Below are 72,089 nucleotides of genomic sequence, written 5' to 3'. Positions count from 1 at the left end.
AGTAACACACAGCGCAGGCCCTATTTAACAGTATTTATATCTCAATCTCAAAAAACGGGGTGACAGGTTCCCTTTAAGCTGCGAAAACAGAAAAAACCCATTCGAGAAATTGCTACAATATTAGGAGTGGCAAAATATACAATTTGGTACATCCTGAGAAAGAAAGAAAGCACCGGTGAACTCATCAATGCAGAAAGACCTGACCTGGGCGCCCACGGAAGACAACAGTGGTGGATGATCGCAGAATAATCTCCATGGTGAAGAGAAACCCCTTCACAACAGCCAACCAAGTGAACAACACTCTCCAGGAGGTAGGTGTATCAATATCCAAATCTACCATAAAGAGAAGACTGCATGAAAGTAAATACAGAGGGTTCACTGCACGGTGCCAGCAACTCATAGGCATCAAGAATAAAAGGGCTAGACTGGACTTTGCTAAAAAACATATAAAAAAGCCAGTACAGTTCTGGAAGAACATTCTTTGGACAGATAAAACCAAGATCAACCTCTACCAGAATGATGGAAAGAGAAAAGTATGGTGAAGGCGTGGTACAGCTCATGATCCAAAGCATACCACATCATCTGTAAAACACGGCGGAGGCAGTGTGATGGCTTGGGCATGCATGGCTGCCAGTGGCACTGGGTCACTAGTGTTTATTGATGATGTGACACAGGACAGGAGCAGCCGAATTAATTCTGAGGTCTTCAGAAACATACTGTGTGCTCAGATCCAGCCAAATGCAGCAAAACTGATTGGTCGTCGTTTCATACAACAGATGGACAATGACCCAAAACATAAAGCCAAAGCAACCCAGGAGTTTATTAAAGCAAAGAAGTGGAATATTCTTGAATGGCCAAGTCAGTCATCTAATCTCAACCCAATTGAGCATGCATTTCACTTGTTAAAGACTAAACTTCAGACAGAAAGTCCCAGAAACAAACAGCAACTGAAAACCACCGCAGTGAAGGCCTGGCAGAGCATCAAAAAGGAGGAAACACAGCGTCTGGTGATGTCCATGAGTTCAAGACTTCAGGCAGTCATTGCCAACAAAGGGTTTTCAACCAAGTACTAAAAATGAACATTTTATTTAAAATTATTGAATCTGTCCAATTACTTTTGGTTCCTTTGAAAACAGGGGTGGAACAAGTTAAGGAGCTGAAACTCCTAAACCCTTCATCCAATTTTAATGTGGATACCCTCAAATGAAAGCTGAAAGTCTGAACTTCAACTGCATCTGAATTTTTTTGTTTAAAATTCATTGTGGTAATGTCTATAACCAAAATTAGAAAAATGTTATCTCTGTCCAAATATATATGGACTTAACTGTACCAGTGGTGGTGAACCTATGGCACACGTGGTGGAGGGGTCACGCAGAGCCCTTCTGGTGGGCACACGCTCACCATCTCCTCAGGATTAGTGCTGCCACCACTCTTCTCAGCCCCCTCATCACTAGCACTGTGGCCACTCTCCTCTGCACGCGCCGTCCCATCAGATCACGCATCCTCCCATCAGTCTGCGTGCGGGCTGAGGTGAGAGGCGGCGCTAGTGCCCACAGGTAGGATTGTGATATATGTTACCATATATACTCATGTATACTCACATTTTTTTGTGCTGAAAACGCCCCCCTCGGCTGTCCCAGAAGCCGGTGGGGGAGCGGCGGGTCACAGAGACAGGAGCCGGCGGCTGCGGCTGTAACTGTGCCAGCTGCTAAAGAGAAATTAATTTTCATGGCACTCTATGGGTAGGTTTCATTCTTACACCGAGGAGGATTGTATGACTTATATTATGGCAATGGATGGCAAGCAAAGTGGTGGGACCTCAAGGGATCAGACGTACCCTTTGTATTGGTCATAAATGTCTAATACAAAACCCCTTTAAATGAAATAAATTGGGTGCACAACACAGCCTGCAGAATAGAGGGGGCTTGAAGACCACTTTTTAGAATCTGTAACGAGACAGTGACCTTCAACAAAAATTATATGCACTTTCCACCTTCCTTGAACTCACTTATAAATGTCAGAAGCAGAATATTGTGTGACCCCCGTCTTCGGTCCATTATCATTTGGCAGAATCCTGAGCATATTTTAGTGATCACATGCTGTAAATTTTCCTCACCCGAGACGCCCTGATATTTTTGGCACAGTCTCATCTCCTCACTTGCTATTTAAAGGTACCTGGTTTTTGCCTTAAGTGGAGATTAATATGCGTCTCCTATACCGCATGTCACCGAGATGATATTTCTTTCTCCCACACGGTATAAAAAATGCTCCATAATTACCCGGTTGGATACCGAGCCCCCCGCTATCTTTGATCTATAATGTAGAATATGTCAGCCAGACCAAAGTAGTTTTATATAGAGTAAAGAAGACAAGACAAGTAGTTTCATGGTTAATTGATTAAAAAGGTTCACAAAAAGGTGGAAGATCAAAGAGCAACATAACCGTATCACATTACTCCGGAGAGCCGTCACTACATTTATTTGACAAGTTGACCTTGAACGTTGATGCTCCGTTGTCAGTGGGAATGATATCCCTTCTAGAAAATTGGATTTGTCCTAAAATAAGAAGGAGGTGACCAGAACTGGAATGGATTGTTCACCCTGATAATACAGGCAGACGTTTCTTTTTACTATTCGAACACAAACATATAGTAAACTCAGTTGCTTAGAGGGCCTTCACCAAGATGAGACGTTCCACGAGATAAGAGAGAAGTTCTTCCTTATCGCTGGGGGTTCCACCACTGGGACCTCCACAGATCCTGAGAAAAGGGCTGTTAAGAACCAAGTGTGAATGGATCTAGAGCATGGGCACCTCAGCTCCATTCATCCTTAACGTGAAGGCTGAGTGTAGGACTCGGCCACCTTCAGCGCTCCCATTAATAATGCGCATGTTCGACCTCCGATCCATTCATCCTTAACGTGACAGCTGAGTGTAGGACTCGTCCACCTTCAGCGCTCCCATTAATAATGCGTATGTTCGACCTCCGATCCATTCATCCTTAACGTGAAGGCTGAGTGTAGGACTCGGCCACCTTCAGTGCTCCCATTAATAATGCGTATGTTCGACCTCCGATCCATTCATCCTTAACGTGACAGCTGAGTGTAGGACTCGGCCACCTTCAGCGCTCCCATTAATAATGCGCATGTTCGACCTCCGATCCATTCAGATGACGTCCTTCAGAGCCCCGTTCTCAGGATCAGTGTGGGTCCCATATCTATTCATCTTGGTACGGATCTTATAGGGATGTCCTCACTATGAACATTTGTGGCCTTTTGATTGTATAAGCCACGTCTTGTAAGCTGTCAGTGTGCCTGGGTGTGCTTACAGTTCTTCACGGTGTACTGAGGGGTGACTATGGCCAGCCCGGAAACGGCTCTATGACTGAAAGCTGGCAGCCCCCAGGAAGAATAAAGTCCATTCCCTCCCAGTAGCCCTTTTCCAGGAATTGTGTCCGGACAACAATGCTATTAATCGTCATATTAACCCTATATTGGCAGATTAATAGTGTATGGGGACATGACAAATTCCCATTAATGTCCCCTTTGTGCCCCCACACAATAATAATGTCCCCTTTGTCCTCCCCCATGTAATGCGGTAGTAATGTCAACCGCTCTGCCTCCATACAGTGGTGTCCACTTGTGCTTCCATCTAATAAAGGGAATCTGTCAGCAGATTTTGCTGTGTAATCTGAAGACAGCAGGAGATAGAGGCTGAGACACAGAATTCAGGGATGTGTCAAGTGTCAAAGTGCGAGCTGTTTACTAACTGAGAAGGATTTATCACTAAGAGCAAACCTATAACATAATGCACAACTCATAGAAATATAGTAAACATAACTTTATTAACATAACTTTATTAATCATACAAGTAATCACAAGACATAAGTAAAAGGGAAAAGCAAAAAAAAGTGGAAAGAAGTACGGGATAGCACAGGGACCACAATAACGTATATTATATAATCAAAATAAAAAGTAAAAATTATCTACATAGATACAAGAAATAATAATAACAACATTGGTATCCACGGAATGTAAAAGTGGGAATTATAGTCTGTAACGGGGGTATTACGGTAATTATCAAAAACCACATAGATAATGGTAATGCCACAGGGTATATTTTTCCAAAGATTTAGGTAATACCAGAGTATATGGACAGAAATATAAGTAAAAGACCATAGGTAAAAAACCATATATAAGTCATAAGCTATGTGCACACATTATTATAGCAGCAAAATGCAAATTATTTAACTAGCAGCATAGCATAGATATTGCACATTAAGTCCATCTGGCAGTGAATAGGAAGCCCCCTGCACAGCAATATAATCTAAATAGTGGTACAATGTAAACACTATTACAATAGCACAAGTGTGCTCTAAATAAGTCTAAAGCCCGTACATCAGACAAAGACCTAATTGTATAAGCAGTGGAATACTCAACTGTCTAAGTGGTCCTGTGGTGACCCGCACCCGCCCGACGCGCGTTTCGCCTGAGCTTTGACGAGGGATTTATCACTAAGAGGTTAACAGTGCTGCACCCTCCTGTGATAAACAGCTCACTGTCTATGGACTTTGTACATGGAGAGCTTGGGGTAGGCGGAGTTAGCTGTGGTGTGGGCGGGGTTAGCTTTCCCAGCTCTGCTTCCTTCTACATCTAAAAGCTCTGATTGTCTGAGAACGGCTGCACCCAGTAATGTAAGTGACACATCGTTGGATTCAGCTTCTCTTTACCTACATTACACTGCTCTCAGATGAGGTAGCAAAAACCTGCTGACAGATTCCCTTTAATAATGCCGACTTTGTGCCTCATTATAAAATACTAATATTTGCTTGATATATTTGTCCCAATTAAAAAATAAAATTGTAGTGATGTCTTCCTGCTGGCATCTGCCTGGTGCAGGTGGTGGAATGGCGTCATCACGCCGCCTGATGTCCTCTGTGCACGGCTAACTTCCGGCAGGTGACAGGCATAAAACACACTGCGGCTTACCAGAATAAGCAGGTAATCAGGGATCCACAGAGATCACTTGGTTTTATTGCAGACGCCGATGACTGCAGCACACAAACAGCACAAAAGAGCAACTAGCTATTCACGAGTAATTGCACCCTTCTTCTAAAAAAACCCCCTCACAGATTACAATTAGAACTGTACCATCGCTTCAGAACATCTGTTTTGTCTGACGAAGATCCATTTTCCTTTATGAATAATACACTTTAGTACATGTGAGAATTTATAGAGATGTTTAGTATTTCATGTAAGCAACAAATCACCAGAACAGCGGAGGGTCAAGTGCAAAGTCACCGCAACAACCACGGTCACACAGCGCCATCTGGTGGCAGACAACAAGACTGCAGCGCACTACACTGGAAAGTTTATTAGAGGGCGTCATTCAATACTGAGCCGAACAGGACAGATAGTAGTATGTGTTGTGCACAGTATTTATATAAAATTTGGACATTTTCCCCCTCTTTTAGGGCTCGCTCACACTAACATACAGCTTTTTTTTTTTTAAAGGGAAAGCAGTAAAGCATGGCTTAGCTGCTATGGAGGGGTGTGAGTTACATACATTGGGGAGAAATTAAGAGACTTTTTAAAGTCCCTTCTGCACTAAGGCTGTGTTCCCACACTGAGCTTTTGGTGCTTTTTTGATGCTGCATATTTTTCAAAAAACACAACACAGCAAAGTGGACGGGACTGATAGAAACCTCCTGCCCACTGAGCTTATTTTTCACTCATCAGAGCAAAATTATTGGGGTGCAGAATTCATATCTGCAACATGTAAATTCCTCTTGTGGGTACAAGGAATTTTATGAGGACATTTTCCCCATAGACTTGCATTAGATGCTAAAATGTCCACAGCAGGCGCTGTATGTGCGGTGTGATCTGTGTCAGGCGCTGTATGTGGGGTGTGATCTGTGTCAGGCGCTGTATGTGGGGTGTGATCTGTGTCAGGCGCTGTATGTGCGGTGTGATCTGTGTCAGGCGCTGTATGTGGGGTGTGATCTGTGTCAGGCGCTGTATGTGGGGTGTGATCTGTGCCAGGCGCTGTATGTGGGGTGTGATCTGTGTCAGGTGCTGTATGTGGGGTGTGATCTGTGTCAGGCGCTGTATGTGGGGTGTGATCTGTGTCAGGCTCTGTATGTGGGGTGTGATCTGTGTCAGGCACTGTATGTGGGGTGTGATCTGTGGCAGGCGCTGTATGTGGGGTGTGATCTGTGTCAGGCACTGTATGTGGGGTGTGATCTGTGTCAGGCGCTGTATGTGCGGTGTGATCTGTGTCAGGTGCTGTATGTGGGGTGTGATCTGTGTCAGGCGCTGTATGTGCGGTGTGATCTGTGTCAGGTGCTGTATGTGGGGTGTGATCTGTGTCAGGCGCTGTATGTGCGGTGTGATCTGTGTCAGGTGCTGTATGTGGGGTGTGATCTGTGTCAGGCTCTGTATGTGCGGTGTGATCTGTGTCAGGCGCTGTATGTGGGGTGTGATCTGTGTCAGGCACTGTATGTGGGGTGTGATCTGTGTCAGGCGCTGTATGTGCGGTGTGATCTGTGTCAGGCGCTGTATGTGGGGTGTGATCTGTGTCAGGTGCTGTATGTGGGGTGTGATCTGTGTCAGGCTCTGTATGTGGGGTGTGATCTGCGGCAGGCGCTGTATGTGGGGTGTGATCTGTATCAGGGGCTGTATGTGCGGTGTGATCTGTGTCAGGTGCTGTATGTGGGGTGTGATCTGTGTCAGGCGCTGTATGTGGGGTGTGATCTGTGTCAGGTGCTGTATGTGGGGTGTGATCTATGTCAGGCTCTGTATGTGGGGTGTGATCTGTGTCAGGCTCTGTATGTGGGGTGTGATCTGCGGCAGGCGCTGTATGTGGGGTGTGATCTGTATCAGGGGCTGTATGTGCGGTGTGATCTGTGTCAGGCGCTGTATGTGGGGTGTGATCTGTGTCAGGGGCTGTATGTGGGGTGTGATCTGTGTCAGGCGCTGTATGTGGGGTGTGATCTGTATCAGGGGCTGTATGTGGGGTGTGATCTGTGTCAGGCGCTGTATGTGGGGTGTGATCTGTATCAGGGGCTGTATGTGGGGTGTGATCTGTGTCAGGCGCTGTATGTGGGGTGTGATCTGTGTCAGGCGCTGTATGTGGGGTGTGATCTGTGTCAGGTGCTGTATGTGGGGTGTGATCTGTGTCAGGCGCTGTATGTGGGGTGTGATCTGTGTCAGGCTCTGTATGTGGGGTGTGATCTGTGTCAGGCACTGTATGTGGGGTGTGATCTGTGGCAGGCGCTGTATGTGGGGTGTGATCTGTGTCAGGCACTGTATGTGGGGTGTGATCTGTGTCAGGCGCTGTATGTGCGGTGTGATCTGTGTCAGGTGCTGTATGTGGGGTGTGATCTGTGTCAGGCGCTGTATGTGCGGTGTGATCTGTGTCAGGTGCTGTATGTGGGGTGTGATCTGTGTCAGGCGCTGTATGTGCGGTGTGATCTGTGTCAGGTGCTGTATGTGGGGTGTGATCTGTGTCAGGCTCTGTATGTGCGGTGTGATCTGTGTCAGGCGCTGTATGTGGGGTGTGATCTGTGTCAGGCACTGTATGTGGGGTGTGATCTGTGTCAGGCGCTGTATGTGCGGTGTGATCTGTGTCAGGCGCTGTATGTGGGGTGTGATCTGTGTCAGGTGCTGTATGTGGGGTGTGATCTGTGTCAGGCTCTGTATGTGGGGTGTGATCTGCGGCAGGCGCTGTATGTGGGGTGTGATCTGTATCAGGGGCTGTATGTGCGGTGTGATCTGTGTCAGGTGCTGTATGTGGGGTGTGATCTGTGTCAGGCGCTGTATGTGGGGTGTGATCTGTGTCAGGTGCTGTATGTGGGGTGTGATCTATGTCAGGCTCTGTATGTGGGGTGTGATCTGTGTCAGGCTCTGTATGTGGGGTGTGATCTGCGGCAGGCGCTGTATGTGGGGTGTGATCTGTATCAGGGGCTGTATGTGCGGTGTGATCTGTGTCAGGCGCTGTATGTGGGGTGTGATCTGTGTCAGGGGCTGTATGTGGGGTGTGATCTGTGTCAGGCGCTGTATGTGGGGTGTGATCTGTATCAGGGGCTGTATGTGGGGTGTGATCTGTGTCAGGCGCTGTATGTGGGGTGTGATCTGTATCAGGGGCTGTATGTGGGGTGTGATCTGTGTCAGGCGCTGTATGTGGGGTGTGATCTGTGTCAGGCGCTGTATGTGGGGTGTGATCTGTGTCAGGCGCTGTATGTGGGGTGTGATCTGTGTCAGGCGCTGTATGTGGGGTGTGATCTGTGTCAGGCGCTGTATGTGGGGTGTGATCTGTGTCAGGGGCTGTATGTGGGGTGTGATCTGTGTCAGGCGCTGTATGTGGGGTGTGATCTGTGTTAGGCGCTGTATGTGGGATGTGATCTGTGTCAGGCAATGTATGTGGGGTGTGATCTGTGTCAGGCGCTGTATGTGGGGTGTGATCTGCGGCAGGCGCTGTATGTGGGTGTGATCTGCGGCAGGTGCTGTATGTGGGTGTGATCTGCGGCAGGTGCTGTATGTGGGGTGTGATCTGTATCAGGCACTGTATGTGGGGTGTGATCTGCGGCAGGCGCTGTATGTGGGGTGTGATCTGTGGCAGGCGCTGTATGTGGGGTGTGATCTGCGGCAGGCAATGTATGTGGGGTGTGATCTGTTGTGAATTCCGCTCTTGGGCTCCCTCCGGTGGTTGTAAGTGGCACTTTTGTGAGTTCTGCTCTTGGGCTCCCTCTTGTGGTTTCAAGTTGTATGGCTGCTCCTTGGATTTAGCTGTCAGCAGCTGCTTCTACTGATTGTCTTTTCTGCTCGGCTATTTGTGCCTGGCTCTTTCCTTCAGCCAGTGCCACTTGTAAATGGTTCCTGGTTGGATTCACATCTCTTTGGATTTCCCTGTTATCCTGACCAGTTCAGCAAAGCTAAGTTCTTGCTTGCTCTTTTCTGTCCACAGATCTGTAGTGCGCGGTGGTGTCATCCCGCCAGCAGCCCTGACATGCAGGCTGCAGGGGTATGCGATGAGCAAGCTCCTATGCGCCACTGCCACTCTGAGACTGAGGGAGAGAGCCAGCAGCCAAGATGAAAGGTCAGCATACCGGCCTGTGTGTGCACGGAGCTCCGGCTTCTCCTGCTCTTATCTGCTATCCCGGCAGAGAAGGAGAGACGGGGGAGGCATGGGCGGACACACCGCATGTTCAGCCTGTGCAGCTGCACAGGGGCCCAGGAGGACAGGGGGCCCGATCAGCTGCTCAAATATCTTACTCTCTCATAGATCCAGTGGCTGCATCTACACTAAGAGGAGAGGAAGGGGCCGTACCTGAGCCTTTGGCTTCCTCACCTCTGAGTTGATGCAGCCGCTGGCTCTTTGATATGATGAAGGAGCCCGGGATCACTGGACACGCCCCCTGGAATCCTTGGACACGCCCCCAGCTTCTCTCCCTAGTGCAGGCAGGAACAGGCCTGGTAAGTATGGCTGATCTCAGCCAGTCCTGTCTCCTGCCTCCTCCTCCCTGCCTCTGACTGCTGATGGGACCAGCCTCTGAGCAGTCAGTACATCTCTCACCTCTGCTGCCTCATGAGAGTTCTGACACCTGAACTGCCTGATCAATGTTCACATGAGAGATCACATCAATCCCTGCTGCCCCCTGTAGCTAGCTCCACCACCTGTACTGAGGGGGCTTTACTGAAAAACTACTGCACTGGCCCTTTCAGATGCAGGAGCTGCAGTGTGAATGCTGCCTGAGTGGCCAGTGCAGCCATTCTTCAGTAAAGACCCCTCAGTACAGGGGTGGTAAGTGGCTGCGGGGGGGAGGGGAGGTTGATGTGATGGCCGATGTTCACATGGGTCAGACACATGACAGAACTTCTCAGGAGGAAGAAGTCTCAGATCCACTGACTGCGGGGAGAACACTCTGCAGCTATCAGAGGTAGTGAAGAGGCAGGAGGACTGGCGAGAGCTGGAGATCTGGCCAGTAAGTGCTGATGGAGGACTGAAGACCCCCAGGATGGAGCTGCTGGAGATGGAAGAATGCACCTGACAGAGGGACAGCACGTGTAAGTAACAAAATGTGTACAGACTTACTATCACCTATGTGTATTACCATACTTCTGTGCACCTGTTTGTAAAAGTCTATATATAAGTATCTATATCTACTATATAAATGTTTAAGGGTCACTTCTGTCTGTCCTTCTGTCTGTCACAGTTATTCATTCGCTGATTGATCTCACCAGCTGCCTGTCATGGCTGCCACAGTCCAGAAGAAAATGGCCGCTTCTTACTGCCCGCAGTCAGTGCCTGTCGCCCGCATACTCCCCTCCGGTCACCGCTAACACAGGGTTAATACCGGCGGTAACGGACCGCGTTATGCCTCGGGTAACGTACTCCGTTACCGCCGCTATTAACCCTGTGTGTCCTCAACTTTTTACTATTGACGCTGCCTGTGTGGCATCAATAGTAAAAAAATGTAATGTTAAAAATAATTAAAAAAAATTAAAAACCTGCTATACTCACCCTCCGTAGTCCGCTGAGCCGCTCGCGCCGGCCGCCATCTTCCGTTCCAGGTTCCAGTGGCAAAGATGCTATGAGAGAAGGACCTGCCATGACGTCATGTGACCGCGACGTCATCACAGGCCCTGCGCTTATACCAACCCTGGGACCGGAAGCTGCCGTGGACTACAAGGGGCCTTCGGAAAGGTGAGTATATGTTGATTTTTTATTTTTTAACCTGTGACAAACCTGGCTGGTCAATATACTACGTAGCTGGGCAATATACTATATGGCTCTGTGCTGTATACTACATCACTGGGCAATATACTACGTTACTGTGCAATATACTACGTGGCTCTGTGCTGTATACTACGTCACTGGGCAATATACTACATAACTGGGCAATATACTACATAACTGGGCAATATACTACGCGGCTCTGTGCTGTATACTACATCACTGGGCAATATACTACGTCACTGGGCAATATACTACATGGCTGGGGAATATACTACATCACTGGGCAATATACTACGTCACTGGGCAATATACTACGTGGCTGTGCAATATACTACGTCACTAGGCAATATACTACGTAACTGGGCAATATACTACGTGGCTGGGCAATATACTACGTGGCTCTGTGCTGTATGCTACGTCACTGGCCAATATACTACGTCACTGGGCAATATACTACATGGCTGGGGAATATACTACATCACTGGGCAATATACTACGTCACTGGGCAATATACTACGTGGCTGTGCAATATACTACGTCACTAGGCAATATACTACGTAACTGGGCAATATACTACGTGGCTGTGCAATATACTACGTGGCTCTGTGCTGTATGCTACGTCACTGGCCAATATACTACGTCACTGGGCAATATACTACGTGGCTGTGCAATATACTACATAACTGGGCAATATACTACGTCGCTGGGCAATATACTACGCGGCTCTGTGCTGTATACTACATCACTGGGCAATATACTACGTCACTGGGCAATATACTACGTGGCTGTGCAATATACTACGTCACTAGGCAATATACTACGTAACTGGGCAATAAACTACGTGGCTGTGCAATATACTAGGTCACTAGGCAATATACTACGTAACTTGGCAATATACTACGTGGCTGGGCAATATACTACGTGGCTGGGCAATATACTACGTGACTGGGCAATATACTACGTGGCTGGGCAATATACTACGTCACTAGGCAATATACTACGTGGCTGAGCAATATACTACGTGGCTGGGCAATATACTACGTGACTGGGCAATATACTACGTCACTAGGCAATATACTACGTAACTGGGCAATATACTACGTGGCTGGGCAATATACTACGTGACTGGGCAATATACTACGTGGCTGCGCAATATACTACGTCACTAGGCAATATACTACGTGGCTGAGCAATATACTACGTGGCTGCGCAATATACTATGTAACTGGGCAATATACTACGTGGCTGGGCAATATACTACATGGACATGCATATTCTAGAATACCCGACGCATTAGAATCGGGCCACCATCTAGTGTGTATGTATGTATATATATATATATTTTAGTACCTGAGACACAGTAGGTAGTAAGTGTAAAGGTAAATACCACTTAAAGGGAACATGTCAGCAGTTTTGGCCGCTATAAGATACGGCCACCACCTTTCAGGGCTTATCTACAGAATTCTGTAATGCTGTAGATAAGCCCCCGATCCGACCTGAAAGATAAGAAAAATAAGTTTTATTATACTCACCTGGGGGGGGGGGGCGGTCCGGTCCGATGGGTGTCACAGGTCAGGGTCCAGGGCCTCCCATCTTCTTGCGATACCATCCCCCTGTTGCTTCATGGCTCCCCGACATCGCGCTCCTGCACAGGCGTACTTATCTGTCCTGTTGAGGGCAGAGCAAAGTCCTGCAGTGCACAGGTGCCGGGCCTCTCTGACCTTTCCTGGCATCTGCACACTGCAGTACCGTGCGCAGATAAGTACGACTGCGCAGGAGCGCAATGCCGGGGGGGGGGGGGGGGAGGGGGGGGAGAGGGGCATGATGCAAGCAGGACGGCGGCGATCATAAAAAGATGGGAGGTGCCGGACCCGGAGCTGTGACACTCATCAACTCATCAGACCGGACCGCCCCCGGGTGAGTATAATAAAACTTATTTTTCTTTTGCAGGTTGGATCGGAGGCTTATATACAGCATTATAGAATGCTGTAGATGAGCCCTGAAAGGTGGTGGCTGTATCTTATATCTGCCAAACCTGGTGACAGGTTCCCTTTAACGGGGCATTCCTGGGGCCAGAGAAATCGCCAATGCAGCTGCATCGGGCCCAGAAGTGGAGTGCGGCCACTGACACCAGCGGATATTTCAGCTCGATCTTCATCCTTGGACGCACATTCAGCTGACATATACTGCAGCGCCGGTGATCCAGTTCCACTGCAGTACGCGCCGCTGACCAATTTGCATCCAGCATCTGAACTCGGTGTGTCCATGACTGGGGGGCATATGGCAGTGGTGACAAGTCAGCTGGCGGCTCTTGCGCTGGTTGCAGAAGAGGACGCTGCGTGGCGTGGGAGCGGAGAAAGGTGAGTAGAATCGGGTTTTTTCCATGTGTTGCAGAAGATCAAGACAAATTCAGAAAGGGGCATGTAGCGCTATGCCTGACATGGTGTCCCCTCCTCCCTCCATGCAGGGACACCAGCTTACTCCCCAGACCATGGCACTGTCTCCAGCATGCTCCTGCCTTCTACCTCCACTATGCACGCTGCTTTGTGTGTGTCCTGATGGCGTGCCTAGGGTGCATGTGTGCGCACTCCCCTGTTCTAAAAGGGGCAGCACGTAGAGATGGTAAATGCTCAGCTGGGAGGCATTTAGTTAAATGTGTGTTCACTTGCAACGTGTCTCCCAGCCAAAAGCGTGGAGACATCTTGTATAAAAAGCACCCTCCTCAGTAGGGAGGTGCCTGAGCAATCCCTATAGCTACATTATGTTAGGTGGTTGGTGTGTATGCAACTGTATGTTGCCAGGTCCCCTATCCCTAGTCTCATATAGTATCCCATACCCTACCCTGTGTACTGTTATTAGTGCTCGCTTCCTGTGACTGCTTTGGCGGTGTCCGTATTCTGAAATCGCATCTGCGGTACCGGTACCCTCCCGTCCCTTATTACGTAACATCCTCTCTATTTATGTATGGTGCCGTCCTTTATTATATAGCGTCTAGTGATGAGTGAATATACTCGTTACTCAAGATTTCTTGAGCATGCTCGGGGGTCCTCCGAGTATTTTTTAGTGATCGGAGATTTAGTTTTCTTGCCGCAGCTGAATGTTTTACATCTGTTAGCCAGGGTAAGTACATGTGGGGGTTGCTAGGGAATCCACACATGTACTTATGCTGGCTAACAGATGTAAATCATTCAGCTGCGGCAAGAAAAAGTAAATCTCTGAGCACTAAAAAATACTCAGAGGACACCTGAGCATGCTCAAGAAATCTCGAGTAACGAGTATATTCGCTCATCACTAATAGCGTCCTGTTATGTGGAGCGCCGTCCATTATTACACAGTATCATCTCTTGTCTGGGCAGCACGGTGGCGCAGTGGTTAGCACTACAGCCTTGCAGCGCTGGGGTCCTGGGTTCTAATCCCACCCAGGACAATATCTGCAAAGAGTTTGTATGTTCTCTCCGTGTTTGCGTGGGTTTCCTCCGGGCACTCCGGTTTCCTCCCACATTCCAAAGACATACTGATAGCAATTCTAGATTGTGAGCCCAATCGGGGACAGTGATGATAATGTGTGCAAACTGTAAAGCGCTGCGGAATATGTTAGCGCTATATAAAAATAAAGATTATTATTATTATTGTCATCACCGTCCCTTATATTGAGTATTCTCATTATTTTTGTTATTCACAGCGTCTTCTCTTTATTGCATGGTGTCCTCTCCTGTAAAATGTAAAATGACTGCTGAGGGAGCAACATCTGACCAGAAGACCAGTCCATCAGCCGCATCATCACAAAAGAAGCTTTCCCATGCTCCATCAGCCATCATTTCAGTTTATGTCTAACAGGAGTGGATGATATGTAATAAAGAACATGGAAGTATAAATAACAAAAATATTGAGAATCTGATATGTAAGGGACGGTGCTGTACATAAGAGGGAACTATATGATACGGGACGGTGCTATACATAAAGAGAGCACTGTGTAATAAGGGCGGCAATATATATGAGAGAAGACTGTAAAAAAAATATGTATATCTGTAGCTTGGTCGCGATGAAAGGAGGGGGGCCCAGATACATTTCTTGCACAGGGGCCCTAAGCTGTCTGTGTCCGCCCCTGGGGGGAGGTGCCAGGACAGTGCAGAGCTGTGAGCAGGAGAAACTGAAGAGCTGCATATAGACATCAGCCGCCCCTGCACCACAGAGGAGAGTTTGTGATGTGTGTATGAGGAGAGAGAGTGTGTGCGTGTGTGTATGAGGAGAGTGTGCGTATGAGGAGAGTGTGTGTGTGTGTATGAGGAGAGTGTGTGTGTGTATGAGGAGAGTGTGTGTGTATGAGGAGAGTTTGTGATGTGTGTATGAGGAGAGAGAGTGTGCGTGTGTGTATGAGGAGAGTGTGTGTATGAGGAGAGTGTGTGTGTGTGTATGAGGAGAGTGTGTGTGTGTGTATGAGGAGAGTGTGTGTGTGTGTATGAGGAGAGTGTGTGTGTGTGTATGAGGAGAGTGTGTGTGTATGAGGAGAGTGTGTGTGTGTGTATGAGGAGAGTGTGTGTGTATGTATGAGGAGAGTGTGTGTATGAGGAAAGTGTGTGTGTGTGTGAGGAGAGTGTGTGTGTGTGAGCTGCGTGCGTGTGTGTGAGCTGCGTGCGTGTGTGAGCTGCGTGCGTGTGTGTGTGAGCTGCGTGCGTGTGTGTGGTGTGAGCTGCGTGCGTCTGTGTGTGTGAGCTGCGTGCGTGTGTGTGTGCGTGTGAGCTGCATGCGTGTGTGCGTGCGAGCTGCGTGTGTGCGAGCTGTGTGCGTGTGAGCTGCAAGTGCCTGTCATTATACAGTGGGGCCGTGCGTGTCATTATACAGTGGGGCTGTGCGTGTGTGCGTGTCATTATACAGTGGGGCTGTGTGTGTGTGCGTGTCATTATACAGTGGGGCTGTGCGTGTGTGCGTGTCATTATACAGTGGGGCTGTGCGAGTCATTATACACTGGGTGTTGTGAATTCTGTGGCAGAGCTCCCTCCTGTGGTCACAAGTGGTACTTCGGCTGGTTCTCTCTGTGAGCTTCCGTTGGTGGAGGAAAGTGGTACTGCAGCTTCTGAGTTTCCTTCCTCAGGTGAGGTGGTGAAGTCGTTAGGTGCTGCTCTATTTAACTCCACCTAGTGCTTTTATCCTGGCCTCCAGTCAATGTTCTAGTTTTGGACCTGTTTCCTCCTGGATCGTTCCTGTGGCCTGCTGCTCTGCATAGCTAAGTTCCTCTTTGCTATTTGTTTGCTGTTTTTTTCTGTCCAGCTTGTCTATTTGTTTTTTACTGCTTGCTGGAAGCTCTGGGACGCAGAGGGTGTACCTCCGTGCCGTTAGTTCGGTACGGAGGGTCTTTTTGCCCCCTTTGCGTGGTTTTTGTAGGGTTTTGTGTTGACCGCAAAGTTATCTTTCCTATCCTCGCTCTGTTCAGAAAGTTGGGCCTCACTTTGCTAAATCTATTTCATCTCTACGTTTGTCTTTTCATCTTAACTCACAGTCATTATATGTGGGGGCTGCCTTTTCCTTTGCGGTATTTCTCTGAGGCAAGGTAGGCTTATTTTCTATCTTCAGGCTAGCTAGTTTCTCAGGCCGGGCCGAGTTGCATAGGGAGCGTTAGGCGTAATCCCCGGCTGCCTTTAGTGTGGTTGGAGAGGATTAGGGATTGCGGTCAACAGAGTTCCCACGTCTCAGAGCTCGTTCTTGTTTTTTGGGTTATTGCCAGGTCACTGTATGTGCGCTGACCTCTATGTCCATTGTGGTACTGAATTACCTTTCACAACAGTACTGGAGGCCAAAAGTACTAATGATTCCCAATAGAGGGAAAAAAGAAGTTCTGAGACCATTTTTTTTTCTTTGCACTGTGTTTTGCCTTTTTTTCCCCTAGACATTTGGGTGGTTCAGGACACAGGTGTAGCAATGGACATTAAAGGTCTGTCTTCATGTGTGGATCAGCTCACGGCAAGAGTACAAAATATTCAAGACTTTGTGGTTCAGAATTCTATGTTAGAACCGAGAATTCCTATTCCTGATTTGTTTTTTGGAGATAGAACTAAATTTCTGAGTTTCAAAAATAATTGTAAACTATTTCTGGCTTTGAAACCTCACTCCTCTGGTGACCCAGTTCAACAAGTTAGGATCGTTATTTCTTTTTTGCGTGGCGACCCTCAGGACTGGGCATTTTCTCTTGCGTCAGGAGATCCTGCATTAAGTAATATCGATGCATTTTTCCTGGCGCTCGGATTGCTGTACGATGAGCCTATTTCTGTGGATCAGGCAGAGAAGAATTTGCTGGCTCTGTGTCAGGGTCAGGATGAAATAGAGGTATATTGTCAGAAATTTAGAAAGTGGTCCGTACTCACTCAGTGGAATGAAGGTGCGCTCACAGCTATTTTCAGAAAAGGTCTCTCTGAAGCCCTTAAGGATGTCATGGTGGGATTTCCTATGCCTGCTGGTTTGAATGAGTCTATGTCTTTGGCCATTCAGATCGGTCGCCGCTTGCGCGAGCGTAAATCTGTGCACCATTTGGCGGTATTACCTGAGCTTAAACCTGAGCCTATGCAGTGCGATAGGACTTTGACCAGAGTTGAACGGCAAGAACATAGACGTCTGAATGGGCTGTGTTTCTACTGTGGTGATTCCACTCATGCTATCTCTGATTGTCCTAAGCGCACTAAGCGGTTCGCTAGGTCTGCCACCATTGGTACGGTACAGTCAAAATTTCTTCTCTCTGTTACCTTGATCTGCTCTTTGTCATCGTATTCTGTCATGGCATTTGTGGACTCAGGCGCTGCTCTGAATTTGATGGACTTGGAGTATGCTAGGCGTTGTGGGTTTTTCTTGGAGCCCTTGCAGTGTCCTATTCCATTGAGAGGAATTGATGCTACGCCTTTGGCCAAGAATAAGCCTCAGTACTGGACCCAGCTGACCATGTGCATGGCTCCTGCACATCAGGAGGTTATTCGCTTTCTGGTGTTGCATAATCTGCATGATGTGGTCGTGTTGGGGTTGCCATGGCTACAAGTCCATAATCCAGTATTAGATTGGAAATCCATGTCTGTGTCCAGCTGGGGTTGTCAGGGGGTACATGGTGATGTCCCATTTCTGACTATTTCGTCATCCACCCCTTCTGAGGTTCCTGAGTTCTTGTCTGATTACCGGGATTTATTTGATGAGCCCAAATCCGATACCCTACCTCCGCATAGGGATTGTGATTGTGCTATCGATTTGATTCCTGGTAGTAAATTCCCAAAAGGTCGACTGTTTAATTTATCTGTGCCTGAGCACGCCGCTATGCGGAGTTATGTGAAGGAGTCTTTGGAGAAGGGGCATATTCGCCCGTCATCGTCGCCATTAGGAGCAGGGTTCTTTTTTGTAGCCAAGAAGGATGGTTCACTGAGACCTTGTATAGATTACCGCCTTCTAAATAAGATCACGGTTAAATTTCAGTACCCCTTGCCATTGTTATCTGATTTGTTTGCTCGGATTAAGGGGGCTAGTTGGTTCACCAAGATAGATCTTCGTGGTGCGTATAATCTTGTGCGTATTAAGCGAGGCGATGAGTGGAAAACTGCATTTAATACGCCCGAGGGCCATTTTGAGTATCTAGTAATGCCATTCGGACTTGCCAATGCTCCATCAGTGTTTCAGTCCTTTATGCATGACATCTTCCGAGAGTACCTGGATAAATTCCTGATTGTGTACTTAGATGACATTTTGATCTTCTCGGATGATTGGGAGTCTCATGTGAAGCAGGTCAGAACGGTGTTTCAGGTCCTGCGTGCTAATTCTTTGTTTGTGAAGGGATCAAAGTGTCTCTTTGGTGTTCAGAAGGTTTCATTTTTGGGGTTCATCTTTTCCCCTTCTACTATCGAGATGGACCCTGTTAAGGTCCAAGCCATCCATAATTGGACTCAGCCGACATCTCTGAAAAGTCTGCAAAAGTTTCTGGGCTTTGCTAATTTTTATCGTCGCTTCATCTGCAATTTTTCTAGTATTGCTAAACCATTGACCGATTTGACCAAGAAAGGTGCTGATTTGGTCAATTGGTCTTCTGCTGCGGTGGAAGCTTTTCAAGAGTTGAAGCGTCGTTTTTCTTCTGCCCGTGTTGTGTCAACCAGATGTTTCGCTTCCGTTCCAGGTCGAGGTTGATGCTTCTGAGATTGGAGCAGGGGCTGTTTTGTCGCAGAGAAGTTCTGATTGCTCGGTGATGAAGCCATGCGCCTTCTTTTCCAGGAAGTTTTCGCCTGCTGAGCGAAATTATGATGTGGGCAATCGAGAGTTGCTGGCCATGAAGTGGGCATTCGAGGAGTGGCGTCATTGGCTTGAAGGAGCTAAGCATCGCGTAGTGGTCTTGACTGATCATAAGAACTTGACTTATCTCGAGTCCGCCAAGCGGTTGAATCCTAGACAAGCTCGTTGGTAGTTGTTTTTTGCCTGTTTTGACTTTGTGATTTCATACCTTCCGGGCTCTAAAAATGTGAAGGCGGATGCTCTGTCTAGGAGTTTTGTGCCCGACTCTCCGGGTGTATCTGAGCCGGCGAGTATCCTCAAAGAGGGAGTAATTGTGTCTGCCATCTCCCCTGATTTGCGGCGGGTGCTGCAAAAATTTCAGGCTAATAAACCTGATCGTTGCCCAGCGGAGAAACTGTTTGTCCCTGATAGGTGGACAAATAAAGTTGTCTCTGAGGTTCATTGTTCGGTGTTGGCTGGTCATCCTGGAATCTTTGGTACCAGAGAGTTAGTGGCTAGATCCTTTTGGCCATCTCTGTCGCGGGATGTGCGTACTTTTGTGCAGTCCTGTGGGATTTGTGCTCGGGCTAAGCCCTGCTGTTCTCGTGCCAGTGGGTTGCTTTTGCCCTTGCCGGTCCCGAAGAGGCCTTGGACACATATCTCTATGGATTTTATTTCAGATCTTCCCGTCTCTCAAAAGATGTCAGTCATTTGGGTGGTCTGTGATCGCTTCTCTAAGATGGTCCATTTGGTACCCTTGTCTAAATTGCCTTCCTCCTCTGATTTGGTGCCATTGTTTTTCCAGCATGTGGTTCGTTTACATGGCATTCCAGAGAATAGTTTGTTTCGAGGTTTTGGTGAGCCTTTTGTGGTAGGATGGGCATTGACTTGTCTTTTTCCTCGGCTTTCCATCCTCAGACTAATGGCCAGACCGAACGAACCAATCAGACCTTGGAAACATATCTGAGATGCTTTGTTTCTGCTGATCAGGATGACTGGGTGTCCTTTTTGCCTTTGGCTGAGTTCGCCCTTAATAATCGGGCCAGCTCGGCTACCTTGGTTTCACCGTTTTTCTGCAACTCTGGGTTCCATCCTCGTTTCTCTTCAGGGCAGGTTGAGTCTTCGGACTGTCCTGGTGTGGATACTGTGGTGGACAGGTTGCAGCAGATTTGGACTCATGTAGTGGACAATTTGACTTTGTCCCAGGAGAAGGCTCAACGTTTCGCTAATCGCAGACGCTGTGTGGGTCCCCGACTTCGGGTTGGGGACTTGGTTTGGTTATCTTCTCGTCATATTCCTATGAAGGTTTCCTCTCCTAAGTTTAAACCTCGTTTTATTGGTCCGTATAGGATTTCTGAGGTTCTTAATCCTGTGTCTTTTCGTCTGACCCTTCCAGATTCTTTTTCCATACATAACGCATTCCATAGGTCATTGTTGCGGAGATACGTGGCACCTATGGTTCCATCTGTTGATCCTCCTGCCCCGGTTTTGGTGGAGGGGGAGTTGGAGTATATTGTGGAGAAGATTTTGGATTCTCGTGTTTCAAGGCGGAAACTCCAGTATCTGGTTAAGTGGAAGGGTTATGCTCAGGAAGATAATTCCTGGGTCTTTGCCTCTGATGTCCATGCTCCCGATCTTGTTCGTGCCTTTCATATGGCTCATCCTGGTCGTCCTGGGAGCTCTGGTGAGGGTTCGGTGACCCCTCCTCAAGGGGGGGGGGTACTGTTGTGAATTCTGTGGCAGAGCTCCCTCCTGTGGTCACAAGTGGTACTTCGGCTGGTTCTCTCTGTGAGCTTCCGTTGGTGGAGGAAAGTGGTACTGCGGCTTCTGAGTTTCCTTCCTCAGGTGAGGTGGTGAAGTCGTTAGGTGCTGCTCTATTTAACTCCACCTAGTGCTTTTATCCTGGCCTCCAGTCAATGTTCTAGTTTTGGACCTGTTTCCTCCTGGATCGTTCCTGTGGCCTGCTGCTCTGCATAGCTAAGTTCCTCTTTGCTATTTGTTTGCTGTTTTTTTCTGTCCAGCTTGTCTATTTGTTTTTTACTGCTTGCTGGAAGCTCTGGGACGCAGAGGGTGTACCTCCGTGCCGTTAGTTCGGTACAGAGGGTCTTTTTGCCCCCTTTGCGTGGTTTTTGTAGGGTTTTGTGTTGACCGCAAAGTTACCTTTCCTATCCTCGCTCTGTTCAGAAAGTTGGGCCTCACTTTGCTAAATCTATTTCATCTCTACGTTTGTCTTTTCATCTTAACTCACAGTCATTATATGTGGGGGCTGCCTTTTCCTTTGGGGTATTTCTCTGAGGCAAGGTAGGCTTATTTTCTATCTTCAGGCTAGCTAGTTTCTCAGGCCGTGCCGAGTTGCATAGGGAGCGTTAGGCGCAATCCACGGCTGCCTTTAGTGTGGTTGGAGAGGATTAGGGATTGCGGTCAACAGAGTTCCCACGTCTCAGAGCTCGTTCTTGTTTTTTGGGTTATTGCCAGGTCACTGTATGTGCGCTGACCTCTATGTCCATTGTGGTACTGAATTACCTTTCACAACAACTGGGGCTGTGTGTGTCATTATACAGTGGGGCTGTACATGTGTGTCATACAGTGGGGCTGTGTGGGTATGTCATTATACAGTGGGGCTGTGCGTGTGTGTGTGAGCTGCGTGTGTGTGTGAGCTGCGTGTGTGTGTGAGCTGCGTGTGTGTGTGAGCTGCGTGTGTGTGTGAGCTGCATCTGTGTGTGAGCTGTGTGTGTGTGTGTGTGAGCTGCGTGTGCGTGAGCTGCGTGTGCATTTGAGCTGCATGTGCATGTGAGCTGAGTGTGCGTGTGAGCTGAGTGTGCGTGTGAGCTGTGTGTGCGTGTGAGCTGCGTGTGCTTGTGAGCGGCATGTGCCCGTCATTATACAGTGGGGCCGTGCGTGTGCGTGTCATTATACAGTAGGGTTGTGCATGTGCGTGTCATTATACAGTGGGGTTGTGCGTGTGCCTGTCATTATACAGTGGGGCTCTGCGTGTGCCTGTCATTATACGGTGGGGCTGTGCGTGTGTGTGTCATTATACAGTGGGGCTGTGCGTGTGTGTGTGTCATTATACAGTGGGGCTGTGCGTGTGTGTCATTATACAGTGGGGCTGTGCATGTGTTTGTCATACAGTGGGGCTGTACATGTGCGTCATACAGTGGGGCTTTATAGGTATGTCATTATACAGTGGGGCTGTGCGTGTGTGTGAGCTGCGTGTGTGTGTGAGCTGCGTGTGTGTGTGAGCTGCGTGCGTGTGTGAGCTGCGTGCGTGTGTGTCATTATACAGTGGGGCCGTGCGTGTGCCTGTCATTATCCAGTGGGGCCATGCGTGTGTGTGTCATTATACAGTGGGGCCGTGCGTGTGCCTGTCATTATACAGTGGGGCTGTGAGTGTGTGTGTCATTATACAGTGGGGCTGTGTGTGTGTGTCATTATACAGTGGGGCTGTGTGTGTGTCATACAGTGGGGCTGTGTGGGTGTCATTATACAGTGGGGCTGTGTGTGTCATTATACAGTGGGGCTGTGTGTGTGTGTCATTATACAGTGGGGCTGTGCGTGTGTGTGTCATTATACAGTGGGGCTGTGTGTGTCATTATACAGTGGGGCTGTACGTTTGTGTCATTATACAGTGGGGCTGTACGTGTGTGTCATTATACAGTGGGGCTGTGCGTGTGTGTCATTATACAGTGGGGTTGTGCGTGTGTGTCATTATACAGTGGGGCTGTGCGTGTGTGTCATTATACAGTGGGGCTGTGCGTGTGTGTCATTATACAGTGGGGCTGTGCGTGTGTGTCATTATACAGTGGGGCTGTTCGTGTGTGTCATTATACAGTGGGGCTGTGCGTGTGTGTGTCATTATACAGTGGGGCTGTGCGTGTGTGTGAGCTGCGTGCGTGTGTGAGCTGCGTGCGTGAGTCATTATACAGTGGGGCCGTGCGTGTGCCTGTCATTATACAGTGGGGCCGTGCGTGTGCCTGTCATTATACAGTGGGGCTGTGCGTGTGCGTGTCATTATACAGTGGGGCTGTGTGTGTGTCATACAGTGGGGCTGTGTGGGTGTCATTATACAGTGGGGCTGTGTGTCATTATACAGTGGGGCTGTGTGTGTGTGTCATTATACAGTGGGGCTGTGCGTGTGTGTGTCATTATACAGTGGGGCTGTGTATGTGTGTCATTATACAGTGGGGCTGTGCGTGTGTGTGTCATTATACAGTGGGGCTGTGCGTGTGTGTGTCATTATACAGTGGGGCTGTACATGTGTGTCATACAGTGGGGCTGTGTGGGTATGTCATTATACAGTGGGGCTGTGCGTGTGTGTGTGAGCTGCATGTGTGTGTGAGCTGCGTGTGTGTGTGTGAGCTGCGTGTGTGTGTTAGCTGCGTGCATGTGAGCTGCGTGCGTGTGTGAGCTGCGTGCGTGTGTGAGCTGCATGTGTGTGTGAGCTACGTGCGTGTGTGAGCTGCGTGCGTGTGTGAGCTGCGTGCGTGTGTCATTATACAGTGGGGCCGTGTGTGTGTGTGTCATTATACAGTGGGGCCATGCGTGTGCCTGTCATTATACAATGGGGCTGTGCGTGAGCCTGTCATTATACAGTGGGGCTGTGCGTGTGTGTCATTATACAGTGGGGCTGTGCATGTGTGTGTCATTATACAGTGGGGTTGTGCGTGTGTGTCATTATACAGTGGGGTTGTGCGTGTGTGTCATTATACAGTGGGGCTGTGCGTGTGTGTCATTATACAGTGGGGTTGTGCGTGTGTGTCATTATACAGTGGGGCTGTACGTGTGTGTCATTATACAGTGGGGCTGTACGTGTGTGTCATTATACAGTGGGGCTGTGCGTGTGTGTCATTATACAGTGGGGTTGTGCGTGTGTGTCATTATACAGTGGGGCTGTGCGTGTGTGTCATTATACAGTGGGGTTGTGCGTGTGTGTCATTATACAGTGGGGCTGTACGTGTGTGTCATTATACAGTGGGGCTGTACGTGTGTGTCATTATACAGTGGGGCTGTGCGTGTGTGTCATTATACAGTGGGGTTGTGCGTGTGTGTCATTATACAGTGGGGCTGTGCGTGTGTGTCATTATACAGTGGGGCTGTGCGTGTGTGTCATTATACAGTGGGGCTGTGCGTGTGTGTCATTATACAGTGGGGCTGTTCGTGTGTGTCATTATACAGTGGGGCTGTGCGTGTGTGTGTCATTATACAGTGGGGCTATGTGTGTGTGTCATTATACAGTGGGGCTGTGTGTGTGGGTCATTATACAGTGGGGCTGTGCGTGTGTGTGTGTCATTATACAGTGGGGCTGTGCGTGTGCCTGTTATTATACAGTGGGGCTGTGCATGTGCCTGTCATTATACAGTGGGGCTGTGCGTGTGTGTCATTATACAGTGGGGCTGTTCGTGTGTGTCATTATACAGTGGGGCTGTGCGTGTGTGTGTCATTATACAGTGGGGCTATGTGTGTGTGTCATTATACAGTGGGGCTGTGTGTGTGGGTCATTATACAGTGGGGCTGTGCGTGTGTGTGTGTCATTATACAGTGGGGCTGTGCGTGTGCCTGTTATTATACAGTGGGGCTGTGCATGTGCCTGTCATTATACAGTGGGGCTATGTGTGTGTGTCATTATACAGTGGGGCTGTGTGTGTGGGTCATTATACAGTGGGGCTGTGCGTGTGTGTGTGTCATTATACAGTGGGGCTGTGTGTGTGTGTCATTATACAGTGGGGCTGTGTGTGTGGGTCATTATACAGTGGGGCTGTGCGTGTGTGTGTGTCATTATACAGTGGGGCTATGTGTGTGTGTCATTATACAGTGGGGCTGTGTGTGTGGGTCATTATACAGTGGGGCTGTGCGTGTGCCTGTTATTATACAGTGGGGCTGTGCATGTGCCTGTCATTATACAGTGGGGCTGTGTGTGTGTCATTATACAGTGGGGCTGTGCGTGTGTGTCATTATACAGTGGGGCTGTGTGTGTGTCATACAGTGGGGCTGTGTGGGTGTCATTATACAGTGGGGCTGTGTGTGTCATTATACAGTGGAGCTGTGTGTGTCATTATACAGTGGAGCTGTGTGTGTCATTATACAGTGGGGCTGTGCGTGTGTGTGTCATACAGTGTGGCTGTGTGTGTGTGTCATTATACAGTGGGGCTGTGCGTGTGTCTGTCATTATAGAGTGGGGCTGTGCGTGTGTGTGTGTCATTGGTGCATTCACTCTGTCATTCTTTGGACTGCAGACTTGTGCTTCTCACATTGCTGGCAGTGCTGTGGTAATTTGGCGGGTGTGTGGCTGCAAGTTTGTGATTTGCATACATGTGGTCACATGCCGACTAGACTTGCATGGCCTAATGCAACTGTATTGAACAAGGCCCAAAACAGTCTAGTCGAAATGTGGCTGGGAATACATATGTCGCATGCTTGCAGTCACAAGACCACCTGTTGCCGGCACCAGAGAATCTTCATAGCGCATGATATGAGGATTCACACATAGTGTCTGTAGACATGTAGCATAAGATCCGACAACCCCTTTAAGGATGAGCCGCTACTCATGGGCCACTGCTGTGTGCTTGCCCCCCAGGCCAAAATTTGCCAGTCAGCCCCTGTCCACACCTTTAGTCAGGTGTGGAGATTTTTGTAATCTCTGCGTGGATTTTTGTAGTGTTTTATACTGACCGCACAGTATTCCATCCTGTCCTATCTGTCTAGCTAGACTGGCCTCTTGTCATGTTCCTATGAAGGTTTTTTCCCCTAAGTTTAAGCCTCGGTTTATTGGTCCTTATAAAATTTCTGAAATTATTAATCCGGTGTCTTTTCGTTTGGCTTTTCCAGCCTCTTTTGCCATTCATAATGTTTTTCATAGATCTTTGTTGCGGAGATATGTGGTGCCCGTTGTTCCCTCGGTTGACCCTCCTGCCCCGGTGTTGGTTGAGGGAGAGTTGGAATATGAGGTTGAGAAGATTTTGGATTCTCGTTTTTCGAGGCGGAGGCTTCAGTATCTTGTCAAGTGGAAGGGTTATGGCCAGGAGGATAATTCTTGGGTTGTTGCCTCCGATGTCCATGCCACCAATTTGGTTCGTGCTTTTCACTTGGCTCGTCCTAATTGGCCTGGGGGCTCTGGTGAGGGTTCGGTGACCCCTCCTCAAGGGTAGGGGTACTGTTGTGAATTCCGCTCTTGGGCTCCCTCCGGTGGTTGTAAGTGGCACTTTTGTGAGTTCTGCTCTTGGGCTCCCTCTTGTGGTTTCAAGTGGTATGGCTGCTCCATTGATTTAGCTGTCAGCAGCTGCTTCTACTGATTGTCTTTTCTGCTCGGCTATTTATGCCTGGCTCTTTCCTTCAGCCAGTGCCACTTGTAAATGGTTCCTGGTTGGATTCACATCTCTTTGGATTTCCCTGTTATCCTGACCAGTTCAGCAAAGCTAAGTTCTTGCTTGCTTTTTTCTGTCCACAGATTGTGGACTTATCCGTTCTGTGCTTTCTATGTTTGTCCAGCTTATCAGTATGAATTATCTCTGTGTTGCTGGAAGCTCTGGGAAGCAGATTTACCCTCCACACCTTTAGTCAGGTGTGGAGATTTTTGTAATCTATGCGTGGATTTTTGTAATGTTTTATACTGACCGCACAGTATTCCATCCTGTCCTATCTGTCTAGCTAGACTGGCCTCCTGTGCTCATCCTGGTTTCATTCTGTGTATGTCTTTTCCCTCTCCACTCACAGTCATTATTTGTGGGGGGCTAATCTATCCTTTGGGGATTTTCTCTGAGGCAAGATAGAAGCAGGAAAACTATCTTTAGGGGTAGCTAGCTCTTAGGCTGTGACGAGATGCCTAGGGAGAGTTAGGAGCATCCCACGGCTACTTCTAGTGTTGAGCTTAGGGACTGCGGTCTGTACAGATACCACTTCCTTCAGAGCTTGTTCCATGTTGCTCCTAAACCACAAGATCATAACAGTGATCTGTGTCAGGCAATGTAAGTGGGGTGTGATCTGCGGCAGGTGCTGTATGTGGGGTGTGATCTGCGGCAGGGGCTGTATGTGGGGTGTGATCTGCGGCAGGGGCTGTATGTGGGGTGTGATCTGCGGCAGGCGCTGTATGTGGGGTGTGATCTGTGTCAGGCGCTGTATGTGGGGTGTGATCTGTGTCAGGCGCTGTATGTGGGGTGTGATCTTTTCAGGTGCTGTATGTGGGGTGTGATCTGCGGCAGGTGCTGTATGTGGGGTGTGATCTGTGTCAGGCGCTGTATGTGGGGTGTGATCTGTGTCAGGCGCTGTATGTGGGGTGTGATCTTTTCAGGTGCTGTATGTGGGGTGTGATCTGTGTCAGGCGCTGTATGTGGGGTGTGATCTGCGGCAGGTGCTGTATGTGGGGTGTATTCTGTGTCAGGCGCTGTATGTGGGGTGTGATCTGTGTCAGGCGCTGTATGTGGGGTGTGATCTGTGTCAGGCGCTGTATGTGGGGTGTGATCTGTGTCAGGCGCTGTATGTGGGGTGTGATCTGTGTCAGGCGCTATTTTTGGACCCTTATGTTCGCTGCCACCATCTTTTTAACGCAAGGTGAGAACAGGGCTATATAAACATCAGGTCGCTGCTAGACATGAGCTGCACCAGCAGAGTATTTCCTGCAGAGCTCAGGTCTCCCGTCACCTGCGGCCGGTAACAGGGAAGTGCAGGGAGCAGCGCCATCTGGAGTGTTCTGTCCTTCTCCGGCTGCCGTAGCGCGCCGGTGGTTTCTATGGTAACTGAGGAGGTTTGCGCTGTAGCTTCCCGGCTGCACATCCTGACACAGGCCCGGTAAGTAGCGGACATAACGGCGGATCGGTGCAGGGAGGCTGGAGCTGCCCCAGCGCTGCATGAATGTGATCTGTGCCATATGTCTCCTGGTCGGCGGGGGGATGACCACTATGGATGCCGTTACCTTATGGTGGTCGGTCGCAGCTTTCCCAGACCCCGGAATGTGAGCTGTGGCTGAGTATTGGAGAGGCCGTCTGAGTACTATACAGCGGGGGCCACGTATCCGCCCGTTATCTGCCATCTGCAGCTCCGTCCGGCGCCTCTTGCAGCAGTTGCCACTTTCTGGCCGCTCGGATTGCGCCTCTCCCGCCCTGTAGACGGCTGGAACCTTTGTGTCACTTGTTGATGCGTCTGATCCTTAATACGACATTAATTATATCTAATATGGTCGTCCCTGGCTCCGCTGTGATCTAGGTGCCGGTGGAGGCTCCGCTGTGATCTAGGTGCCGGTGGAGGCTCCGCTGTGATCTAGGTGCCGGTGGAGGCTCCGCTGTGATCTGGTGCCGGTGGAGGCTCCGCTGTGATCTAGGTGCCGGTGGAGGCTCCGCTGTGATCTAGGTGCCGGTGGAGGCTCCGCTGTGATCTAGGTGCCGGTGGAGGCTCCGCTGTGATCTAGGTGCCGGTGGAGGCTCCGCTGTGATCTAGGTGCCGGTGGAGGCTCCGCTGTGATCTAGGTGCCGGTGGAGGCTCCGCCGTGATCTAGGTGCCGGTGGAGGCTCCGCCGTGATCTAGGTGCCGGTGGAGGCTCCGCTGTGATCTAGGTGCCGGTGGAGGCTCCGCTGTGATCTGGTGCCGGTGGAGGCTCCGCTGTGATCTAGGTGCCGGTGGAGGCTCCGCTGTGATCTAGGTGCCGGTGGAGGCTCCGCTGTGATCTAGGTGCCGGTGGAGGCTCCGCCGTGATCTAGGTGCCGGTGGAGGCTCCGCCGTGATCTAGGTGCCGGTGGAGGCTCCGCCGTGATCTAGGTGCCGGTGGAGGCTCCGCTGTGATCTGGTGCCGGTGGAGCCTCCGCTGTGATCTGGTGCCGGTGGAGCCTCCGCTGTGATCTAGGTGCCGGTGGAGGCTCCGCTGTGATCTAGGTGCCGGTGGAGGCTCCGCTGTGATCTGGTGTCGGTGGAGGCTCCGCTGTGATCTAGGTGCCGGTGGAGGCTCCGCTGTGATCTAGGTGCCGGTGGAGCCTCCGCTGTGATCTAGGTGCCGGTGGAGGCTCCGCTGTGATCTGGTGCCGGTGGAGGCTCCGCTGTGATCTGGTGCCGGTGGAGGCTCCGCTGTGATCTAGGTGCCGGTGGAGGCTCCGCCGTGATCTAGGTGCCGGTGGAGGCTCCGCCGTGATCTAGGTGCCGGTGGAGGCTCCGCTGTGATCTAGGTGCCGTTGGAGGCTCCGCTGTGATCTAGGTGCCGGTGGAGGCTCCGCTGTGCCCAGAGGCAGTGGGATGTAGTGATACGTCCTCTACGGGTGTCTTCTTTGTGTGAACGTCTTCCCTTTTCTTCTTCATAGAACATTATGGTGAAATAATGTCGACGTCCTCCAGAGCCCAATCCAGTAGTGCAGCCACGAGAAGTAAGACGACCCCGGTGCCCTCCGCATCCGCAGCCCCGGCTGGAGCAAGTCGTGCGAAACCAAGCGACAAGCTGAACCCCAAGACGATAGACCCGGTGAGCGGCTGTGTGATCGCCACAGCATTACTGACGTAGGGTGATGGTATACACATATGCACATGGAGTGTGATGTACCTGTATGTGACGTGTCGGGTGGGGGTGTGCGGCGTGGGCTCAGGAGCTGACCCTCTCCACACGATGGGTGCCGGCTCTGTTATTCGGCCGTCACCTCTAATATCCACAGAGCCGGCTCCGATCACTGCTGTGTAATCTGGGGAACACAAGCCATCACCTACATATAGGATCAGTGATGACGTGTTGATGGGTGGGGGGTCCGACCGCTTGTCTCCGCACAGATCGGTGGGATGGGAACTCGGTGGTGCAGATGTCCAACCACCACTCTATTTTACTTTCCCTATGAAGCTGCCAAGAATAAATGGAGCCGCGATCCGGCATCCGACCCGGGGATAAAAGTGCCCCCATAGGGTTAAAAATGGCCCTTTCTGAACTCATTGCAGGTCCCAGCAGTCAGACCCCCACTATCAAAAATGGAGGGAATTCCTTTTTTTTCACTTGGAATTGTTCTCTTATTTTTCAGTACGGGGGTCTGCCGCCATCACTGGAGCCGGTTGTATGGAGCGGTGGTCGGGCACTCAGAACCTATGGGGCCGAGGCCTGTAACCCGCTCTCTGCTGGCTCAGCCCTGTAGACACTGAATTAACAGCGGGGCGCTCGCTGGACCACCGCTCCATTCTGATCATGCACTGAGGAGGTCCGGGGGGCTTGGGACCTGCACTATCAATGTGGCCCCCATAATCGGGTGCTTATCATCTACTGTACACTGTGGTTAGGTGATAAAAGTCACATTACTCCATTCTACACTGAATCAAGCCCGATTATCTCCTGTCCACAGAATGGATGGTGAATGTGTGGTCGCTGCGGCCCCTCCTGTCGGACCCCTCAATCACTAGATCACAAGTCTCACATCCTCATTGCTCTTCACCTGCACAGCCTCAGTGAGGAGGCATAATGTGTGCGAGGAGGAGCAGAGAGCCAGCAGAGATGTTCACATAGGGGGAGAATTTTATCCTTATTTTATCCTTTTACCCTCACTGTTGGGGTACACTCACACCAGCATATAACACGATGTGGCATGAGAATACAATCGCAGTATGCTGTAAGTGGTCCGATCAGATCCTGCCCATGTATAATAGTCTATGGGTGCGTGTGAAACATTGGACTGCACTCAGATGTCATCTGAGTGCAGTCCAACATCAGCGGACTCAGACAATGGAGAAGATGGAGAAATTAAGTTCTCCGTCTTCCCCACACCTGTGCTGTGAGAGGATCGGATGACACTAATGTGACCCTGACAGAGTTTGATCCGAGTGTCATCAGCATAATCGGCCCCATACGCCAGTGTGAGCGACCCCTTAAACTGAGACAGTGTGTTGCGGGAGCTGAGGTGGGCCGAGCATTTAGTTGAGATGCCTGACATCAGAGTAACAATAAATCGTCGTCTGTTTCCCACAGCAGCCGGCAGGATTTGGAAACCGACTTATCGTATGAATTTCCTGAGATTATGAATAAAAGCAGTAAAGTTACTGTATGCTGCGCTCTATGTAGTTAGAAATGGGAAGTGAAACATTAAAGGGAATCTGTCCAAGGGTGTTTGCTATTTAATCTGAGAACAGAGTAATGTAGGGACAGAGAGCCTTATTCCAGGGATGTTTCACTTATTCGGCTGTGTGCTGTAGTTTCAATACAATCGGTGTTTTATCAGCAGGAGATTATCAGTAGAGGACTAGGTGTCATGTGCACAGCAGTCCGGCTAATCTGTGTAACCCCACCATCACCATTGGTTGGCAACTTGCTGACAATGCACTGTGCACACAGAAAGCTGCCAATCAGGAGAGTGGGCGGGGTTATACACGGCTCAGCATTCATAGCACTGCTACATCTACACCAGAAAAACAGGGATTTTGCCAAAGTTGCACCAAGCAGCCCAGTAAGTGACACATAGCTGGAATCAGGGTCTCTGCCCCTACATCATGCTGCTCTCAGATGGTGCAGCAAACACCGCAGACAGCCTTTAGGGGTACATACCACGTGGGTCAGAGCTGGTTCTGATTCCCCTCATGGATATTTATTGCAAAGGATAAAATCTGAGATGGGAAATTGATGTTAGCGATTGTCTCGGCAGCACGTGGATGACATTTTCCCAGATCAGATGGATGATGTTGCGATTATGATACACAGCGGATTCTCAGCATGTATCTCACGGCTGTATTCCACCCCCGGCTCTGTCGGTCAGTATTAATCGGTGCTTTTTTGCTTGCAGTTTGCTGACACGCGGCGCTCGTCCTCCCCATTTGCAGCGATATATTCTAAAGGCGGCATTCCCTGCAGGTAACGTCACCATCTTCAGCTTTTACACAGGCAGAGCTCTCCATCGCAATATCTTGGAGGCTCCTGGATGAATGAATTTCTTCTCTCAGTAAATAACTGCATTGTCTTTGCTCCTGTTCACTCTATGGTCAGGATCTGTTTCATGCTGGGTTCACGGAGCAAATTAAGGATCGGCCAAGTTACCTGTTTTATCATTGTGAAATATGCAACTTGTTTCCCGTACATTCATTAATATTTCCAAGGGTTCTGGTATTTCATGTCATTTTCTGACGTGTTGTTGGAATATGTCAGTAATAGTGATGAGCAAACTTGCATTGGATAAAGTGTTATATGAGCATGCTCGGGTGCAAACCGAGTGACTTCGGCGTGCTCGAAAAATATGTATGAGTCCCCACACCTGCATGTCTCGCTGCTGTTCTATGGCCTCAATACATGCAGGGTAATGTAACTAATAGTATATACCCTGCTCAGAAAATAAAGGGAACACTAAAATCCCACATCCCAGATATGAATGAATGAATGAAATATTCCAGTTGAAAATCTTTATTCATTACATAGTGGAATGCATGGAGAGCAATAAAACATACAAATGATCAATGTAAATAAAAATTAATATTCCATGGAGGTCTGCAGTGGGAACGATACTCAAAATCAAAGTGGAAAATCAAATTACAGGCTGATCCAACATCAGTGGAAAGGCTTCAAGACAAGGAAACGATGCTCAGTAGTGTGTGTGGCCTCCACGTGCCTGTATGATCTCCCTTCAATGCCTGGGCATGCTCCTGACGAGGAGGTGGATGGTCTCCTGAGGGATCTCCTCCCAGACCTGGACTAAAGCATCCGCCAACTCCTGGACAGTCTGTGGTGCAGTGTGACGTTGGTGGATGGTGCGAGACATGATGTCCCAGATGTGTTCAATCGGATTCAGGTCTGGGGAATGGGTGGGCCAGTCCATAGCTTCAAGGCCTTCATCTTGCAGGAACTGCTGACACACTCCAGCCACATGAGGTCTGGCATTGTCCTGCATTAGGAGGAACCCAGGGCCAATCGCACCAGCACATGATCTCACAAGGGGTCTGAGGATCTCATCTCGGTACCTAATGGCAATCGGGCTACCTCTGGCGAGCATATGGAGGTCTGTGCAGCCCTCCAAGGAAATTCCACCCCACACCACTACTGACCCACTGCCAAACCGGTCATGCTGAAGGATGTTGCAGGCAGCAGATCGCTCTCCACGGTGTCTCTGTCACATGTGCTCAGTGTGAACCTGCTCTCATCCATGAAGAGCACAGGGCTCCATTGTTGAATCTGCCAGTCTTGATTTTCTCTGCCCTGCACTGAGTCGGGCTGTAAGCTCAACACCCACTTGTGGACGTCGGGCCCTCATACCACCATCATGGAGTCTGTTTCTGACAGTTTGAGCAGACACATGGATGTTAGTGGCCTGCTGGAGGTCGTATTGCAGGACTCTGACCCTGTTCCTCATTGCACAAATGAGAAGGTAGCGGTCCTGCTGCTGTGGTGTTGCCCTTCTACGGCCCATTCCATGTCTCCTTGTGCACTGGCCTGTTACCAGGTATCTGCTCCAGTCTCTGGACACTACACTGACAGACACAGCCGCCCTTCTTGCTACAGCTCGCATTGATGTGCCATCCTGCATGAGCTGCGCAACCAAAGCAACTTCTGTGAGTTGTAGACACCACTTCATGCTACTGTACATTGCCTCTAGGGGTGAGAGGTGTGACAAAATGCAAAAGTGATCAAAACAGCCAAAAAGGATGAGAACAGAGAAATGGTCTGTGGTCTCCCCCCTCAGAACCACTCCTTTATAGGGTTGTCTTGCTAATTGCCGATCATTTCTACCTGTTGTCTGTCCCATTTGCCCAACAGCAGGAGAAATTTATTCACAATCCGTATTGCTTCATAACTGGACTGGTTAGACTTTGAGTTACATTGTTTTAAGTGTTCCCTTTATTTTTTGAGCAGTGTATTTTATAAGGAGAGCTGGGGAGGCAGCACTGTCTGTGAATACACAGTTGTGTGAAAAAGTCTTTGCCCCCTTCCTGATTTCCTATTATTTTGCAAGTATGTCACACTTAAATGTTTCAGATCACCAAACAAATTTAAATATTAGACAAAGATAACACAAAATGCAGTTTATAAATGAAGGTCTTTATTATTAAGGGGGAAAAGAAATCCAAACCTACAGGGTCCTGTATAATTTACAGTAAGAGATGGGGAGGCAGCACTGTCTGTGAATATATAATTTACAGTAGATAACAGTGGACCATACTCACAATCAATCATGAATGAAGTGCAATAATTGATTCATGTAGCAGGCACGAACAACGTGTCAAAAGGCATAGAGACTTATGTGACACAGTATCTTTTTACAGATAACACCAAGCTATGCAACATAGGGCAGACTATGAAAGATGTTCATAGGTTCCTGGCTGACTTAGCAGTGTTTAGGCATTCACTTGGCTGTGGAGGTTCACTGTGGAGAAATGTAAAGTTATGCCCCTGGGCACTAGTAATATGTGGGCATCGACTGTTTTAGGGGGAGTAGAACTAGGAGAGTCACTAGTAGAGAAGGATCCTTGTATACTTGTAGAACACAGATAACACCGTGCAATGTCAATCAGCAGCTTCTGAAGCCACCAGGCTATAACACATGGACCTACAGGACGGGGATGTAATGCTACCACTTTACAACTTGTTAGTGCCACCTCATCTGGAATATGGCGTTAAGTTCTGGCCACCAATATATAAAAATGATGTCCTGAAGATAGAAAAGGTACAAAATTAATAAGAGAATCTTAGATATGAGGAAAGATTAAATTAATTACATTTATGCAATCTTGCTAAGGGGGAGGGGAGGCACGTGATTAACTCGTACAAGTACATAAATGACCTACACTAAAAGTATGGTCATGCACTGTCTCATGTAAAACTGCCTCACAAGACAAGATGGAGCTAGCTGCCCAAGGAGAGAAAGATCCAGTCTCCAGAGTGTGCACATCTCCTTCACTGCACATCTCCTTCACTGCACATCTCCTTCACTGCACATCTCCTTCACTGCACATCTCCTTCACTGCACATCTCCTTCACTGCACATCTCCTTCACTGCACATCTCCTTCACTGCACATCTCCTTCACTGCACATCTCCTTCACTGCACATCTCCTTCACTGCACATCTCCTTCACCGCACATCTCCTTCACCATAAGAACTATTGATCTGTGGAATGCTCTACTCAGGACATGGTCACAGTGGGAATCGTCAATGGTTTAAAAAAAAGGCTTCGATGCTTTTTAGAATAAAATAGCATAAATACGTATGTAATTGTATAACGTTCATGTTCTGATTGATGATCCAGTGGACACTTGGGGTCAGGAGGACCAATCTTGCTTTTTAGGGCCGGCTGGGTCATTCATTATGGAGGTACCTATACCCCATTCCTTTATCCGTTCCCATCCATCTGGAGAACTTGATGGACCGTTGTCTTTTTTCCAACCTTGATAATTATGTAATTACTATGGATGAGGGATAACTTTCTACTTTTGGAAATAAGCCCTTAATAGATTCTTTCACAGCTTATTTTACATTTTATCGTGAGTTTTTCCAATCAGTTACAGTCAAAACAGTTGTAGGCTAAGTGTCACTTCTCCTCTCACTCCTGCGCGGTTTCTTCCTCACAGGTTGGTCCATGGTTCTGTGAAGCATCGGTTACAATGGGAGCGTCCTCCAGAATCCGTTCCATTCGACCCTCTCCTCATCACTCTAGCTGAGGTAGACTTCACTTCCACTGTTCTGATTCTGTATTTCTCCATAGGCCAGCCGTGGTGGCAACTTTCTTGGTCTCCAGCAGCGTGTAGGTCTTTCTCTCTTTCAGTCGCCCATAAAGGGGATTTCCACCACTGGGGACATTTTGTTTCTTACTTAAATGCATGTGTTTGAGGCAAAAATCATTTTCAAAGTTGTGTTTTATTAAAAACTTTGCACTGGTTGTTTTTTACAGGTTCTTTGTTTTTTCGGCACCTTCAACTTTGGTGTGGTCTGTGATCATAAATCAGATGAGAGGAGCTCCGAAAGAGGCAGATAACAATTACAAACTCCCCCTCAGATATCATAGTGAGCTCACTGACAGTCTCAGTTAAAGGGGTATTCTCCTGTTATTAAATTGCTTTATTTAGTTAGACAGCATAGAAATAAGCAAGTTTGCAATTGACTTGCTTTTTCTATCTGTTTTTATCTTACATAGTGTACAACTCATTACCAATGAGCTCAGCCAAAATTGCCCAAATCCTGGCCAAGCGTGTGCTCCATTACATTCCAGGACAGGAGTTATCTCCTAAGATTCTGTCAGCTCCATTGATTTCTAAACAGCAGTTATCTGCTCACCTCCCTAGTCTCTTAAGGTACCGTCACACTAAGCGACGCTGCAGCGATACCGACAACGATCCGGATCGCTGCAGCATCGCTGTTTGGTCGCTGGAGAGCTGTCACACAGACAGCTCTCCAGCGACCAACGATCCCGAGGTCCCCGGTAACCAGGGTAAACATCGGGTTACTAAGCGCAGGGCCGCGCTTATTAACCCGATGTTTACCCTGGTTACCAGCGTAAAAGTAAAAAAAAAAAACACTACATACTTACCTTCCGCTGTCTGTCCCTCGGCGCTCTGCTTCTCTGCCCTGTGTAAGCACAGCGGCCGGAAAGCACAGCGGTGACGTCACACACGCCGATTCAGCGATGTCAGCGGGAGATCCAGCGACGAAATAGTTTCAAACGATCTGCTACGACGTACGATTCTCAGCGGGGTCCCTGATCGCAGTAGCGTGTCAGACACAGCGAGATCGTAACGATATCGCTGGAACGTCACGGATCGTGCCGTCCTAGCGATCAAAGTGCCACTGTGTGACGGTACCCTATGCTTTTTCAAATGCCCTGTTATCTCTATATGTAAATAAAGTGATATATACACTTAAAGGGGTTGTCCAGGTTTGTGATTAAAGTCTGCAGTTACCCTATATGATCGTAGACCTCTGAAATCTGTTATCACTGTCAGCATTTTCCAGTGTCGGCGTCAAGAGTGGGCGGTCATATAACTGCAACTATACGATCACTTGTTTTGAGCGCGGCTGCACACGTCTAGTTGAAATGTGGCCAGAAGTATGCAGATCACATACGTGCAGTCACGTGACCGCCCACTCTCTTCGCTGGCACTGGAGAACCCTAACCATGCACAGTGTGAGATTTCAAAGGACTGCAGACTTTCATCACAAACCTGGACAACCCCTTTTATTTGTTGCAGCAGGTTCAAGCTTCTGACCAGAACTGTCACTCTAAAAGTAGTTATGGCCCATTAGGCAACCAGGAAGTAAGGAGACTGCAGAGTTGTGCGCTGCTCAAGAGACCGCCTGAGAATATCTATTTAATTAATTTTGCAGCCAGTTTTAGACAGTGCAACACAATTGCTATATAAAGCAGTGGTGCAGACATTTTCAATTAAATCCAGCTGCAAAAATGATTTTTATCCTCATTTTCATGCATTTACTTAAAAAAATATGTCCCCAAAGGTGGGCAACCTTAAGAGAATTCCACAAATCACACATCATTCACTCCTATTCTACTGATTGACTGTTGCAGTCATCTGCCTTTGTGCAAACGTTGATATACTGCACAAGCATATTTATGGGTCATCAATATTAGTTCTGTGGGGGTCTGACACTCGGCACCCCCCACTGATCAGCTGTGTGCAGCTCCTGCTGGATGGACACAGTTTGCAGAGCTGGAGCAGCACGGCTCTGTATACTGATGGCCATTCTCAGGCGCTGCGGCTCAGCAATTAATGAAACATGAGCTGAGCTGCAGTACCTGAGAATGACCACTACACGGTGTACAGAGCTGTCAGGCCCCTAGGGATAAGTCATCAGTGTCTAAGTCCAGCACAGTCCCTTTAAGCAGTGCCGTTACCTTCCTATATGACACGACTCAGCCATGATCTAGTAGTAATGTATTTATAGCTCGGTGCATTATCATTTTTCGCAGCAGTTTTGAGCAGTCTGGAAAGCAGAGACATCACATTCGTCTCCTATCTAAAGTGCACAAGTGATTGATGGCCATTTACCATGAGCAGTGCGTCCCGCCATCTGTCAGCGCAGTAATTATTGTGAGGTGTCAGCCATTGCCGGATTGATCCTGTCCCATCACCAGCACTCTCTGTATCTGTCAGGCTCTGTGGTGTCTGGCTGAGTGCTGCTCCCTGTGTTATCTCCCCGGAGAATCGCATTACTGCTTCTCTTTTCTCAATGAGAGAATGTAAATGGCGTCATGTAAGTGCTGTGTATCCCCGTGCACGTGATCTGGGCTGTGTCTCCTACAGCGGCTGTCAGGTAACCGTCACCTTCTTTATAACGTCTTCCTTTTCCAGAGCTTGTTTTGGTTTATTATGTAATGTCTCTTCATTGTCGTGTCACTGAGTAAAAGAAGGAGCAGCGTGATTAATGGCCTATGGAGGAACTGGGGCGAAGCGTTATTTGTGTCTTCACCATGTAAACACACAGCACTATCTGTGCCGACATCATTTACAGGGAGGCAGTACTATACATGTATCTACATAATTTGCATCAAACCAGTACTATCTGTGCATATTTAATTTACAGGGATACAGTACTATATATGTATCTACATAATTTACAGCAAGAGATAGGGAGCAAGCACTATCTGTGCCTACATATTTTACACTGAGACAGCACTATATTTGTCTATATCATTTACAGGCAGGCAGCACTATCTATGGCTACATAATTAGCAGGAAGGCAGTACTATTTGTGTGTCTACATAAATTGCAGGGAAGAAAGGAGGCAGCACAATCTGTAAATATATAATACAGGGAGGCAGCAATTTATGTATCTATATTGATTACTTTGAGTGACAGGCAGCAGTGGTATAAGTAGCTACATTATTTAGAGGAACAGATAGGAGGGCAGCACTATCTGTGCTTACAAAATACAGGGAGGCAGCAGTTTATGTATCTGCACCATTAACAGAGAGGCAGCACTAACTGTGCCGATATTATTTACAGGGAGGCAGTACTATATATGTATCTACATCATTTACAGTAAGAGATGGAGAGCAAGCACTATCTGTGCCTTCAAATTTTATAGGGAGGCAGTACTATATATTTTCTTCATTATTTACAAAGATAGGAACTATTTAATGTATGTATCTACATAATGTACATAGAGAGACAGGGAGGAGGCACTATCTGTGCATTCATAATTTACATGTACTCAGTACTATACATGTATCTACATTATTTACAGAGAGAGTCAGGGAGGCAGCACTACCTGTACGTATACAATTTACAAGGAGGCAGAACTATTGTATGTATCTACATAATGTACGTGGAGAGTCAGGCAGTACTATACTTGTATCTACATTATTTACAGAGAGAGAGTCAGGGAGGCAGCACTATCTGTGCCAAATAATTTGCACTGCAGTATCTGATTACACTTTACAGTAACTGTGTCTACATCATTGAGAGGGAGAGGAAGGACGACAGTCCTGTGTTTTCTCACCTTTTCTACGTGGCGACTACAGGGTGTATTAGCTGAATCTGCTCCTCGCCCAGCACATTGAGGGACCCGGGCCTTAAAGGAGACCTGATCATTATCAATCCTTAAAATTTACAGGTGTTCTCCTTTATTTCTCCTGCTCAGGGTCTCAAGGAAACCAAACACCCATACACGTTTGTATCCCAGGAAGGCTTCAGGGAATTACTGATGGTTCCCGCTGCTGCTGAAAAGGCTCTGCCCATCTTACCCAAAGTTGCCGCTGCTTTGAAAGGTGCCCTCGTATGTATTCCCATACCTGGCCTTCATTAGAAGTGCCGGCGCATGCATAAATAATGTATTATTCTGCCAGATGACAAATCCAGCTCTGCTTCATCTGTTACTTGTATCGGAAACACCTGATTAAAATACTTCCATCTGGATTGATGGTTTTCTCCCGATGAGATAAACCACAGTGAGCGCATTTACCTATTTTTAGGGTATGTGCACACGTTCAGGTTTTTTCGCGATAAAAGCGCGATAAAACCGCATTAGAAACCGCAGACATATGCATCCTATCATTTAGAATGCATTCTGCAATTTTTGTGCACATGATGCTTTTTTTTCCGCGAAAAAAACGCATCGCGGTAAAAAAAGCAGCATGTTCATTAATTTTGCGGGTTTATTTGCGTTTTCCCCGCTATTCTATGCATTTGGAAAAAAAGCAAAAAAACGCATAAAAAACTCGAAAAAAACGCATGTGGATTTCTGGCAGAAATGTCCGGTTTTTGGCAGGAAAATTTCTGCCAGAAATCCTGACGTGTGCACATACCCATAGGGCTTTTCTGTAATAGACGTTTGAGGTCCAAACAATTTCCCGCTGATATGTGAAGCTTAACTTTATAGGACTTCACTTTACTATACAGAGGACCCCTGAAAATAAAGCATATCACAATCAGTGGCCGAAATACAGTCAGGACGGAAAGTGTTGAAAATGAAGTATCGTATTTCTCCCAGAAAATTGTTGCAATTACACGTTTTGTTATACTCATGTTTATATCCTTTGTTCGTATTGGAACAATACAAAAAAACTGAGGGAAAAAAAGGCAAATTGGATATAATTTCACACAAAACCCCCAAAATGGGCCTGTCAAAATTGTTGGCTTCTTTCCAAAAATGTGGGTAAACAACTTTGTTTCAAGCATGTAATGCTCGTTCAGATTCACCTGTGGCAAGTAACAGGTGTAGGCAATATGAAAATCGCACCTGAAACCACATAAAAAGGGGAGAAGTTGACTTAATCTTTGCATTGTGTGTCTGTGTGTGCCACATTAAGCAGAGAACAGAAAGAGTAGGAGAGAACTGTCTAAGATCTTGAGAACCAAAATTGTTGAACAATATCAACAATCTCAAGGTTGCAAGTCCATCTACAGAGATCTTGATGTTTCTTTGTCCACGGTGCGCAACATAATTAAGAAGTTTGCAACCCATGGCACTGTAACTAATCTCCCTTGACGTGGATGGCAGAGAAAAAATGATGAAAGGTTGTAACGCAGGATAGTACGGATGGTGCATTAGCAGCCACAATCAAGTCCCAAAGAAATTCAAGCTGTCCTGCAGGCTCAGGGCGTATCAGTGTCACTGCGAAGTATCCGTCAACATTTGAATGAAATTAAACGCTATAGTAGGAGACTGAGAAGGACCCCACAGCTGACATAGATACATAAAAAAGCTAGACTGCAGTTTGTCAAAATGTATGTGAGTAAGCTAATCCTTCTGGGAAAGTGTCTCGGGGACAGATGAGACCAAAATAGAGCTTTTTGGTAAAGCACATAATTGTACTGTTTACCGAAAACGGAATGAGGCCTGCAAAGAAAATAACATACCACCTACAGTCAAATATGGTGGAGGTTCAAAGATATTTTGGGGTTGTTTTGCAGCCTCTGGCACTGGGTGCTTTGATTGTGTGCAAGTCACCATGAAATCTGTAGCTTACCAAAGGATTTTGGGTCACAATGTAGTGCACAGTGTCAGCAAGTTGAGTTTGGGTCCTAGGTCATGGGTCTTCCAGCAGGGCAATGATCCCAAAAATACTTCAAGAAGAACCCCAAAATGGATGGAAACCAAGCGCTGGAGAGTTCTGATGTGGCCAGCAATCAATCCGGATCTAAATACCATTGAACATCTGTATAGAAATGTTAAAAGTTGTGTTGGGAGAAGGCGCCTTCAAATATGAGAGACCTGGAGCACTCTGCAAAAGAAGAGAGGTCCAAAATTCCAGTTGAGAGATGTAAGAAGTGTGTTCATGGTTATAGAAAGAGATTGTTTGCAGTTATTTATTCTAAAGGGTGTGCAACCAAATATTAATTTGAGGAGCCAACAATTTTTCCAGCCCATTTTAGGGGTTTTTGTGTGAAATTATGTCCAATTTGCCCTTTTTTTTTCTGTTTTTTTTTTCCCGTTGCCCCAATACACACAAAGGAAATAAACATGTATCACAAAATGTGTAATTACAATAATGTGCCAACACTTTGTGCCGTGACTGTCTGTACAGTCACATACATCAGAGGTATGATCTGAAGGAAAATGTAAAATTATTCTACATGCGTCTAGGAGTCCTTTATTTTTCCTCTCCCTCCTTCTTTAAGGCCCCAGATTATTAGGCTACATTCACACTTTGCGGATTTTGCTGCGGATCTGCAGCGGATTTGACTGCTGCGGATCTGCAGCAGTTTCCCATGAGTTTACAGAACAATGTAAACCTATGGGAAACAAAAAACGCAGTGCACATGCTGCAGAAAAATCCGCGCGGAAACGCTGCGGATTACATTCCGCAGCATGTCGCTTCTTTTCTGCGGATTTTCACCTGCTCCAATAGAAAACTGCAGATGAAAATCCGCAGAAGAAACCGCAGTAAAAACCGCAATAAATCCGCAGTAAAAACCGCGACGGGTTTTCTCTTCGGATTTTGGAATTCTGCTGCGGAAAAATCCGCAGTGGAATCTGCAAAGTGTGAACATAGCCTTACAGTCTGTCTGGGACATAGAATAAGAAATTCTCTCCCTCACTGCTATTTGCTAGAGAAACTCAGACAGGTCTTAATCCCCGCAGGAAGTTTTATGAGTGGTCTTTTTTCTGCCATTAATCTAATTAATGGGAATCTATCAGCAGGTATTTACTATTTAATCAGCGGCATAATGTAGGGGCAGAGAGCCTTATTCCACCGATGTGTCACTTTCTCAGCAGCTTGCTGTAGTTTTAATTATGTCAGTATTTTATCAGCAGGAGATTATCACTGCAGGACTAGATGTCACATGCCAGGCAGTCCAGCTAATCTGTGTAATCCTGCCCCTAGCACTGATTGGCAGCTTGTAAACATCTGCCAATCAGAGGTGTGGGTGGGGCTATACACAGCCCAGCATTCCTAGAACTACATCTGCAGCAGAGATAACTGGGATTTTATCAAAACTTCACCAAGCAGCCAAGTAAGTGATTTATGGCTGGATTCGGGATCTCTGCCCCTACTTCATGCTGCTCTCAGATTCCGCTTAAGTATCACATTCAATCTGCTCACTGTAGAGCTGTATATAGAAATATCTTAATGCCCTGATTGTCAGGGACGCAGGAGTGTATACTGCAAAGATTGGAAGGGACTGACTGTCCTGTCAGCTGCCAGAAGGTGAAGGGGACTTATTCCAACAATTACCAAGAAAAGGGAAGCAAAAAAGAAAAGTCAAGCACATTTAGAATCTCATATTTCTCATATGTATTTCCATGTTCTTTCACAATTTTCTTGTTTAACCCCCAGGTACATGCTGATGGGGGAGTTTTTGAGAGAGGACTGAATGGTTTGGTGCAGATGAGCGCTGTTGTGGGGCCGCATCTGAATATTCATCTGAAGAATCTGCTAACCAGCGTGAGTAGGAGAAAGCTGCAAATTATACATTTACAATGGGGTCTATCTTTCCACAGCGCACATAGTTCATTATTAGTGTATCTGATGCTCGTTATCTAATGCCCATTATTAGTGTATCTGATGCCCGTTATCAGTGTATCTAATGCACGTTCACAGTGTATCTGATGCCCGTTATTAGTGTAGCTGATGCTCATTATTAGTGTATCTGATGCTTATTGTTGGTATAGCTAAGGCTCATTATTTGTGTTGCTGATGCTCATTATTAGTGTATCTGATGCTTAGGCTGGTATTGTACATATCAGACTATGGCACATCCTCCATCCCATCTGCAGTCTCACTGGGCGTCTTTGCTGGCTCTTTTTTAGGAGAACATGAAGTCCCATTTTCCTAGGACAGTTCATTATTAGTTTCCTGCTGTTTGCTTGAATATAAATAATTGATATTTTGTACAATTTATGTGAGAAATATTTGAGACTAAACACTTTTTCTGTCTTGATTGGAAAGATCCCGGTTGGTTTGTTTGTTTAGACCTATACATTATTCACACTTGTGTTAAAGGGCCACACGTGAAGTAACAAGCTTTTATATCGTGGGCAGATTCAGCAAAGTTCACATTTTAAAGGCATTTTCTCATCTATTTAATCAAGTTCATGGTGACTTTATGTAATCGGGTATTTAAAGCAGGAGACACAAAGTTTCATCTGTCTGTCCCTCCATTAAATTAAGGGAAATTTTTCCCTTGACCTCCAGGGAGGCAGAGGCTCCAGCCGGAGCTCCATAGCTTTTATTATATAGATCACAGGTGTAGCCCCCCAGACATTGTGTGCCTAGGGTGGGACATCAGTGTTATACACCTGTAATGCCACATTATGGGCTAGGCTACGTGAATTTTCATTGTCATTGAACTTCTTTCTGGGGACCGAACAAGTGTTATTCTGATGGGGCAATGTCAGGACTGAAGGCTGATACTTCAACAACCCAAAACGAAGTCCAGCTCCTTCATTATGGCCTCCACTTGTGCAACCTTCCTTGAACTTCTCCATCCATTCTTATATATTTCTTCACAACATAACAACATTTTCTCCATAATGTGCACAAAATCTTCCAGAAATACCGGCACCTGACTGCCCCTCTGACTGCACGCTGTTCTTCTTTCTTGCAAATCACAAGTGGGGCAGCCATTGTTTCTCATCAGAAATACGCTGACGTAACGCGTTTCACCCTGCGCAGCAGCGACCGGGGAGACAGCGGCCTCGTGCGGAAAGCGCTGATAAGACATTGCGGCCTCAGGAGCTATAATATAACCTGAATATAACTTTACTGTGTATGATGCATATCGGTGGGCAGCATGCTCATGGCATCTTTTCCTGCATTTTTTATATTAGCTTTCCAAAAGATTAATGGACAGGAAATACAAGGATGGAGTCACATCTGCATTACAGAAGCTTGAACAGTACGGAGGAAAGGTAAAAGTGCTGTGCGGCCTTCTTATGGACGATGTCGGTAAAGGCACAGCGCAGGGGATGGCTCACGCATCATTATCTTATGTCTCAGCACTAGTGATTGATGAGTGAGTGTACTCGTTGCCCGGGTTTTCCTGAGCACGCTCGGGTGGTCTCCGAGTATTTGTGACTGCTCGGAGATTTAGTTTTCCTTGCCGCAGCTGCATGATTTGCGACTGTTAGACAGCATGATTACATGTGGGGATTCCCTAGCAACCAGGCAACCCCCACATGTACTCAGGCTGGCTACTAGCTGTAAATCATTCAGCTGCGGCAAGGAAAACGAAATCTCCGAGCAGTCACAAATACTCGGAGACCACCCGAGCATGCTGGAGAAAACCCGAGCAACGAGTACACTCGCTCATCACTACTCAGCACCTTATGCGCAGTAGTTTCTTCTCTTGAGGACCATGCCGATGCCTCCAGTGCAAGTAATAGAGGGAGTGTGACACAATATGCACATCACTATTCTATACATAGACCCTGCATATCGAGTACTGTATGGGGAGCAGCTGCTGTCCCATGCATTGTGTGGGAATACTACGTACAGCTGTATCAATCATGGTGTGTACTGGGATCAAGCTGTGGCACCTACACTCTTTGCACAGCACAGACTCCCGTCATAATATGTTAACTCACCTGACGAGGTGGATTCACTAAGCGAAAGCTTCAGATGAGCAGCAGGACAGAGCGAAGAACAGCAGAGATGGAAAGGCTGGCCAGCATCTGAGGCGTGGACAATGCTGGGTGTGAAGATTGTGGGATAGCCGATATGAGCTGGTTATGTAGACGGGCACCAAGGAATAGCAGAGTACGTGGGCAAGCACCTTGGAGCAGCAGAACCGAGTGGAACAGTGTCAAATTTGTTAGGACTATCTGGATGCATATTTTGCTCAAGAATCAGCAGAACTTAGCGGAATCATGAGATTGGTTTGTCATGAGGCACACGGTAGACCTGGCGTCCAATAGAGTTGTAGAGCAAAGCCCCCCCCGAACTACCTGAACCCTCAGGTGGCCTAAAATGGTTTAAGCTGGTGCCATCAGAGGTGCGCGCTAAGTTGGGTGTGTGTTACTATAAACTTTGTTCCGTCTACACATTGTGTAGCTTTGAAGTACTATGAATATGAGGGTCCATAATACATGGTCATGGCACCCACAGAAGTCCTTGTGGTCTTCTGGTCCCTCCATGTGTCGCTGCTTACATTGAGGCACAGAGGTTTTTCTTCTTACAGATTAATATGGAGTTTGTGGAAAGAAAGCGGTCCTTTGAATCCTGTATTTCACACGTATTCCTCTGGGGGGCACAATACTTTAGTGATGAACCCTGTGTTGGCACCTAGGGCGCCTACAGGTCTGTTAAGGTGAAATTATTGTGACCCTGTACAGACGCCTTTCCCATGGATTTTTCCATATGCATGAAGCCTCATCACAGAGCAATGTGTACAGTAGAATACGTTTTTAGTTTATTTTATTAAGATGTGAAGTTAATTTTACGATTTCTTTGTTTTCTCCTGTACAGGAAAGTCTTGGAATAATCAAATCTAAAATACCAACCTACTGCTCTATATACAGCTGATGGATGGATAACAGCGGATCCAGAGAAATAATATCTGCCGCAATCCTGACGTCAACCTGGAGATTTCATATAAACTCCTAATTAAACCGGGGCAAGAAAACTCAATCAAAACCATCTTTATTCATGCATCATAAAAAAAATACTTTATGCCCATTTAATAAAATTTGCAGGACACGACACTACATGACATCAGGAATCAGACCGAGACTAAAGGGGACACCTGGGTGCAAATAATGTGTTCAAGGATATCATATACCACAAAATGGCGTTACAGGGCTTCTGGTGGCATGTGATTACTCTTTAGCCAGTAATAAAGAGGCTCCTACAGCTTGTGTTGGCTTAAAAGGAATGGATTTATAAATAAAGTAATAAAACATGGGAAAAATGGTTAGGAATACATCCTAAAAGTTTAGCTCCAACTCTTAATATACCACCCATTTTAAAAGCATCAAAGAAGTGTTACATGGTATGATAATAACTCAATAATACCCAAGTGTGGGTGCAGGAACCAGGGATCTTCTACTCTGGATGTGCGTTTCGCCAAAAATGCTTCATCTGGAGGCATTGAGTGATAGTAAAGATTATATTTACCTTAATGTTTAACCAAATGGTTGTCCAGGACTTTTATATTCTTAGAGAAGGTCTTCAATATCAGATTGATGGTGGTCTGACACCCAGTACTGCCAACCGCTCATTGGTGTGCAGCTTTTCTCGTGGCCAGATGTAAGCTCCCATCATCCTAGATGATGATGATCCATTAATGGTACCTTCACATGGTGATGCTGATGTACAAGTCATAATGTCCCAATAGTCACCCGGCACCAATCACACTCTTGTAACATTTCCTGGCCATGTGCTATGGGAGGAGTGGCTGCATTCTGCAGTTTCCACTATGCGTTTTCCTAAAGCTGCTGTGCCCTGGATACATGAGTAAAGTCTGATGGAACATATCGGCTCTCGCTTCTCCGTTCAATGAATAAACCCCGCAGATCCTTAGGATGTTATCTCCGGGTCTCCCCGTGTGCAGAATCATTCAATATCACCTTAAAGCCAGTATTTTCCCTAAAAGATGCCTCGTGATCGTGTCTAAGGTACAGTTTATCCTCCGGTATTTCCTGCATTTGTGAAGAATCGTCGCTGTATTATCATCACCGCGGAGCTGTGGCTATAAAGTTATAAAAGAGTTCGCCTTAATAGTTCCCAAAAGAAACCAAGTATTTTTGTATCAATTAAAATAGTTTCTTGTTATTTGTAAAATCGTTGGAAATCATTATTATCAGATCAAGAGTAGAAAGGGGGGTTCACCGTCCTATACCCCGAACAATAAAATGCACGTTATCACTGAGCCATGTCCGATACTAGTTGTCTGGTTATTCCACTATTATGTTCGTGGGTATAAAAAAAGACATCTATTAGCCCATGAGTGAACTGATGCAGAATGTGCCTGTACAGTCGGTGATAAATTATCCACTATTGCGTGAACTTAGTGACCTCACAACGTGGCCACTTGGTTGTATTGTACAATCAGGAATAATACAATCAACCTACTGACATTACGGCAAATATTACAAGACGCATCGGCACTCACCATGTAATTGTCATCTTCATTACTAATGCTTATCCAGCAAAGATCTGTTACCTGACTACAGAAGCCCGTGGTGGAGCGATAAGTGCGAAACAGCCATTGATTCAATTTTGACGCCAGATCCCTTTCCTTTCTGGAATCGTAAGCAGGGGATATGTTTGCTAGATACGCATTACCAAAGAAGATGACAGTTATGTTGTGATTGCCAGTGTACGGTCTATGAAATAATTGTGCTACTTTATATTTATACTGGGCACCACTTTGTACGTCACTTTAACACCCTGAACATACAGATGTGAAGTCTGACTATCGATTATATGTAGCAGTGCCAGTGATTTGAAACGCTCTTGTTTGCTTCTGACTTTCTTTTTTTCGCTGTCTTCAGTGAGCTCATACTTTTTTTTTTTCTTTTTTAGTTTTACACATATATTTTTTTTTCATGCTGATCTGTCACTGGTTACAACAGACATATTGATTACTTTTACTATTTAAACCTTCAGCTCATATCTTAATCCACCAGCTATGAAAATGGGTTGTTTATAACCCGAAACGCGTAAGCTCATGGATCCCTAAGGTACCGTTACACTAAATGACTTACCAACAATCACGACCAGCGATACGACCTGGCCTGCGCTTAGTAACCCGATGTTTACCCTGGTTACAAGTGAACACATCGCTGGATCGGCGTCACACGCCGATCCAGAGATGACAGCGGGTGATCAGCGACCAAAAAAAGGTCCCGATCATTCCCCAACGATCTCCCAGCAGGGGCCTGATCGTTGGTCGCTGTCACACATAACGAGATCGTTAGCGGGATTGTTGCTACGTCACAAAAAGCGTGACGTTGCAACGATATCGTTATGTGTGAAGGTACCTTTAATCCTTTTTTTTTTTGCTTTTTTTCACCATATTTTTAGTTGCCCAGTAAAATCAAGTTTTTACCATTTTCTCATTGGTGCTGGAGCCCAGTCCTCTTGGAATTTTCCTTCCATTTCTAACCTGGATAACCAGCCTGGCATGTTCCTACACTACCTGCACTGCACCCTGACCACACAAGGTCTACCAGGGTTCATATGTGAATACAAGTGCTCTCCACACTGAATTGTCCTCACTGGAAGGTCAGCTGATTACCATTTTTTTCTTCTGTCCTATTTTCTCAGACCTATTTTTCTGTAGATGGAGCCATCTGAGCGGTTGGATAAGACAACCTTCTTAACCATTCTGCTAGAGTTGTGCTATATGCAGGACTGTGGAGTCTCTGTCCATTTTGGTGGAATTGGTATAAAATGAAAAGACTCTTCCTAAAATATATAATACATTGCTGTGGAGTCAGATGAGATGAATCTGTGCTGCACTTTATGTACATGCTCAGTAGTGACCAGTGCTGTGGAGTCAGAGATGAGATGAATCTGTGCTGCACTTTATATACATGCTCAGTAGTGACCAGTGCTGTGGGGTTGGAGATGAGATGAATCTGTGCTGCACTTTATGTACATGCTCAGTAGTGACCAGAGCTGTGGAGTCGGAGATGAGATGAATCTGTGCTGCACTTTATGTACATGCTCAGTAGTGACCAGAGCTGTGGAGTCGGAGATGATATGATTCTGTGCTGCACTTTATGTTCATGCTCAGTAGTGACCAGTGCTGTGGAGTCAGAGATGAGATTAATCTGTGCTGCACTTTATGTACATGCTCAGTAGTGATCAGGGCTGTGGATCTGAAGATGAGATGAATCTGTGCTGTACTTTATGTACATGCTCAGTAGTGACCAGCGCTGTGGGGTTGGAGATGAGATGAATCTGTGCTGCACTTTATGTACATGCTCAGTAGTGATCAGGGCTGTGGAGTCAGAGATGAGATGAATCTGTGCTGCACTTTATGTACACGCTCTGTAGTGACCAGTGCTGTGGGGTTGGAGATGAGATGAATGTGTGCTGCACTTTATGTACATGCACAGTAGTGACCAGTGCTGTGGGGTCGGAGATGAGATGAATCTGTGCTGCAGTTTATGCGCATGCTCAGCTGTTCGACAGCCACAACAAATGCAGGGATTACCTGTTTGCTAGACAATTCCCTGCATGTTTTGCGGCTGTCAAACAGCCATGAGACATGCAGCTGCAGGGACTCGAACATAGTATTCGGACAAGCCAAAGACACTCGGTTAGCACCCGAGCATGCTCAGATAACACCTTATCCCAGCATGTTCGCTCATCTCTAATGACCACTAAGACGGCACAATACAGTGCCAACTCTACAGTATGAGGACTGTACATACAGCACCACCGATCTCTGCTTTCTTAATATTTGTAAAGAGCATCCAGCTTTTGTAAATGGTGCCATGTAGTCAATAATGTTAAACTGACTGTAGAGGATTACAAGTTTCTGCTGCCTATAGGTTGTGTATGGTGTTGAGCTTTAGCCTCATTCACTTCAATAAAGCTGAGCTGCAATCCCAGACACTGCCCAAGGACATGTGTGGCGCTGTTTTAGTAAGGCATCTCTGATTTTTCCAAACTTTATACAGCCTATTTTTTTTGTTTGTGGCTATTCAGAGTTCTTATTAAATAAGCCCTCCTTCTCCTCCTCCCATCAAGTTTTATCCTCTTAATATAGTGCAGTCATCACATTATATGGCACTGTGTACTTACAATTGCTCATTTTGTCTTTCTACCCTGCTAATCCTTCTATTTTTTCTATGTAGAAAGGGGAAGTCTCTTTTCTCTGCACAAGTCATCAATGAAAAGTCCCTGGCATGCGGAGGAGGAAGCAGCTGGGTCAGAAATTGAAGAGGGGAAACATTCATGCAGATCAAAGAGACTTCCTGTTTCTACATAGAGAAAAGAGAAGAATTATCTGGGTAAAAAGGCAAAATGAGCAATTGTAAGTACGCAGTGCTATATAATATGATTGCAGTATATCAAGGGGATAAGAACTTTGATGTAAGTGCTTCTTTAACCCCATTCTGCCATTAGACGTACTATTCCGTCCATGTGGGGTGGGCTTTACTTCCCAAGGACGCAATAGTACGTCATATGCGATCGGCAGCGCTCACGGGGGGAGCGCCGCCGATCGCGGCCGGGTGTCAGCTGCCTATCGCAGCTGACATCCGGCACTATGTGCCAGGAGCGGTCAAAGACCGCCCCCGGCACATTAACCCCCGGCACACCGCGATCAAAGATGATCGCGATGTGCCGGCAGTGCAGGGAAGCACCGCGCAGGGAGGGGGCTCCCTGTGGGCTTCCCTGAGCCCCCCGCAGCAACGCGATGTGATCGCGTTGCTGCGAGGGTCTTACCTCCCTCCCTCCCTGCTCCAGGCCCGGATCCAAGATGGCCGCGGATCCGGGTCCTGCAGGGAGGGAGGTGGCTTCACAGAGCCTGCTCAGAGCAGGCACTGTGAAGCAGCCTGCACTCCTATCAGATCGGTGATCTGACAGAGTGCTGTGCAAACTGTCAGATCACCGATCTGTGATGTCCCCCCCTGGGACAAAGTAAAAAAGTTAAAAAAAATTTTTTCAAATGTGTAAAAAAAATATTCCAAAATAATGAAAAAAAAAAAAATATTATTCCCATAAATACATTTCTTTATCTAAATAAAAAAAACAAAAGTACACATATTTAGTATCGCCGCGTCCGTAACGGCCCGACCTATAAAACTGTCCCACTAGTTAACCCCTTCAGTAAACACCGTAAGAAAAAAAAAAAAAAAAACGAGGCAAAAAACAACGCTTTATTATCATACCGCCGAACAAAAAGTGGAATAACACGCGATCAAAAAGATGGATATAAATAACCATGGTACCGCTGAAAGCGTCATCTTGTCCCGCAAAAAACGAGCCGCCATACAGCATCATCAGCAAAAACATAAAAAAGTTATAGTCCTGAGAATAAAGCGATGCAAAAATAATTATTTTTTCCGTAAAATAGTTTTTATCGTATAAAAGCGCCAAAACATAAAAAAATGATATAAATGAGGTGTTGCTGTAATCGTACTGACCCGAAGAATAAAACTGCTTTATCAATTTTACCAAACGCGGAACGGTATAAACGCCTCCCCCAAAAGAAATTCATGAATAGCTGTTTTTTGGTCATTCTTCCTCACAAAAATCGGAATAAAAAGCGATCAAAAAATGTCACGTGCCTGAAAATGTTACCAATAAAATCGTCAACTCGTCCCGCAAAAAACAAGACCTCACATGACTCTGTGGACCAAAATATGGAAAAATTATAGCTCTCAAAATGTGGTAACGCAAAAAATATTTTTTGCAATAAAAAGCGTCTTTCAGTGTGTGACGGCTGCCAATCATAAAAATCCGCTAAAAAACCCGCTGTAAAAGTAAATCAAACCCCCCTTCATCACCCCCTTAGTTAGGGAAAAATTAAAAAAATGTATTTATATCCATTTTCCCGTTAGGGTTAGGGCTAGGGTTAGGGTTGGGGCTACAGTTAGGGTTGGGGCTACAGTTAGGGTTGGGGCTACAGTTAGGGTTAGGGTTTAGATTACATTTACAGTTGGGAATAGGGTTGGGATTAGGGGTGTGTTAGGGGTGTGGTTAGGGTTACCGTTGGAATTAGGGTTAGGGGTGTGTTTGGATTAGGGCTTCAGTTATAATTGGAGGGTTTCCACTGTTTAGGCACATCAGGGGCTCTTCAAACACGACATGGCGTCCGATCTCAATTCCAGCCAATTCTGCGTTGAAAAAGTAAAACAGTGCTCCTTCCCTTCCGAGCTCTCCCGTGTGCCCAAACAGGGGTTTGCCCCAACATATGGGGTATCAGCGTACTCAGGACAAATAGGACAACAACTTTTGGGGTCCAATTTCTCCTGTTACCCTTGGGAAAAAACAAACTAGGGGCTAAAAAATAATTTTTGTGGGAAAAAAAAAAGATTTTTTATTTTCACGGCTCTGCGTTATAAACTGTAGTGAAACACTTGGGGGTTCAAAGTTCTCCCAACACATCTAGATGAGTTCCCTGGGGGGTCTAGTTTCCAATATGGGGTCACTTGTGGGGGGTTTCTACTGTTTAGGTACATTAGGGGCTCTGCAAACGCAATGTGACGCCTGCAGACTATTCCATCTAAGTCTGCATTCCAAATGGCACTCCTTCCCTTCCGAGCCCTCCCATGCGCCCAAACGGTGGTTCCCTCCACATATGGGGTATCAGCGTACTCAGGACAAATTAGACAACAACTTTTGGGGTCGAATTTCTCCTCTTACCCTCGGGAAAATACAAAACTGGGGGCTAAAAAATAATTTTTGTGGGAAAAAATTTTTGTTTTATTTTTACGGCTCTGCATTATAAACTTCTGTGAAGCCCTTGGTGGGTCAAAGCGCTCACCACACATCTAGATAAGTTCCTTAGGGGGTCTACTTTCCAAAATGGTGTCACTTGTGGGGGGTTTCAATGTTTAGGCACATCAGTGGCTCTCCAAACGCAACATGGCGTCCCATCTCAATTCCTGTCAATTTTGCATTGAAAAGTCAAACGGCGCTCCTTCGCTTCCGAGCTCTGTCATGCGCCCAAACAGTGGTTTACCCCCACATGTGGGGTATCGGTGTACTCAGGACAAATTGTACAACAACTTTTGCGGTCCATTTTCTCCTGTTACCCTTGGTAAAATAAAACAAATTGGAGCTGAATTAAATTTTTTGTGAAAAAAAGTTAAATGTTCATTTTTATTTAAACATTCCAAAAATTCCTGTGAAGCACCAGAAGGGTTAATAAACTTCTTGAATATGGTTTTGAGAACCTTGAGGGGTGCAGTTTTTAGATTGGTGTCACACTTGGGTATTTTCTATCATATAGACCCCTCAAAATGACTTCAAATGAGATGTGGTCCCTAAAAAAAAATGGTGTTGTAAAAATGAGAAATTGCTGGTCAACTTTTAACCCTTATAACTCCCTAACAAAAAAAAATTTTGGTTCCAAAATTGTGCTGATGTAAAGTAAACATGTGGGAAATGTTACTTATTAAGTATTTTGTGGGACATATATCTGTGATTTAATTGCATAAAAATTCAAAGTTGGAAAATTGCGAAATTTTCATAATTTTCGCCAAATTTCCGTTTTTTTCACAAATAAACGCAAGTACTATCAAAGAATTTTTACCATTGTCATGAAGTACAATATGTCACGAGAAAACAATGTCAGAATCACTGGAATCTGTTGAAGCGTTCCAGAGTTATAACCTCATAAAGGGACAGTGGTCAGAATTGTAAAAATTGGCCCAGTCATTAACGTGCAAACCACCCTTGGGGGTAAAGGGGTTAATGGTGTTTTACTTTGTCCTCCTTTTACAAGATGCGACTGGCTCAGCAACCTCAGGGTTAAATAAAATGTATTAAAGTAATGTGGTTTCCAGTGTAATGTCTTATAAAATAGACGCCCTGTGGAGACTTATTCCTGCCACATGCTGAGTTTTTCTTCTCATTTTATGATGTATCTAATAAAGAAAAGGCTTTTTTTTCTGCATTTCTTTTGATTTGATAATAAAACCCAAAGACCACATGATTATGAAAGAAGGTTTTATTGTAATCGGCTGCTATGGCTTACAGTACAGACACACACCAGAGCTGGGCTGATGCTCATGGTCATATACAGGGCGGCCGCCATTGTGCACAATATTACACATTGCTGTCATTAGGACAAGGACAATGTATTAGTGTCTGATACGACATGCGGTTGTGATTCATGGGGTAGTGACATTTTGGGGTAATTGGTAGCCTATTTGTTCCCTAAAACAGTGATTGACCCTAAGAGCGCACAGTCCTCGGTCATAAATTCCTTGTTTCAATATGTAAAATTAATTTTGATGCATTTGTTCCAATAAATAGAAACACACATTGTGGTCAGGTCCCTAAGGGTGCTTTCGCATTGCGTCCAGGCACCCGTTCAGTGGCCCCATCGGGGCTTGTGTCCGAACTCCCCGCATATATATATATGCCAGATGGAATAGAAGACCTTTCATGCTGGGGTTTGGCACCCGTTCAGTGGCTTCGATGCGGCTTATGTACGAACTCCCCGCAAAACGGGATTCGAATGTACGTGCTGACGGGTCCATAGACTATAATGGTGTCCACAGACCGACCATGTTCTCTGCCTTGCATCATTTTCAGGCATCTACCCCTATTGGAGGCGACCGCTCAGATTTGGTAGACTGTCTGTGTTCCCACCTCCAGTAGGCGTACAGGGTTGAAAATGATGTACGTCAGAGCTCACGTTTGCTCTGTCAGGACCATTATAGTCTTATGGCCCCGTCCGATTCCCGACTTGCTAGGGGTTTGGACATAAGCCTTGTAGGGGCCACTCAACAGGTGCCAAAATGCAATGTGAAAGCACGCTAAGCCTGAAGGTCTTCCATTTATATCTGACACCATCCATACTGGTGACATGATGTGATTAGAAAGGCTGTAGGGCCAGTACAGAGCTGCGACATCACTAAACCGGGACCACAGACAAGCGATCCTGTTGGTGCACATTCACACTGCGGCCATTACCAGACAAAACCTAGAATAATAAATAAACAATAGATCCATCACTGTCTGATCACACCCGTTTATCAAAGGGGAAATGGTAAACGAAAGCTTTGTGCTATCAGTCATTACTTTTAGGCCACGTTCACACATTCAGTATTTGGTCAGAATTTTATCTCAGCATTTGTAAGTCAAAACCAGGCGTGGAACAATCAGAGGAAAAGTATAATAGAAACATATGCACCACTTCTGTATTTATCACCCACTCCTGGTTTTGGCTTACAAATTCTGAAGTAGAATATTGACCAAATACTGATCGTATGAACGTGGCCATACTCTGAATTTTTTGTGTCCCAATGTATGACCAAAACACACAATTTGTCTTGTGAACAGCAGAGGTGCAGAACATTGCTAACAGAAGAAAAGATCTAAGAAGCCCGAGACTGCTACGTCTATACACAAACTAATCTTAAAGTGTTATGCAAAATAAAGGTAGACGTGGGAAGGCGACTAGGCGATCATAAGGCAATTCTTAAACTCTTGAACGTGAGATTCAATATGGGATCTCTGCGGCATACAATCCAAAAACGCAACTAGTGGGTGGTGCTCAACTATAAGAAATATCGTCTTGATCCAAACAAAGTAAGATGAAAGTGGCACTCACCCCAATGTTGCTGTCAAGTGAAGTCCTTTATTCAAGTATATACATGGACAAGCATGAATTGAAGAGACGGCTGGTAGTGAACAGGGTGCGGGGAGGAGGAAGGGGGACGACGGCCGTTTCGCGCGTGTGCGCTTCTACGGGTCCATGTGTGGGAATTGGTAACGTTATTTCCTATATAGGAGGCTGGACGACTAAGTGTGATCAGGTGAGTGATTAAAATAATTACATTAAAAACACCACAGAACATCAATAAGCACTTTTTTACAAATTCAATTAAACATTACTTAATACAAAATAATGCAAAATAAATCCTTATAGAAAAATGAATCCTTATAGAAAAATAAATCCTTATAAAAAAATAGTCATATCCAATTTATCATTTAACCCAATTGGTCCCTGTGCATTGGTTTCAATGATCCATCTGGCCTCGCGTTGTAAAAGAAGTTTTTTGCGATCACCACCATTAGGAGGGTTGTCGACTAGTTCTAAGCCTGCGAATCGCAAGACATTTGGATCCGCGTTGTGTGTGTCTTTCATATGTTTGATAAAGCGAGGACAGCCTTTTTCTGAGGAAATCGAATTATAATGTTCCCTAAATCTATGGAACATAGGGCGTATAGTTTTGCTGATATAAAAGAATTGGCAAGGACAGGTGATTATATAGACTACGTATTGGGATTTACATGTGATTAATTGGCGGACTGTATGATGGATGGGACCTATATGAATGGGATTATTAAGGAGTCTTAGATGGCAAAATTTACAATTGCCGCATTTATGATTTCCAGTGCGTTGTGATTTTCTTAACCAGTTGCTATTATCTTTTACAGTGAGACGATTTTTTACGAGTAAGTCACCTAGGTTTTTTGTGCGTTTATAAGCGAAGGTGGGATGATGCGTTAATAAAGTAGATAGATCTCTATCTTTTTGTAATATATGCCAGTTTTTGTTAATGGCCGCGTAAATTTCTTTATCCATGGGACTATGTCTAAATGTAAATGCAAATTTATTATTTCCTGATTTCTCCTTTGGGGGGCATGTCGACCTCCTGCGTTTTTTTAATAAATTCTGTTGTGTGAGTTTTGTTACTCTATTTTCTGCGTTTGTAAGAATTTTAGAGGGGTAATTTCTGTTTAGAAAATTAGTTTTTAATTTTGATATTTGTTCTTTAAATGATGCTTCATTATTAGTGATTTTTCTATAGCGAACCATTTGACTATATGGTATAGCATTTTTCGTATGGTTTGGATGGGCGCTATTATAATGAAGCAAATTATTTGTTGCATTAGGTTTTTATGCACACATGTATTGATTTTACCCTCAATTATATCTATTTTGACGTCTAGGAAGTCGAGTGTGTTGCCCCCAAAACAGGCGGTAAATTTCATGTTCTCCTTATTGGTGATATTGAGATAATGCACGAAATTATCAAAGTCTGTTTTTGATCCATCCCACACCATAAAAATATCGTCAGCAAATCTTAGATATGTTCGTATATGCTGTAAAAATTGTTTGGAAACAGAAGTGATATATTTTTCCTCGAAAACCGCAAGGAACAAGTTGGCAAATACACATGCGACGGGCGTACCCATCGCGGTTCCTGTATGTTGAATGAACCATTTGTCCAGAAATCTGAAGGCATTATGCGACAGTACGAACTCTAGGCTTTCAGTAATAAAGTTACTAAAGAATAAAGCTGAAAAATTACTACCAGAACACCCCATCATTCCTAACTGGTACAGTTTACCGAAAATTCATAAACATGCTACCAAACCGCCAGGGCGCCCTATAATATCTGGGATTGGTTCCTTAACGGAACCCCTGTCCAAATTCGACTGGCTACTCAAACCATTATTATTAAAAATTCCATCCTTTATAAAAGACTCTGGAGACTTTCTACTGGCTCTACAAACTGTCGACTGGCAACCAACTTTCTCCCTCGTCTCAATTGATATCGTCAGTTTATATACGAGAATTCCCCAAAATAAGGGCATTGAAGCCATTCAAGCGATCCTATCCAACACGAACAAAGATCAAGACTTCATTGACTTTATTACTGAAAGCCTAGAGTTCGTACTGTCGCATAATGCCTTCAGATTTCTGGACAAATGGTTCATTCAACATACAGGAACCGCGATGGGTACGCCCGTCGCATGTGTATTTGCCAACTTGTTCCTTGCGGTTTTCGAGGAAAAATATATCACTTCTGTTTCCAAACAATTTTTACAGCATATACGAACATATCTAAGATTTGCTGACGATATTTTTATGGTGTGGGATGGATCAAAAACAGACTTTGATAATTTCGTGCATTATCTCAATATCACCAATAAGGAGAACATGAAATTTACCGCCTGTTTTGGGGGCAACACACTCGACTTCCTAGACGTCAAAATAGATATAATTGAGGGTAAAATCAATACATGTGTGCATAAAAAACCTAATGCAACAAATAATTTGCTTCATTATAATAGCGCCCATCCAAACCATACGAAAAATGCTATACCATATAGTCAAATGGTTCGCTATAGAAAAATCACTAATAATGAAGCATCATTTAAAGAACAAATATCAAAATTAAAAACTAATTTTCTAAACAGAAATTACCCCTCTAAAATTCGCACAAACGCAGAAAATAGAGTAACAAAACTCACACAACAGAATTTATTAAAAAAACGCAGGAGGTCGACATGCCCCCCAAAGGAGAATTCAGGAAATAATAAATTTGTATTTACATTTACACATAGTCCCATGGATAAAGAAATTTACGCGGCCATTAACAAAAACTGGCATATATTACAAAAAGATAGAGCTCTATCTACTTTATTAACGCATCATCCCACCTTCGCTTATAAACGCACAAAAAACCTAGGTGACTTACTCGTAAAAAATTGTCTCACTGTAAAAGATAATAGCAACTGGTTAAGAAAATCACAACCCACTGGAAATCATAAATGCGGCAACTGTAAATTTTGCCATCTAAGACTCCTTAATAATCCCATTCATATAGGTCCCATCCATCATACAGTCCGCCAATTAATCACATGTAAATCCCAATACGTAGTCTATATAATCACCTGTCCTTGCCAATTCTTTTATATCAGCAAAACTATACGCCCTATGTTCCATAGATTTAGGGAACATTATAATTCGATTTCCTCAGAAAAAGGCTGTCCTCGCTTTATCAAACATATGAAAGACACACACAACGCGGATCCAAATGTCTTGCGATTCGCAGGCTTAGAACTAGTCGACAACCCTCCTAATGGTGGTGATCGCAAAAAACTTCTTTTACAACGCGAGGCCAGATGGATCATTGAAACCAATGCACAGGGACCAATTGGGTTAAATGATAAATTGGATATGACTATTTTTTTATAAGGATTTATTTTTCTATAAGGATTCATTTTTCTATAAGGATTTATTTTGCATTATTTTGTATTAAGTAATGTTTAATTGAATTTGTAAAAAAGTGCTTATTGATGTTCTGTGGTGTTTTTAATGTAATTATTTTAATCACTCACCTGATCACACTTAGTCGTCCAGCCTCCTATATAGGAAATGACGTTACCAATTCCCACACATGGACCCGTAGAAGCGCACACGCGCGAAACGGCCGTCGACCCCCTTCCTCCTCCCCGCACCCTGTTCACTACCAGCCGTCTCTTCAATTCATGCTTGTCCATGTATATACTTGAATAAAGGACTTCACTTGACAGCAACATTGGGGTGAGTGCCACTTTCATCTTACTTTGTTTGGATCAAGACGATAATCTTAAAGTGTGACTTAAAGACTACTGATAATTTACATATGCAAAAGAATGATCGTTACATATGTTAGTGGTTACCTTTAGGTAATAATATCACACTGTGTTTCAGTCTGCAATCTTCATTACTATTTTTATTTATGCAATAAATAAAGAAAATGGCGTTGGGTCCTCTCGATTTTTGCTAACTCATGGAGGCAAAACCAACAGCTGCACCAGTCAGCTGTCAGGATTATCTTGTCCGGTTATCAAAAACAGAGAGGTACACACACTTAAAAAAAAAATAATAAAAAAACGGCGTGATGTTCCACTCACCCTTATTTTTTACAACCAGCCAAGCTACAGCAGACAGCTGGGGGCTGGTGTTCTCTGACTGAAAAGGTCATGGATATTAGCCCTCCCCAGCTTAAAAATAGCAGCCTTCCCAGAAAGGACGCAACTATTAGATGCACCAATTTTGGCACTTTGCCCGGCTCTTTCCACTTGCCCTGGTGTGGTGGCAAGTGGGGTAATATTTGTGGGGTTAATGTCAGCTGATATCAAGCACACAGGTTATGTATCTATAAGACACCCCCATTACTAACCCCATTGATTGTAATAAAGAAGACACGGCCAGAGTAAAGTCCTTTATTTGAAATAAAACTCCCACCCCATTTATTTTCAAAACTTAAAAAAATAAGGTGACTCCGGTGAACTGAAAGACGTCAGCAGCGGCAGCGTGAGAACTTTCTCCCGAGCGCTGATGTCAGTGAGGTCACTGGAGTTCGACTAAGAACACCGCTCACTTTTTTTATGTCACCGCTCGGCACATCAGCTGAGTTCACAAGTTCAGCTAAGTGTTCTCCTGGATTCCCGGCGGAACAGTCACATCATGCCACTGCTCAGCCATGGAATCCAGATGTAGCAGTGTTGGAGTGCATTGTGAGTCATATGAATTATCTATGGACAGGTGAGGAATATGGTGTTTGTTTATTTTAAAGTTTTGTAAATAAATGGGTAAAAGAAGGTGCAGCGATGTCCCCGGAAACCACGTATATGGGAATACTTGGGCTCTCCTCAGAGCAGTGACTTCCAACAATAACTTGCAAGATCTCGCTCCTTAGATAACAGAGAGAACAAGGCATTTTCTCAGTCGTGCAACTGAGAAGACCGCTCACCGCCGCTCCACCAATGATGAGTAACTTATCACAAGTGTCCCTGCCTGGCAGCAGCTAATTTCTCTATGTCTGTCACACTGGTCTTTGCTGTTATCGGCGCTCAGACCAGTGTGACAATGTTATTGTGAAGCTGCAGACAACCAGTAAAAATTCTAATAAAGCAGCACTGTGTCCCCAGGAGCAGTGCGCTTCCTGTGTCTCTACCTGCCGCATGCATGTTAAAGGGATGCATGGTACAGAGGGTTCAGTGAGAAGCCGTACCAACCACAAGATGGCACTGTGCTTCCAATGAAAAAGAGGTACAAAATGATTTTTAGGTAGATACTATGAAAGCAGTCAGTATCTATATAAAATAAACAAGCACATACAGCCATGGCAAAAAGTATTGGCACCCTTAGAGTTGAATTATTTCTCCTAGAAAATTACTGCACTTACACGTTTTGTTATACACGTTTATTTTCTTTGTGTGTATTGGTAAAAAAGAAAAATGGCAAGTTGGACATGCTTTCAGACAAACCCCAAGAATTTGGTGGACAAAATGGTTGGCGCCCTTAACCCCTTCCCGACCAATGACGCCACGTAGGCGTCATGAAAGTCGGTGCCAATCCGACCCATGACGCCTATGTTGCGTCATGGAAAGATCGTGTCCCTGCAGATCGGGTGAAAGGGTTGACTCCAATTTCACCCAATCTGCAGGGACAGGGGGAGTGCTACTTTTGCCTGGGTGGTTGCTTCACCCTCCCCCCCCCCCCATGGCTATGATCGCTCTGATTGGCAGTTTCACTTTCAACAGACAATCAGAGAGATTTGTAATATTTCACCTAAAAAACTGGTGAAATATTACAATCCAGCCATGACCGATGCTGCAATACCATAGGCCATGGCTGGAAACACTGATGTACCCCCCCACCGCCACCGATCTCCCCGGTCCTCCGTTCTGTGGTCCGCTCCCCTCCACCGTCCTGTCTGCTCCCCTGTCCTCCTGCCCGCTCCCCCCGTGCCACCCCCCTTCCTCCGATCCCCCCATGCTCAGATCTCCCCCTCCCTTCTACTTACCGGGCCTCCTGGTGTCCGTCCGTCTTCTCCCTGGGCGCCACCATCTTCCGGCCGGCAGATTCGTTCCAGGTATATTTTGATCACTGTGATATAACCTATCACAGTGATCAAAATAAAAAAAAATAGTAAATGACCCCCCCTCCTTTATCACCCCCATAGGTAGGACCAATAATAAAATAAAATACTTTTTTTTCTTTTTCCACTAGGTCTGGGGTTAGAACTAGGGTTAGGGTTAGGGTATTTGCACACGGTGCGGATTTGGCTGCGGATCCGCAGCGGATTGGCCGCGGATCCGCAGCGGATTGGCCAGGGATCCGCAGCGGATTGGCCGCTGCAAATTCATAGCAGTTTTCCATCAGGTTTACAGTACCATGTAATCCTATGGAAAACCAAATCCGCTGTGCCCATGGTGCGGAAAATACCGTACGGAAACGCTGCGTTGTATTTTCCGCAACATGTCAATTCTTTGTGCGGATTCCGCAGCGTTTTACACCTGTTCCTCAATAGGAATCCGCACAAAAAACACTGGAAATCCGCAGGTAAAACGCAGTGCCTTTTACCTGCGGATTTTCAAAAATCGTGCGGAAAAATCTCACACGAATCCACAACGTGGGCACATAGCCTTAGGGTTAGGGTTGGAATTAGATTTAGGGTTGGAATTAGGGCTAGGGTTGGAAATAGGGTTAAGATTAGGCTTGTGGTTAGGGTTATGAATAGGGTTAGGGGTGTGTTGGGGTTAAAGTTGTGGTTAGGGTTGGGATTAGGGTTGGGATTAGGGTTACGGGTGTGTTGGGGTTAGGGTTGTGGTTAGGGGTGTGTTGGGGTTAGGGTTGTGATTAGGGTTATGGCTACAGTTGGGATAAGGGTTAGGGGTGTGTTCGGGTTAGTGTTGAAGTTAGAATTGAGGGGTTTCCACTGTTTAGGCACATCAGGGGTCTCCAAACGCAACATGGCGCCACCATTGATTCCAGCCAATCTTGCTTTCAAAAAGTCAAATGGTGCTCCCTCCCTTCCGAGCCCCGACGTGTGCCCAAACAGTGGTTTATCCCCACATATGGGGCACCAGCGTACTCAGGACAAACTGGGCAACAACTATTGGGGTCCAATTTCCCCTGTTACCCTTGCGAAAATAAAAAATTGCTTGCTAAAACATAATTTTTGAGGAAAGAAAAATTATTTTTTATTTTTACGGCTCTGCGTTATACACTTCTGTGAAGCACTTGGGGGTTGAAAGTGCTTACCACATATCTAGATAAGTTCCTCGGGGGGTCTAGTTTCCAAAATGGGGTCACTTGTGGGGGGTTTCTACTGTTTAGGCACATCAGGGGCTCTGCAAATGCAACGTGACGCCCGCAGACCATTCCATCAAAGTCTGCATTTCAAAATGTCACTACTTCCCTTCCGAGCCCTGACGTGTGCCCAAACAGTGGTTTACCCCCACATATGGGGTATCAGCATATTCAGGACAAACTGGGCAACAACTTTTGGGGTCCAATTTCTCTTGTTACTCTTGTGAAAATAAAAAAATTGCAGGCTAAAAAATAATTTTTGAGGAAAGAAAAATGATTTTTTATTTTCACGGCTCTGCGTTATAAACTTCTATGAAGCACTTGGGGGTTTAAAGTGGTCACCGCACATCTAGTTCCATGGGAGGTCTTGTTTCCAAAATGGGGTCACATGTGGGGGAGCTCCAATGTTTAGGCACACAGGCGCTCTCCAAACGTGACATGGTGTCCGCTAACGATTGGAGCTAATTTTTCATTCAAAAAGTCAAATGGCACTCCTTCCCTTCCGAGCCCTGCCGCGTGCCCAAACAGTGGTTTACCCTCACATGTGAGGTATCAGTGTACTCAGGAGAAATTGCCCAATAAATTTTAGGATCCATTTTATCCTGTTGCCCATGTGGAAATGAACAAATTGAGGCTAAATGAAATTTTTTGTGAAAAAAAAGTACTTTTTCATTTTTTCGGATCAATTTGTGAAGCACCTGGGAGTTCAAAGTGTTCACTATGCATCTAGATAAGTTCCTTGGGGGGGTAGTTTTGAAAATGGGGTCACATGTGGGGGAGCTCCAATGTTTAGGCACACAGGGGCTCTCCAAACGAGACATGGTGTCCGCTAAAGATTGGAGCTAATTTTTCATTCAAAAGTCATATGGCGCTCCTTCCCTTCAGAGCCCTGTTGTGCACCCAGACAGTGGTTCCCCCCTACATATGAGGTATCGGCGTACTCAGGACAAATTGTACAATAACTTTTGGTGTCCAGTTTCTTCTTTTACCCTTGGGAAAATAAAAAAATTGTTGCTAAAAGATCATTTTTGTGACTAAAAAGTTAAATGTTCATTTTTTCCTTCCATGTTGCTTCTGCTGCTGTGAAGTACCTGAAGGGTTAATAAACTTCTTGAATGTGGTTTTGAGTACCTTGAGGGGTGCAGTTTTTAGAATGGTGTCACTTTTGGGTATTTTCGGCCAAACAGACCCCTCAAACTGACTTCAAATGTGAGGTGGTCCCTAAAAATATGGTTTTGTAAATTTCGTTGTAAAAATGAGAAATTGCTGGTCAAATTTTAACCCTTATCACTTCCTAGCAAAAAAAAATGTTGTTTCCAAAATTGTGCTGATGTAAACATATGGGAAATGTTATTTATTAACTGTTGTGAATTCTGTGGCAGAGCTCCCTCCTGTGGTCACAAGTGGTACTTCGGCTGATTCTCTCTGTGAGCTTCTGTTGGTGGAGGGAAGTGGTACTGCGGCTTCTGAGTTTCCTCCCTCAGGTGATCTGGTGAGGTCGTTAGGTGCTTCTCTACTTAACTCCACCTAATGCTTTGATCCTGGCTTCCTGTCAATGTTCCAGTGTTGGACTTGCTTTTCCCTGGATCATTCCTGTGGCCTGCTGCTCTGCATAGCTAAGTTCTTCTTTGCTATTTGTTTGCTATTTTTTCTGTCCAGCTTGTCTAATTTGTTGCTGGAAGCTCTGGGACGCAAAGGGTGTACCTCCGTGCCGTTAGTTCGGTACGGAGGGTCTTTTTGCCCCCTTTGCGTGGTTTTCTTTAGGGTTTTGTGTAGACCGCAAAGTTACCTTTTCTATCCTCGATCTGTTAAGAAAGTCAGGCCTCACTTTGCTGAATCTATTTCATCTCTACGTTTGTCTTTTCATCTTAACTCACAGTCATTATATGTGGGGGGCTGCCTTTTCCTTTGGGGTATTTCTCTGAGGCAAGGTAGGCTTATTTTCTATCTTCAGGCTAGTTAGTTTCTCAGGCTGTGCCAAGTTGCATAGGCAGAGTTAGGCGCAATCCACGGCTGCCTCTAGTGTTGTTTGGAGAGGATTAGGGATTGCGGTCTGCAGAGTTCCCACGTCTCAGAGCTCGTTCTATGATTTTGGGTTATTGTCAGATCACTGTATGTGCTCTGACCGCTATGTTCATTGTAGTACTGAATTGCCTTTCATAACAGTACAGGAAGCCAAAAGTACTAATAATTCTCAATAGAGGGAAAAAAGAAGTTCTGAGACCATTTTTTTTTTTTGCACTGTGTTTTGCCTTTTTTTTCCCCTAGACATTTGGGTGGTTCAGTACACAGGTGTAGCGATGGACCTTAGAAGTCTGTCTTCATTTGTGGATCAGCTCTCGGCAAGAGTACAAAAGATTCAAGACACTATTGATCAGAAAGCTATGTTGGAACCAAGAATTCCTATTCCTGATTTGTTTTTTGGAGATAGAAGTAAGTTTCTGAGTTTCAAAAATAATTGTAAATTATTTCTGGCCTTGAAACCTCGCTCCTCTGGTGATCCAGTTCAACAGGTTTTGATTGTTATTTCTTTTTTGCGCGGCGACCCTCAGGACTGGGCATTTTCTCTTGCGCCAGGAGATCCTGCATTGAGTAATGTCGATGCGTTTTTCCTGGTGCTCGGATTGCTGTACGATGAACCTAATTCAGTGGATCAGGCAGAGAAAAATTTGCTGGCTCTTTGTCAGGATGACATAGAGGTATATTGTCAGAAATTTAGAAAGTGGTCCGTGCTCACTCAATGGAATGAATCTGCGCTGGCAGCTATGTTCAGAAAGGGTCTCTCTGAAGCCCTTAAGGATGTCATGGTGGGATTTCCTATGCCTGCTGGTTTGAATGAGTCCATGTCTTTGGCCATTCAGATCGGTCGACGCTTGCGTGAGCGTAAATCTGTGCACCATTTGGCGGTATTACCTGAGCTTAAACCTGAGCCTATGCAGTGCGATAGGACTTTGACCAGAGTTAAACGGCAAGAACACAGACGTCTGAATGGGCTGTGTTTCTACTGTGGTGATTCCACTCATGCTATCTCTGATTGTCCTAAGCGCACTAAGCGGTTCGCTAGGTCTGCCACCATTGGTACGGTACAGTCAAAATTTCTTCTGTCCGTTACCTTGATCTGCTCTTTGTCATCGTATTCTGTCATGGCATTTGTGGATTCAGGCGCTGCCCTGAATTTGATGGACTTGGAGTATGCTAAGCGTTGTGGGTTTCTCTTAGAGCCCTTGCAGTGTCCTATTCCATTGAGAGGAATTGATGCCACGCCTTTGGCCAAGAATAGGCCTCAATACTGGACCCAGCTGACCATGTGCATGGCTCCTGCACATCAGGAGGTTATTCGCTTTCTGGTGTTGCATAATCTGCATGATGTGGTCGTGTTGGGGTTGCCATGGCTACAAGCCCATAATCCAGTAATAGATTGGAAATCCATGTCGGTGTCCAGCTGGGATTGTCAGGGGGTACATGGTGATGTTCCATTTCTGTCAATTTCGTCATCCACCCCTTCTGAGGTTCCAGAGTTTTTGTCTGATTACCGGGATGTATTTGATGAGCCCAAGTCCGATGCCCTACCTCCGCATAGGGATTGTGATTGTGCTATCAATTTGATTCCTGGTAGTAAATTCCCAAAAGGTCGACTGTTTAATTTATCCGTGCCTGAGCACGCCGCTATGCGCAGTTATGTGAAGGAATCCCTGGAGAAGGGGCATCTTCACCCGTCATCGTCACCATTAGGAGCAGGGTTCTTTTTTGTAGCCAAGAAGGATGGTTCGCTGAGACCTTGTATAGATTACCGCCTTCTAAATAAGATCACGGTTAAATTTCAGTACCCCTTGCCATTGTTATCTGATTTGTTTGCTCGGATTAAGGGGGCTAGTTGGTTCACCAAGATAGATCTTCGTGGTGCGTATAATCTGGTGCGAATCAGGCGAGGAGATGAATGGAAAACTGCATTTAATACGCCCGAGGGTCATTTTGAGTATCTAGTGATGCCATTCGGACTTGCCAATGCTCCATCAGCGTTTCAGTCCTTTATGCATGACATCTTCCGAGAGTACCTGGATAAATTCCTGATTGTGTACTTGGATGACATTTTGATCTTCTCGGATGATTGGGAGTCTCATGTGAAGCAGGTCAGAACAGTTTTTCAGGTCCTGCGTGCTAATTCTTTGTTTGTGAAGGGATCAAAGTGTCTCTATGGTGTGCAGAAGGTTTCATTTTTGGGGTTCATCTTTTCCCCTTCTACTATCGAGATGGATCCTGTTAAGGTCCAAGCCATCCATGATTGGACTCAGCCGACATCTCTGAAAAGTCTGCAAAAGTTCCTGGGCTTTGCTAATTTTTATCGTCGCTTCATCTGCAATTTTTCTAGTATTGCCAAACCATTGACCGATTTGACCAAGAAGGGTGCTGATTTGGTTAATTGGTCTTCTGCTGCTGTGGAAGCTTTTCAAGACTTGAAGCGTCGTTTTTCTTCTGCCCCTGTGTTGTGTCAACCAGATGTTTCTCTTCCATTCCAGGTCGAGGTTGATGCTTCTGAGATTGGAGCAGGGGCTGTTTTGTCGCAGAGAGGTTCTGATTGCTCAGTGATGAAACCATGCGCTTTTTTTTCCAGGAAGTTTTCGCCTGCTGAGCGAAATTATGATGTGGGCAACCGAGAGTTGCTGGCCATGAAGTGGGCATTCGAGGAGTGGCGTCATTGGCTTGAAGGAGCTAAGCATCGCGTGGTGGTATTGACTGATCATAAGAACTTGACTTATCTTGAGTCTGCTAAGCGGTTGAATCCTAGACAGGCTCATTGGTCGCTGTTTTTTGCCCGTTTTGACTTTGTGATTTCGTACCTTCCGGGCTCTAAAAATGTGAAGGCGGATGCTCTGTCTAGGAGTTTTGTGCCCGACTCTCCGGGTTTGTCTGAGCCGGCGGGTATCCTCAAGGAAGGAGTAATTGTGTCTGCCATCTCCCCTGATTTGCAGCGGATGCTGCAAAAATTTCAGGCTAATAAACCTGATCATTGTCCAGCGGAGAGACTGTTTGTCCCTGATAGGTGGACCAATAAAGTTATCTCTGAGGTTCATTGTTCGGTGTTGGCTGGTCATCCTGGAATCTTTGGTACCAGAGAGTTGGTGGCTAGATCCTTTTGGTGGCCGTCTCTGTCGCGGGATGTGCGTGTTTTTGTGCAGTCCTGTGGGATTTGTGCTCGGGCTAAGCCCTGCTGTTCTCGTGCCAGTGGGTTGCTTTTGCTCTTGCCGGTCCCGAAGAGGCCTTGGACACATATCTCTATGGATTTTATTTCTGATCTTCCCATTTCTCAAAAGATGTCAGTCATTTGGGTGGTCTGTGATCGCTTTTCTAAGATGGTCCATCTGGTACCCTTGTCTAAATTGCCTTCCTCCTCTGATTTGGTGCCATTGTTCTTCCAGCATGTGGTTCGTTTACATGGCATTCCAGAGAATATCGTTTCTGACAGAGGTTCCCAGTTTGTTTCAAGGTTTTGGCGAGCCTTTTGTGGTAGGATGGGCATTGACTTGTCTTTTTCCTCGGCTTTCCATCCTCAGACTAATGGCCAGACCGAATGAACCAATCAGACCTTGGAAACATATCTGAGATGCTTCGTTTCTGCCGATCAGGATGACTGGGTGTCCTTTTTGCCTTTGGCTGAGTTCGCCCTTAATAATCGGGCCAGCTCGGCTACCTTGGTTTCGCCATTTTTCTGCAATTCTGGGTTCCATCCTCGTTTCTCTTCAGGACAGGTTGAGTCTTCGGACTGTCCTGGTGTGGATACTGTGGTGGACAGGTTGCAGCAGATTTGGACTCATGTAGTGGACAATTTGACCTTGTCCCAGGAGAAGGCTCAACGTTTCGCTAATCGCAGACGCCGTGTGGGTCCCCGACTTCGTGTTGGGGATCTGGTTTGGTTATCTTCTCGTCATATTCCTATGAAGGTTTCCTCTCCTAAGTTTAAACCTCGTTTCATTGGTCCGTATAGGATTTCTGTGGTTCTTAATCCTGTGTCTTTTCGTCTGACCCTTCCAGATTCTTTTTCCATACATAACGTATTCCATAGGTCATTGTTGCGGAGATACGTGGCACCTATGGTTCCATCTGTTGATCCTCCTGCCCCGGTTTTGGTGGAGGTGGAATTGGAGTATATTGTGGAGAAGATTTTGGATTCTCGTGTTTCTAGACGGAAACTCCAGTATCTGGTTAAATGGAAGGGTTATGCTCAGGAAGATAATTCCTGGGTTTTTGCCTCTGATGTCCATGCTCCCGATCTTGTTCGTGCCTTTCATGTGGCTCATCCTGGTCGGCCTGGGGGCTCTGGTGAGGGTTCGGTGACCCCTCCTCAAGGGGGGGGGTACTGTTGTGAATTCTGTGGCAGAGCTCCCTCCTGTGGTCACAAGTGGTACTTCGGCTGATTCTCTCTGTGAGCTTCTGTTGGTGGAGGGAAGTGGTACTGCGGCTTCTGAGTTTCCTCCCTCAGGTGATCTGGTGAGGTCGTTAGGTGCTTCTCTACTTAACTCCACCTAATGCTTTGATCCTGGCTTCCTGTCAATGTTCCAGTGTTGGACTTGTTTTTCCCTGGATCATTCCTGTGGCCTGCTGCTCTGCATAGCTAAGTTCTTCTTTGCTATTTGTTTGCTATTTTTTCTGTCCAGCTTGTCTAATTTGTTGCTGGAAGCTCTGGGACGCAAAGGGTGTACCTCCGTGCCGTTAGTTCGGTACGGAGGGTCTTTTTGCCCCCTTTGCGTGGTTTTCTTTAGGGTTTTGTGTAGACCGCAAAGTTACCTTTTCTATCCTCGATCTGTCAAGAAAGTCGGGCCTCACTTTGCTGAATCTATTTCATCTCTACGTTTGTCTTTTCATCTTAACTCACAGTCATTATATGTGGGGGGCTGCCTTTTCCTTTGGGGTATTTCTCTGAGGCAAGGTAGGCTTATTTTCTATCTTCAGGCTAGTTAGTTTCTCAGGCTGTGCCGAGTTGCATAGGCAGAGTTAGGCGCAATCCACGGCTGCCTCTAGTGTTGTTTGGAGAGGATTAGGGATTGCGGTCTGCAGAGTTCCCACGTCTCAGAGCTCGTTCTATGATTTTGGGTTATTGTCAGATCACTGTATGTGCTCTGACCGCTATGTCCATTGTAGTACTGAATTGCCTTTCATAACAATTAACTATTTTGTGTCACATAACTCTCTGGTTTAACAGAATAAAAATTCAAAATTTGGAAATTGTGAAATTTTCAAAAATTTAGCCAAATTTCCATTTTTTTCACAACTAAAAAACGCAAAAATTATTGACCCAAATTTACCACAAACATGAATCCCAATATGTCACGAAAAAACAAGCTCAGAACCGTTAGGATCCGTTGAAGCGTTCCCGAGTTATTACCTCATAAAGGGACACTGGTCAGAATTGCAAAAAACGGCCAGGTCATTAAGGTCAAAATAGGCTGGGTCATGAAGGGGTTAACTTAATATTTGGTTGCACACCCTTTGGAATAAATAACTGCAATCCATTGCTTCCTATAACCATGAACAAGCTACTTACACCTCTCAACAGGAATTTTGGACCACTCTTCTTTTGCAAACTGCTCCAGGTCTCTCATATTTGAAAGGTGCCTTCTCCCAACAGTAATTTTCAGATCTCTCCAGAATTGTACAATTGGATTTAGATCCAGACTCATTGCTGGCCACTTCAGAACTTTCCAGCTTTGTTTCCATCCATTTCTGGGTGCTTCTTGGAGTATGTTTGGTGGTCATTGTCCTAATGGAAAACCCATGACCTAGGACCCAAACTCAGCTTTTGTCACACTGGACACTACATTACGACCCAAAATCCGTTGGAAATCTTCAGATTTCATGATTCACACAGTCGTAGCATCCAGTGCAAGAGGCAGCTAAACAACCCCCAAACATCTTTGAACCTCCACCATATTTGACTGTAGGTACTTTGTTCTTTTCTTTGTAGGCCTCATTCCATTTTCAGTAAACAGTGCTTTATCAAAAAGTTCTATCGTGGTCTCATCTGACCACAATACACATTCCCGGAAGGATTTTGGTTTACTCATGTACATTTTGGCAAAGTACAGTCTAGCTTTTTTATGTCTCTGTGTCAGCAGTGGGGTACTCTTGGATCTCCTGCCATAGAGTTTAATTTCATTGAAATATCAATGGATAGTTTGTGCTGACACTGATGTACTCTGAGCCTGCAGAAAGGCTTCGATTTCTTTGGAACTTGTTTGGGGCTGCTTAGCCACCATTTGGACTATCCTAGTTTGCAACCTTTAATTAATTTTTTCCTGCCGTCCACATTCAGGGAGATTAGCTACATTGAATGGGTTGTAAACTTCTTGATTATGTTGCTCAGTGTGGACAAAGGAACATCACGATCTCTGGAGATTAACTTGTAACCTTGAGACTGTTGATATTTTGTAAGAATTTTGGTTCTCAACAAGTCCTCCTCGGATGTTTTCTTCTTTCTTTTGTCTATGCTTAGCGTGGCACACACAGACACACAACAGAAAGATTGATTCAACTTCTTCCTTTTTTTTAATCTGGTTTCAAGTGTGTGCCCACGATCAGGAATATCAGTGTTTTAGACGCAGCTCCCCTGTGCTGCGTCAAAAACGCTGCGTTCTATGACATAAGACATTGGATGGGATTTAGAAAAATCCCCTGCTCACAGTGCTTCTATGTGACGCTGCACGGGTTTACGAGCCGCAGCATGTCAATTTCTGATGCGGACACGCTAGTCTCTGCAACAGAAATTTCCACAATTGAGTATATTGGATGCGTTCAATGAACACA

The 72,089-nt window shown here is 45.9% G+C and overlaps 1 protein-coding gene across 4 annotated transcripts; it reads left to right on the top strand.

Annotated features, from left to right (window-relative positions):
* Positions 1-12,968: 12,968 nt before the first annotated feature.
* PACRGL (parkin coregulated like) lies at positions 12,969-47,658 on the top strand. Of its 4 annotated transcripts, none has more exons than XM_069744686.1 (8): positions 12,969-13,094; positions 29,241-29,398; positions 31,683-31,750; positions 35,451-35,541; positions 39,475-39,609; positions 43,115-43,222; positions 44,608-44,688; positions 46,244-47,658. In XM_069744686.1, exons 2-8 carry the CDS (start codon positions 29,258-29,260, stop codon positions 46,298-46,300), a joined length of 681 nt encoding a protein of 226 aa, XP_069600787.1. In that variant the 5' UTR covers positions 12,969-13,094; positions 29,241-29,257; the 3' UTR covers positions 46,301-47,658. The 4 variants fall into 4 exon arrangements, with proteins under 4 accessions (XP_069600787.1, XP_069600784.1, XP_069600785.1 ...); XM_069744683.1 differs by lacking the exon at positions 12,969-13,094 and adding an exon at positions 27,462-27,507; XM_069744684.1 differs by lacking the exon at positions 12,969-13,094 and adding an exon at positions 27,628-27,744.
* The last annotated feature ends 24,431 nt before the right edge of the window (positions 47,659-72,089 follow it).

The sequence above is a fragment of the Ranitomeya imitator genome, chromosome 1 (genome assembly GCF_032444005.1).
Source record: "Ranitomeya imitator isolate aRanImi1 chromosome 1, aRanImi1.pri, whole genome shotgun sequence".
NCBI lineage: Eukaryota > Metazoa > Chordata > Amphibia > Anura > Dendrobatidae > Ranitomeya > Ranitomeya imitator.
Note: the sequence above shows the minus strand (reverse complement) of the source record. Positions and strands in the feature narration are given on the sequence as shown.

Bases quoted from the DNA above. Each gene is read 5' to 3' on its own strand.
- PACRGL (XM_069744683.1), top strand. From the start codon at position 27,477: ATGTTCGCTGCCACCATCTTTTTAACGCAAG. The intron at 35,542-39,474 runs GTAGACTTCACT...TCTCCTGCTCAG, and splicing joins TCCTCATCACTCTAGCTGAG to GGTCTCAAGGAAACCAAACA. The intron at 44,689-46,243 runs GTAAAAGTGCTG...TCTCCTGTACAG, and splicing joins TTGAACAGTACGGAGGAAAG to GAAAGTCTTGGAATAATCAA.